Here is a 72089-nt window from a genome sequence, read left to right on the forward strand (position 1 = left end):
GGGGACACCCTGGATTGGTTTACTGATGCAGTGGATAGACAGTGGGCCAAGACTGTGTCTGTACTGGACCAGATATTGTCTGTGCTGGAACATCTGGTTGGAGTTGGGTGTCAGACTCATGGATGTAGGTCAGCAACACCATCTAATGAGAGTCTACGTGGTCATGCACAGTCACACTCCTGTAGTGGCGGTACCTCCAGCTCTACAGAGGGAAGTTTCTGCCCACACCATGGCATGACAGGCCATGGGCAAATGGTCCTTTGTGGTCCCAAGGAAGACACAGCCCCAGCAGACAACAGTCACCATCAGGCACTAGCATCGCATCTGACCTTGGACATGATGGCACCAGTGCTACTCTTGGCAGAGCCAGTTCCTGTGTTTATGGCCAGAGACAGTGAACTGTCCACTCTACCTTGTACAGTCCAAAGCTGTCCAACATACACATGCATAGGGCTAGCACTGGGCTTGACTGCATACATGCACATACTCAAACATCAGTGTCACATGCAGGTCACCTACAGACACATGCGTCACCTCTCCATGGCCCATCTAACCCGTACCACTTTCTGACTCACACACATGTTGTCAACTGTTTGGCACAACTTAGGCCTCTAGCACCTCACACCACACCATCTGCATGTGATGATACCTACCCCACATCCCTGTCATCCTTGTCATCGATGCAGGGAAATGAAGCTATGTATCTGATGGACAGGGTGACTATATTACTTGACATGTACTTGTATAATGCAGTATTGTTTTGCCATGCCACTTGTGGTCCACAACAGATACTGTATTCTGGTATGTGTCATGACTACCCACCAAACTTTGTGTATCTCATGTTGTATGATGTTGTACTGGTGGTAGTGTTACAGAATGACAGGTGTGTCTTGGACCGGTGTATGTTTCTATTCAAGAAGTCTGAAGGGATAAACTGTGAACACATGGCAGCAATACAGCAGCATAGGAATGCATGGTAACACAGCAGAAGGTGCAGAAGTATACTTGCATGGCTCCCTAGGTGCATATGTGTATAACAGTCTAAAAGGGACAATGGGAGCTGTCAGCGTAATCACGTATTCATGCTTTGTGATAAGGTTTGCTACCCTTGATACGTGTCACCAGGGTTTTCTGAACTTACAAATCTACAAGGTGTGGTGATGGAATTGACACATCTACAAATATCCTGTGTCCAGTTCAGACAGGTGGCAGACATCAGTTATCACTGTTGTGTTGTGCATCCTGTTGTGTAACTTGCACAAGATGTGTGTGACAGCATATGTGTGCTTTAAATGAATGGGGGACCTGTGTCATGCAGGGGGTACTGCCTGTGTTACACAGCAGTCTCCCCAGTATGTACTATGTCTACCACTTTGATGTTGTAGGTGTGTAGCACACGTGGGACATGTGTTACACCTGTCATGGCAACACCAGGGGTACACAGTGGGATCTGAAACTTTTCTGTATGGGGACATACACATCTCCATGATAGCAGTTAGTGGATGGACTGCATTTGTATGGTCATGACACAGATACCATAGGGCATGTTATCTACACTGTGTATTGCTGTGCCATGTCACCTGTGTGGCTGCTACAGTTGTACATTATGCCTGTGTGGTGACATGGCAAGGGTGCCATTGCACACATTGTTGATGTGCTGTCTACCACATTCAGTATAGCAGTAACACTCTGACATTTACACCCATCCAGTACCTGTCAGTATTGGTGGCATAGCAGTGAATGCATACCTACACCCCCATAAACAGTGACCATCAAAGGGTACAGCACTGTGTGTCCATACCTTTGTGTGTCATGGCTCCAGTGTGTGTGGTGTGCAGACACTACATTATTGTGCTGGGGTGGATGATATCCTACAGGATAGTAATGTGCAGTGGTTGGTATGTCATCTGTGTCAGTATCACAGACAACACCTGACTGTAGTTTAGGCCATCTTGGATAACTGTTGGGTCTGTATGGGTGTCAGTGATGGCTAGTAATATGAAACCACTGCTAGTGTACCAGTCAGAGGTCACTGACAGTGGCTGTGACTGCAGAGATGGAATACCTAGAAGGGGTACACCATTAATGGTGTTTGGTGAACCCCACTAGTGAGTGGCATCAATGAGCATAGGTCTCCTGATGGTATGTTCCCAGTGTATAACTCTCATACACTTGCGTAGACAGCAGCTGACATACTAGTCTGTACATGGCATACATAGTTGGCAGCATGCCCTCCTGCTCTAATATTCCCATAAACCTTATTGTGGCAGTCATCAGGCTGTACAACACCCAGACAGAGCCAAGCTGTCTCACTATACCGCTCATTCAGGTAACATGTACAAAGCACCCATTTAGGCATCCAAGATACTGTCAATGTAGTGGTCACTACGTAGCCCATTGATGGCAGACATATGCAACATAGAGACATCTGACTCCAATAGTTGTTATGTAAGCAGCAGTGCTCAACAGGGCAGAGTTCCAGGTCCTTTACTGCTTGGACTGCATGTCATCACAGTACGCATGGGTACTGACTGACTGTGGTTAACAATGTTGGCTGCTGCCTGCTACTTGTGAGCACTCGTACAGTCACTGTGTTATGTCAGTGTATTGCATGACAGTATTACAAATACATGCCTGGTGACATAGTAATGGACATAACAGTATTACAAATACATGCCTGGTGACATAGTAATGGCCATAAACCCCAATCAAATATATATGTGCTATCTTTTCCATAGAGAAGACCTATGTCTTTAGTTAGTAGCACAGCAGTCCGTACATGTGATGTACATACTTAGGGGTGACAGGTATCCACACAGACCAGGCCACACAGGTGTGCAACTCATGTGCCACACATCAACATGTCTGTACAGTGGTATGGCAGGAATCATATGGCATAACCACGGCCACAGTCACCGGTAGGCGATATACCCATACCCTCCATATACTCTTCCCTCAGCATGCCACTGTTTGACTACAATGGCCATGTGTTGATGTACCTTTCCAAACTGTAGTGTCATTTGCACATGACAGTATGGCCTTTCACAGTTCACATCACATCTTCAGTATGTGCTCACTGCTGTTCATCTGCAATGCATGCCAGTGCTACCTGTGCCATTCAGAGTACTCATAGGTGATCTGATCTGCTAATATAAGACAAGGTGTGACCCTGCTTGATTGCATATGCTGCCTATATCTAGGAAGCATAGCAGATGGATTAGTCACTCTAAGGACATTAAGCCACTATGTGACATTAGTACTACATGCTTGTTGGAGACATTTGTGCAGCAGACGTAACACACCCTTGACACAGATGCTCCCTACTGGTACAGTACAGAGAGCACCTCAATACAGCCCCACATGTGCCATTTGTATGATTGGCTGGGCAAATGTTATCTCAACAAAGGGGGTGTAGCTGCATCTCTCATGGACCTGGGCTATATGTGCTGTTTCTGTGATGAGGGGTAGCAATGTTTCCAATTGTGATGGCTGTATGGCCATCATGCTACTGACAAGCACATCTCCTGTTGCTCTGTGATATGTTGTACAAGGCTGTCACAGCCTGATATACACATATGGCCACATTCAGGCTAGCAGCACTTCAACTCACTGCATACAGGACACACCATGACACACACATAGTGCATGTTGGCTGCATGTATAGTGGAACACTTACGTATGTAGTGGTACAGAGTACAAAGGACAATACCAGATGCAAACACTACGCCTCATGTCTGCTAGTACTATTCATGTAAAACACATAGTGTTTGTTGATATCAGCAGGCCATGTTGTGGTCATTCACTTGGGAGGCCACATCATCTGCAACCAGTAAAATAAAGCAAAAACCTACCAATGTGTATGTTGCAAAGGTTATCATATGTATGCAGTATGGATATACACACACACTAAGTTGGCCAATGTGAGATTAGAATCTCTACCTATCTATTGTTAGACATATAGCTTGCAGTACTTATCACATGCACCACAGAGTTTATCTGATGTTTGACTGTCAGCCAGTGCTCTTAACGTGGATGACATTAGCAGGCTTTTTAGAGGAGGGCAATTTAGAGGCCAGCAGCTAGTTTACAGGACTGAAACATGTCTAACCATTGCAGGGAATAGCCCACAAGGACATGTCTGTATTTCTACAAGAGGAAAGCCCATAAAGGCATGTTCATAGTGCTGCAATGGGATATATTTAAACACATACGCACAGAGTTGGTTGATGTGAGACTAGAACTCCTACCTATCTACTGTTACACACTATAGCTTGTAGTACTTATCTCATGTGTCATGGAGTTTATCTGATGTTAGATTGTCAGCCAGCACTCTTAAGGTGGATGTCATCAGCAGGCCTTGTAGAGGAGGGAAATTGAGAAGCCAGCAGATAGTTACAGGGCCAAAAAGTGCCTAACCATTGCAGTGAAATAGCTCATAAGGTCATCTCCCTAGTGCTGCAAGCGGATATAATTACACACATACAGAGTTGGCTGACATGAAATTAGAACCCTACCTATCTACTGTTACACATTATAGCTCACAGTACTTATCACATGCACCACAGAGATTATCTGATGATAGACTGTCAGTCAGCACTCTTAAGGTAGATGATATCAGCAGGCCTTGTAGAGAATTGCAATTTAGAGGCCAGCAGCTAGTTACAGGGCCAAAAAGTCCATATCCATTGCAGGGGGATAGCCCCTAAGGGCATGTGCATAGTTCTGCAAGGGGATATATCTGCACACACACACACACACACACACACACACACACACACACACACACACACACACACACACACACACACACACACACACACACAGAGTTGGCTGATGTGATATTAGAACCCCTACCTATCTACTACTACACCGTACAGCTCATAGGATGTATTGCATGTGCTACAGAGTTAATCTGATGTTAGATTATCTGCCAGTGCTCTTAAGGTGGATGACATCAGCAGGCCTTGTAGATGAGGGCAGTTTTGAGGCCAGCAGACACACAGTTGGCTAATGTGATATTAGAACCACTACCTATCTGCTATTACACCCTCCAGCTCACAGGATTTATGGTATATGCTATGTAGTTTACCTTATGTTAGATTGTCAGCCAGCACTCTTAAGGTGGATGACATCAGAAGGCCTTGTAGAGGAGGGCAATTTAGTGGCCAGCAGCTAGTAATAGGGCCAAAAAGTACATACCCATTGCAGGGAGATAACCCATAAGACCATGCCCATAGTGCTGCAAGCAGATATATTTACAGACACACACACACCCACACACACACGTGAGCGAGTATGCACGCGTGCGTGCACACACGCACACACACACACACACACACACACACACACACACACACACACACACACACACACACAAGCACACACACACACACACACACACACACACACACACACACACACACACACACACACACACACACACACACACACACACACGCACACACACAGTTGGCTGACGTGAGAGTAGAACCTATACCTATCTACAGTTGCACACTGTAACTCACAGTACATATCGCACATACCACAGGTCACAATTGTTGTATATATGATTGCAGGCAATGCACTTGTGGTGTATGCAAAGTGGGCTTGCGTTGGACAGCATGTGTGGCTTGCAGAGTAATATTGCTTGGTACTGATATTGTATCTAGTGTCCTAGGAGTGGGATACCTGTTAATATCCCTGCTATGTGTGCACAGTTACCAGTATGACCATATGTGGCTGGCTGCAGTTAGATATGCAAACATGTGGCCAGGGACAATTTTCCCTGTCCAAGGCATACATTGAAACCATCATACATTATACCACCTGCTCACCTGTGTCTGTCTACATTGTGACATTCTGCAGGCACAGAGGTCTGCGGGTGAGTGGAATATGTACTACTGAGCCTTGATTTAGTTCCTTTGGGCAACTGTTTTGATTTGTGAGTGTAGATAACCTCAACATTCTGAGGGTATTATATATATATATATATATATATATATATATATATATATATATATATATATACATAGATGGGATTCGGCACATGCTCCACTAGCATATGTCCGAATCACAAAACATCGAACATACATACACGAAAGCACTTAACATAGACAAGCGCTTCTGTGTATGTGTGCCTGTTTCGTAGATCGGACTACAGTGTGGGTAAGGGAAAATTCCCTTTTCCCCACTGTAGTGTGTTCTTGGAGTGAGAATAATAAAGTAGGGGGTGTGGAGGGTGCAGGGGGGCAAGGTCCCCCTGCAGAAACATAGATTTTTTTGTTTGAACTACACATACACAGAAGTGCTTTTTGATGTTAAGTGCTTTCGTGTATGTGCGTTTGATGTTTTGTGATTCAGACATATGCTAATCGAGCATGTGTCCTAGACCCATATATATATATATATATAAATGTGAATAACATGGATGTCTCTATAAATGTCCCTGTGTGTGCACGTTATGTATATTATGTGTTATGTAGATATATGTGGAGAGTCTGTATTATTGTAACATATATATATATATATATATATATATATATATATATATATATATATATATATCAGTATTATATGTATTTGGGGTACATACTGATAGAGACACTAATCATGTGAGGGGGGGATAGGGACAGACAGATATGTATACATAGCTGTCTGTATGTACAGACGTATTTCCACATAGCAGGTCTTTGTAATGATATGGCAAAAGAGTTGTGCTCAAGTTAGCTAAGTGTAGGAGCATGCCTAGTGGGACTGTCAGTACTTACAAGGTGACTCCAGGTCTGACCTACTAGTACTCCAGACCAGGTTTTTGTGTGGTACAGACATTGGCAGCTGTACCTGTTTCCACAGTACAGCACTTCCCTGAAATTGCCCACGGCATTCCCCAGCTGTGTGCTGTACTTAATATGTGATTGGCATACATAATGCAACACCACACACAGGGTGACACTCTACATACCTCTCACTGTACATGTTTTTGCAGAATGTCCAACATTCCACCCCATATGTCTGGTCTGTTCCTGATACATTTGTGGTGTTCCAATATGTGATTGTATAATGCAGTCACTGAATAGTACTAACTACAGACACATTTGAGTGATGGACTTTACACCCTGCAGATGTTCTGTTCGGATGCAACCCGCTGTTATACTAGTCACCTTCCAGGTTAATCAGAGCATGTGTAATATCTGTCTGTAGTTTGGGCCTTTTGTCCCCAATACTATCTGACTTTGTCCAGCTTTCTTGCAGTAACAGATTGAGAGGTATGACAGTCTGTGGGAATACCACCATATGACTACCGCACATGCAAATGATGTGGATGCTACCACATTTAAGCAATCAACACCATCAACATAGCTACCCTAGTGAACCACATCGGCCGCCAGACAGAGATGTGTCTTTCATCACACAATCAACAGCATACACGCATACATTGTCATCTCTGCATTACGTGTGACACACAACCTGTGCTCAGGTTCTTTTTCATAGCCCTGAGATTGGCTGGTCTGCTGATATATCATTACTGACTTACTGTTACTGCAGTTGTATTGGAACATTGATGTGTGGGGGTTGGGGGACAACCAGCCCATGATCTGCTGCCATAGACAGTTGTGTGACTGTCCTGCCATCTCCCTTGAATAATGTAGTGGATTTTCCAGCCATATGGCCTAGTGAATATTATGGAGCACATACTATTGGACTGGGAACCTGTTGTCCCATGTGGCTGTTAGATCTCTCCATGTAGCCCATTAGCCCAGTATATTCCCTTGCATACATGTGGCAGATCCATACATATACTACCATATTCTAGTACTCCTTACATGAGGTATATAGGTGAGTGACTTATCTTGCAAATGCAGCAGTTGACAGACCTATATTTCAGGGATGACTCTGTCTGATGCATGCAGTACATAGCTAATACGTGGTTAGGCACAGGTTTTGTGGGCTGGTTGGCATCATTTTTACTATATGTATGCAAGTCGGAGTAAGATGTCAGTCCCTAGGGCCACAGGTTGTCAGTGCATGTGCTATGCGTTGTCTCTTGGCCAAGGCCAGGTCATACTGGGCACACCTACATTTGCCTACAGGGACATCGTCAGGGGGTTCCTCCTCCAAATCCTCCTGTGGGTGTGGTTGTGGGGACCTAGGCACTAGTGGGGTGCTGTGTATCCCTTCCCTTTACTGATCCTGCTGCAGCTGTTTCCACAGGATCATATTGTGCAGCATGGCACATACTGTGAACATCTGTGCACATGTGGCTGGAAAGTACTACAGGGCTCTGCTAGATATACTGATGCACTGGAACCGTGACTTCAGCAGCCTGAACACATGCACTATGATGTTCCTAGTCTGTGTATGTGCCTCATTATGGCATTCTCTTGTGGGTGTGTGTGCATTTCTGATGAGTGTCATTATCCATGGTTTCAGTGTGTAGCCAGCATCCCCCAGTAAATGACCATGCTGGATGACCCCCCAGCAAACATCTGGTACAGCTGTGATGTGCAATCTATGACACCCAGTACCTCAGGGTAGTGTGCTACATGGTAGAAGTGTTGCATATTGCTGATCCTTGCCTCGGGGTGAGGGGAAAACATATGTGCTCACTGGCAAGTGGTAGCATGGCATCTGGGACCAGGTGGAGTACCCTGGATGCTGATGCCTGGGAGACCCTATCATGTCCCCAGTTGATCTTTAGAAAGTACCTGTGGCTAGTATCCTAAGAGCTACACATACCTTTGTGTCCACTGGAATGGGTTCCCCTCTGTTGGCTCTGGGTCCTGTTGCGGGCAGCAGAGCACAGTGAGTTCTTGTAGTATGTCCCTGTCCATCCTGTAGCACTCTACAATCTCCAGCTCATGTAGCTCCTGGAAGGTTACCCTGGGTCTGAACACTCTTGTCCTTCTCAGCCTAGGCCTATTGTCAGCAGCAGCAGCAGCAGCATTGACTTCAGCATCTAGCACATACAGATGTAGCTGACCTGCAGCAGCCCCTAGCATTCCTTCAGTTAAAATTCCCAAGTCTGTACTCCACCGGTGCAAACTATAGGAGAGAAATTATTTATTTATTTATTTATTTGCAGTTGTTTAACCAGGATAGTCCATTGGGCCCAAGGAACCCGTTTTCAATGGAGTCCTGGGGTGAAAAGCACCACATACAGATTATACAAAGATTAAGTTCCACACATAGATTACATGAAGATTACAGAGTAACATTATACAATTTCAGGTTATAATCAGGTCAAATATATTTTAATCAAAAGTAATAAATGCAATAGTATAAGTAGAATTTTTTTTTTTTTTTGGATAGGTAGTTAGATGCAGTAGGCTAAGAGATTGCTAGGTATAAGTAAGGAATTATAGGGATAGATAGTTAGGTGCAGTAGGCTAAGAGATTGCTGGGTATAAGTAAGGAAATTATATACTACAAGCAAGCTTGAAATCACTATCTGGGATTTGTAAGAAGGGGAAAAGAAGAAGAGTGGAGAGTAGGTTATGGGGGATGGGAGCAGGAGCATTGCCATGTTGACGTTAGATGAGAATGAAGTAGTTTTTTAAAGTATGGGAGGCTAGTGGTTGTACGATTAAATTAGATTGTAGGGTGTATGTAACCTTTATAGTGCTCTGCTGTAGGTGCAGGCTGTGTTATTGGCTACGTATGATGCATTCTACATGCCAAGTACATCACTGAGAAGATTTAATTGCCCTAGTTTAAGTGAAACAGGGGTCATCAGTAATCAATATATCATTGGCTTTTAGATACACTCAGCACAGTGGTGCATCATGCAAACACGCGGAAACAAACACCACGAAGGTAAACAAAGCTCAGCAGTCACTGTACACACCCCTCTGAAAGGTCACACTCAGCACAGTGGTGCACCATGCAAACACATGCAGACATGTGCCCCGAAGGTAAAGAAAGCTTAGCAGCCAGTGTACACAGTCCACTGCTAAGCACAGTGGTACATCATGCAAACAAGTGTAGCTGAGCTCCAATGAGCTTACAAGTCCTCAGACACACCCACCTTTGATATCAGCTACCTCTTCTGTGGACACCAACATGGTTCTGTGCCTACATGGAAGGGATATGCAGACACGGATACCCATTTGTGCTATTCAGTAACCCCACCTCATTTGCATAGGGATCCGTGCACACAAGCCTGGAAACTAAACTGTTCCAGGCCCTCCCTCATTAGCAGCAGCACCATTCCACCATTGTAGAAAATCCACACAAGGTGCTATAATAGATTTTGGTCACATACTATTAAATGTGGGTTTTCCACTCTTTTTTTTTTTTTTTCATAAAAGTATGTTTGCACAATGTGGCATGCTGCACAAATATACCCAGATCATTAAAAAAAAAATTTAATTTATTTCCCTTATGTTTTTGGATATGGGGGGGATAGTTTTGCTGATATCTGTATGTGTTATTCCATTTCTGTCCATTTACCTATGTTTTTACAGCCCCTGTTGTCTGTCTAAAATCCTGTACATGGCATTTTTCCATGTACACTATGGACACCAACACGAGATCTACAGAGCTGCCAAGCTGCTTGCTGGATCACTCTACCTCCCTCATTTGTATGAAATTCACCTGTTTATGTGGTGATTTGCATGCCACAGATGCTTCTGTTTTGGCACGCACGTGTGCATCACCCTGCTGTGTTTCCTAAGCAGCATGTTACATGGTAAAAAAGACTGTGTAGGCTTCATTAAATTCCCCCCTAAATCTATCTTTTCAACTATTCTTCTAACCTCTGCATTAGGATTAATTTAAGTAAGTAGTGTATTGTAGGTGAACAAAGCCATTTTTAAATGCTATGATGTATATATATATCCCAGGAGATATGAGGCATTAATGGCATAAGCTAACAGCTCAAGATACTATGCAAAGAGCAATGCAAAATTTAGTATCCTTGCTGGGTACTACTAGGCAACTTCAGGTATTCTGATAAGTCAAATGGATATTTTTATTTGTACCGAAGTTCCATCATAAAATCTCAGTTTATATTTGGGCTGAAGTATCATCATTTATTCTCTCCAATAAATGGGTAAACTGATTTGGGAATCCCATCACATTTAGTCCTGCGAAGAGAAACTTCCACTCAACCCTATCAAATGGTTTCATGCCATGGAGGGTTATAATCAATAAAGTTTTATTATTTGCCTAGTGTCCCCAATTATCCTTAAGATTTCAATTATCATGTACATGCTATCTCCCCACAAAACCACACTGGTTGCTGTTCCCCAATTATAAAACATGACAGAACACTTGATACACTTTTTGGCTGGAGGCTCATTACATCTTATAATCATGACTGAGGACCAATACTGGCTTAAAAGAAGACACTTACAAATGGTCTTTGCCTTCCTTCGGGATCAGGATCACTGAAATATCTGCCTTCTTCCAGAATTTTGGTATTCCTCCCATCAAGTTATTATTTATCATTTACATGTATAACTCTAGCACCTCTTCTCTATTTATCTTCTGTAGATCCAAAGGGAATCCACCTCAGCCCAAGGATTTCTTCACAGCCTAGGTAATAAATATAAAGCCAGTTTATTTTTGGTCTTGGTCTTTTATCAAATGATCTACCTGAATTTCAGTCAAATTAGAAGTTTTAGGAACCTCAAAATCTCTTTTAAATACTCATCCAAACTACTTATTAGAGTATCCATATATTTTCTCATAATATCTCTTGAACATCTCTAGTATTCTTTGAGGTTGCCTTTCTAAAATATTAGTGTATACATTTCTTATTACACATAGCATTTGCTCAACGTTTTGCTGATTCTGGTTTGGTGTCAATCATCTTGTGACTTTTGGTGCAAAATCAAAGTACAACCTCTTTTTGCAGCTCTTCTGAACTGCACTTTCCTCTCATATTACAGCTCCATTTCCACCTTAGCTTTCTCAGGCCTTTCCGTTCTTTACTCTTCTGCCTGCCTTCTACTTTTTTATACTCCATAACTATTTCAGGTGCTTGCTTTAAACTAGTCGTTTCTGTTCTTATCTGGGCTGAATATTTCCAGATTACTGCTTTAATTTTGATTGCTACTTCCTCCAATTTGGCCAGATCGTGATCACTTATCATCTTAAGCTCTTGCTGTATTAATGGTTTGCAAGGATATTTAAACTGCTGCCTGTGTATCATAGATGTTGGAAACTCTCAATGCCTATTCCTTCCCATCCTCATTTCCAAATCTGTTTCCAACACTACCATTGCATGATCATACCAAGCACTTGTCTTAAGGACTGATTTTTTTCCATTTATAGGCATGCACCTTTATCTAAAGTCTAGCCACTCTAGACCAGGCAGCATATATCGGTGAAAAATAAATATAGTCCTTATGCTGCTCCCACCATTTAAAATCCTGTCAGTATCTACCAGGCTACAGAGATTGCAGTAGCTATCAAACAGCTTCTCATGCATTAATTAGTTCACTCTTCTAGATTACCTCCACTTCTGTTATATGGGAGTTCAAATTTAATTCAACCATAGAAAGACAAATAACCTTATGAAATATCATCAGCTTTGTCATAGTCTCTTCCTTTTTATCTCTCAGTTTAATGCCAGCGTTGGTAGAATGGTAAAGGTCTTCGCCTCTCATGCACAGAGTACAAGATTCAAGCCTGACCTCTAGCCAGTGCCTGTGTTGAGTTTGCATGTTTTGCATGTGTCTCTGAAGGGTCTCCCACAAAAGCATGATATGTTTTTCCACTTCAAACTCACCCAAGAATGGAACTGCAGGCATCAGCACAGACTCTTATATGATGCTTATAGAGGGAAGAGTTGTATAGACCAACCACTTTATGCATTAACAGTGGTACACAGTATACTAAACAAATGCAAAGACAAATCACAGACTACTTGCTGTGTCAGAGATAGCCACTTGATCGTGAAAAAATTGGCTCTAGCTAATTTGGTAATGTTGACTAATGTTGCCAAAAATGGGCATGGCTCGCACTTATGCCAGGGACCCATGCTAATTGTGGGAGCAATATATGTGCCCCTATTAGCCAGTGTTTGCCTGCTATAAATTCCAGCAGCCCTGGGTCAATAAGCTACTGAACAAACAGTGCCCAGTTGCCCAGCATGGATTACCTGTGATAGCTCTGTTGTGTGAAACCTGGATGTAAACCTAATCAACATGCCAAACATGAATTAAAGATTGCTACACTCAATATAGGTTCAATAACAGAATGCAGCTTGGAAGCAGATGTCATGATGTTAAGGAAATTAGATGGAAGGACAATGCAGCACAGCCACTTGACTTGGGATTCAGAATCTATTACTCAGGGGTGGAGGACAGACAATAAATGGTGTGGGAACTAAGGGAGAAGCTTCAAAAGATAGTAAGGTTTATTGTCATCAGAATTATTGACAGATTTCTGGCAATCAGATTCTAGTGTAAGGATAGGAAATATTTAAAATACAGGTTCAATGAGAGAATGCAGCATAGCAATGGATAACATAATGGCAAGGTGACTAGATGGAAGGGCAGCAAGGCCACTTGTGTTGGGATTTAGAAGGTACTTTTCACGGGGGAGAATTTACTAGTAATAGTGTAAGAATTGTGGTCAGGGAGAGGCTTCAGAAGACAATAAAGAACGTCATCAGAATTAGTGACAGACTTATGCAATCAGACTGCATTGTATGAACAGGGCAGTATTCATAATTTCAGCTTATGCCCTATAACAGGGTTGTGATAGCGAGGCAGAGTGCATTCAGATAGCATTTGCTGGACCTCCTAGAGAACAGGATATGAGGGTTTTCTGGTAAATGGCTTGATGGTAGCCAATATATGGTTCAGCAAGACAGACAGTCACAAGATCATATATAAGAGTAACCAATATGCAGCTCAAGTAGTCTGAATGAGTCAAGTAGAGTCAAAGATTGTAAAGTCTTTCCCAGTGAAACAGTCGGCCCACAATATAGATTACTAGTTGTCATAATCATCTTCAAGCAAAGGTCAATAAAGACTAGGCTGAAGACCTAGAAGTTGAGTGGAGAAAAAGCACAAGATTTCAGGGAAAAACTCAGGGTTCTAGCACCTTGGGAAGAAGAGAAAATAGGTGGAGCTGAAGAAGAATGGCAGTGCTGAAAATAGCATGTGTAAGGACTACAGAACAGATTTGTGGCTGAGCCAGGTATGAAAATACGGTACATAAGGAAAGCTGGTGGTGGAATGCCGAAGTCCAGGAAGTCATCAAAAGAAAGGAGGAGTGCAGGAAAAAGTGAGACATGGTAAAGGCAGACTATGATAAGAAGGCATACTAGTTGGTTAACAAAGAGACTAAGAGAGCAGTTGCAAAAGCAAAGAACAAGGCAAAAGGGGAACTCTACCATCTTCTGGAAAGTAACCCAACAGATGGCAAAATGAAACATTATCAGGGGGCAAGGCAAAGACAGAAAGATAAAGAAGATAGTCAGACACTCTTCATAAGAGATGCCAGCAACAACCTGCTCACCAATCCACAGCAAATCAAAGGGAGATGGAATATTTTCAGCAAATTCTGAATGAAGAAAACCCCACAGTAGCTGTACTGATTCATGCATAGCCTATGATGGAAGAAGAAGAGGAGCCCACCCTAAAAGAAGTAAGAACAGCACTAAGTGAAATAAAGCCAGGGAAATCATCAGGCTCAGATGAAGTCACTGCAGCTATGATCAAAATATTGTGTGAGTTGGGGAGAAATTGTTCTAGAGGGTACACATAGAAGTACAACAAGAAAAGCATATCCCAGATGACTGGAGAATAAGCATTCTAGGCTGACATACAAAACAATGGGGACATTCATAACTGTGGACAGTACAGAAGTATCAAACTCCTGTTACACTGCATGAAAGTGCTGGAGGGACAAAATAGTAGAAAGTAAGGGAGATGAGCAGTTTGAATTCAAGTCAGGATGCAGTGCAACATACCCAAAGTTTGTTGTGAAACCCATAGTTGAGAAGAAGCCAGAGATGAAGAAAGAGTTTAACTGACCATTCCTAGACTTGGAAAAAGCATAATACTAGATGCACAGAAATCTGATCTGGACATTCCTGCTATGATATGAAGTCCCAGAAACACTGGTATAATTAGTGCAGACTATGTACAAGGACCCAAGGGCACAAGTATGAACAGTGTTTGGACTCACAGGCATATCTCCAGTTGGAGAAAGTGTGCATCAGGGTTCAGCTCAGAGCCCACTGCTATTTGTACTGGTTCTGGACTACATAGTAAACAGGTTGGAAGGGACAGATCATCAAAGCTGCTGTATGCAGACAATGTGGCATTATAGGCAAACTGTGTGCAAGAACTCCACAAAATGATAGGGGAATTGAATGCAAAACTAATGGCACACGGGCTGAAACTGAGTGGAAACAAGTTGTAATGGCAGCAAAGTGGAGATATCAGAAGAATCTGAAAACTGAGATAGATAGGAAAACAGTGGAACTGGTTAATGACTTCAAGTGTCTGGGGACAGCGTTTAAGGAGAATGGAAGTCCAAATGAGAGGTCAAAACTAGAATCAGAGGTGCTACAGTCAACTGGCATAGATCAACAGGGGAGGTGTCTGACAGAAGAATGCCAAAGAAGTTAAAAAATAAGGTGTACAAAACAGTGACAAGACCAGTACTACCATATGGTACATAAACTGGACAGTAAAGGCAAAGAAGGTAAGGAAGCTTGAAGTAATGGAGATGAAGTGCCTAAGATGCATGGTAGGATGCACACTGATGGACAAACAAAGAAATGAGGGCATCAGAGCAGAAGCCCAAGAAGCTCCAATTTCAGGAAATGTCAAACAGGCCAAATTGATGGCAATCTGGTGGAGAAGATTTGGGACTGACAGCTAGAAGGCAAGAGGCAAAAGATGGATAGGTTGTCTGAAAGAAGACCCAAGACAGTCATGACTGTTGAAGAAGGTAGGAGAGGGGCATTGAATCAAGAAAGATGGCAACAGCTGAAGCAACACCCTGACCCCATGTAAAAAGGGGGAAAAGTGGGTTGATGATAGTGATGATTAATTCTTTCACTCTCGCTTTATAAATCTCCTCTATTCTTGTTTTTAAACATAAATCCTCATTAACCCTGTTTATTATTAGCTGTGCTAAGCTAAAAGTAGTCCCACCCTCTTCATCCCTCTGGGCCACAATCCCATGACATTCTTTATATACTCATATATTCATATACTATAGCTCAATAAAAGTCTGACTAATCAAAACAACTTCCCAACTGTATTTCTATAATAAAACAAAATTGCAACCAAAATTCTTGTTTATGACTATATACAAAAATATACCAAATTGTATACGTTATTCTAACGTGCAGGAGTATACCGTAGTATAGGTACTTATTTGACTGATTAGACATATCTTCTTTAGTGATAGCTTCAATGTAGTTCACCATATCTATCCCCCTTGGCACTTTCCTGCAGGTTTGTGGAATTTTTGAAATAACTTTCCTCACTGATCAAATCATTTTGCTTAATTTTTTTCTTCAGAAATAACAGGAAAGGTAAAAAAGAAAGAAAAAGGTGACAAGCATTTGTACTCTTAGCCCAGATTATCTCAGACATGTTGTACGTAAAGGCCTGAGATTTGTGGCAGAGCCTCTCAGCTCTCCAGCGAATTAAATGAAAGAATTTAGTTTCATATGCAGCTCAAATTAACTAGTGTTACTCCTTGATAACCTTCTACTTAATTGCCAGTGGTGGTTTTAGCACTTGTTACTTGTCACAATAACTTTGTAGTTCCTCTATAGCTCTCAGCCTCTAAAAGAATCAAAAATATGCCACATAATAATGGGAATTTAAGTTTATAATCAAGTATAAATTCTAAATATCACTATTTAATGTGTTTGAGTCAGTAAACTGAGTCTGCCTTGCCAAGCATTTTGAAAGACTTAAAGTGTGAAGCTCAAGTACTTGCCACAGTCTAGTGACAACAATCACCAAAATTTTTCTAGAAAATCACAAAGATTGTGAGTAGTAGATCACTACCAAAAAAACAAGAACAGTAAAACTTTTAAAATCAGTGCTAGCTAGGTAGCCCCATGCTTCAGGGGATAAAACCTTTACTGCCCATAAACATTGCATGTGGTGATGGGGCTATAGGAGGAGGAGGAGGATGGGAATAAACATCTGTGATTGGCTCATCCATTGTGGAGGAGGGAGCCAGCCTGGGCTCATTGCAATTAAGCAGCAGTACAAACCTGTTGAGCTCTATGCTGCTTAAGCAATGTGTCACTTAGTTGGGAGACTGCATGCGTGGAAGCATGCATGCACCTTCCAAGGGCTGCAGTGGGATGGCAAGAGTTAGGGCACACTACTGGCAGCTCACCTAGAAAAAAGCAAAATACTTGACTAGAGGCAGCATCGGTTACTTTATAGCTGTGTGCATCTTGTCACTTTAACTCCCTAATGAACACAATTTTCATATGACTTTTCTTAATTTGAATTTGGTTGCCCCAACCTGCCCTTTTATTTCCTTCAATTAGCCAGTACATAATAGAAAAAAGGAGGAACATTCAGAGCATGTTGAATGGTATAGTACACACAATTTTTTTTAAAAATCTAGTCTCTAAGTCCACAGTTTTAATCAAACCCAGTCTCTAAGTCCATTGATATTTTGAATAGATTTTTTAAAGTAGTTTTGTTTTAAAAACTGGATAATTCTCACCAGCTTTTATATCTTTTGCATAAACCTCTCCTTCAACGTGGGTACCTTGTACAACACCATTGACCTGCTCTCACAACACTTTCACTGTGATTTTTTTTGCAAACACCAATGTCCCTGTAGGGTAAAAGAAGGTATTGGCAATAATTTCACAATAATCATTATAAATGCAACCTCCATGATTTTCCATATGGCCCCAGTATCCCAGTTTCTCATCAACACCTGCTCTTTCAATGCAAATGATTCTATTCAAACAGGAATCAGCTTTGACATTTTCATACCTGCTGGTACGCTTGGGACTCCTGGCAATACACTCTGGGCTAGGTAAACTCTAACTTCGCTATCTGCCAGTGTAGACAGCCTTGACAAATACTGGTGGGCAAACTACATACAGTCCAAGGAGAAGGATCAGATGAGAAGGAAGAAATATGGAAAAAGCATGAATATAGTTACAAGTACAGAAAACTCCTGGAATCACTACAGGATATGATACAGAAATGGTTAAGGACAGGTGAATTTAAACCAAAAGATGAAAGGCTACTATTGGAGGCCCAGGACAGTAGACTATCTACATGCTGGTTTACAAAGTCCATTGAACATGTGGGAGGAACACATTGATGCAGAGTTCTGTAAAACAATGGAAAACCATCACACATCTTGTTGCTGGGTGTGATACACGAATGGCAGAGGCCTGTATATTGAAATGCATAATAATGTGGCAAGATTGTTGCATTAGGGATTGTGTAAACATTGCAATATTGAAGTAGCTGAGAAGCATTGGAAACACAAGCCACAAAGCATTACAGAGAATGATGAAGTTTATATCACATGGGATCACCCATTAGCAACAGTTCAAAAATAGATGTGAGAAAACCAGATATAGTAGTCCAGGAAAAGAAGACAAAAGTAGCATTGATCATTGGAATTACATCCAGTGATTACAGTGTATTATATACAGAGAGACACAAAGTCATAAAATACCCAGATTGGAGGCAGAAATTAGGGCAACTTTTTGAAGAAGGATACCCAGACAGTTCCAACAGTAGAAGGTGCAATGACTCTCATAAAAAATAATTTAAAGTGGTATTTAGATATGCTACCAATACATGTAACTCCTTATGAATTGCAGAATGAGTCAGTTTTGGGCACATTGTGGGTGCTGTGTTGAGCAATTTTGGCTAACATGAAAGATTGAAACAATACTAATTTCACATAATTTAATCATACTTTGACTTAAGAATGGGGTCCATTCCCATCATGGTATTAGAAACCCAAAAGACTTGGAGAAATTAAATCAAGCAGTAGATTCAAGAAAACATGCCATGGCAAACGTGTGTGCTGCACCATGTATATCTGTGCATGTAGTTGTTGTAAACAACATAGGAACATTGTCACTGGCACAGAGCTAGATAAAAATGCAGCGTGAATGAAATGTGATGTACGGCACAAATGCAAAGGTCACAGACTGTGAAATGCGCTAATCAGGTAATCTTTGTTAACGGAGTATGTGCCATCCCTTAGAATGCCATGACAGATTATCATTACAGGCTGATCCTGTGAACAATGTAAGTGATATTTAACATACAGTAACATGCTTGGGTGAACACAGTAGAAAAATATTATTCCTGTGGAATCCAACTTGTCACATATTAAAAACATGCAGAGTAAGGCACAACACACACACACACACACACACACACACACACACACACACACACACACACACACACACGCACACGCACACACACAAACACATACACACTCACTGGGATACATATCATGGTAACACTAACATAGATGAGGTTGCCTGTGTGGACAGCTCATGCCACAGATTTGTCTTCCTTTGTCACATGAGGAGACCTTAGTCCTATTGTGTTGTACTGTAGATCTTGTGTTAGTGCCTTGTTTTAGGTAGGGCACATTAGGGTTCTGTAAATTGGCATGTGCTGTACTTCATCAGCTGTCAGTTTGCAGCTGAGCATAGTAACCTACAACACTGCTTGCATGTTGTAGTGCAGGTAGTATGGATGACTGAGGGCCATGGGGAGGGAGTGAAAGAGGAGGTTTCCCTTACCCAGTGGTGGAATACTGTTGAATTGGGTCAGGGCATGTATGACCCAGGTAGCATTGAAGAGCTGTGCTAACAAAGCAGATGCCATCTGCTCTACAGAACATGCAATCAACGTGACACTTGCTGACTTGCTGTGTGTTGAACAAGTGCTACCATTACTCCAAATGCCTACATTCCTGACTCTCATGCAACACCCAGATGTGGATTGCAACGTAATCAGTTGTACAGGCAAGTGCATGCAGCTCCGTGCCATGATGGCGCTGTGACCTATCATGTGCCTGTAACAGCAGGTGTACACTTTCTGAGATACATCCATTTATCTGTGCCACCTTACTACATGTTGTTTAATGGATGTCTGCTGTCCACTGTGGAACTGAGTCACTGGCACTGCTAAACTGAAGGTCAGCATCATCATGAGTAGCCAGTTGGGGGACATACCTTGAGCCAAAGGACTGTCACCAGAGGGGCTGGACAAGGGACCCTCAAGTATTGTGTCCTGGGAGTTATAATCCATGCTGCCTCTCTGTTTCATCTCACATCCTGTATCAGAATCAGTAAAAGAGTCCTAAAAGGAAACAGGAAGTAGGTGTGCTGCAAGGCCAGAGACAGAAATAAAAGCACACATTACACATGTCTATATAAGAAGACATATATTAGAATACTTTGAAATCAAGGTACACTGCTCTGTTCAATAACAATGTAATCCTTAATGTACCTGGTCATTGTTTCCATGGCCTGACAGCATGAGAAGGTCGTGTAAAGCAGGACATGTGAACATCAAGGTAGCTGAGTGTTTTGTATCACTTCTGAGGACTGGCATTCAGCAGGTTGTTATGAAGCACCTGTGATCCACAGATGTTGCAGTGTGTAGTCCCCATAGGTACACACACCTTTTTATCATGGAGTACTACTGACTGGACATGATAATACTGTGGTCAAATATATTTTGATTTGCAGTATCCTTAAAGATATGTAGAACTCCATCATCCATACCCATTTACATTGTAAATGTGCTCATGAGTTTTGGATGTACACATCAAAAAGTATACAACATACATTGGTGCCTCTAACATATCCACCTGCTTTACACCTGTGCATAGTTTGAAGCAGATTTTTGTTTGACTGTGCTGTCATACACATAAACTCTACTAACATATATCATTCATCTCTAGTATTCTGTCCATATACATGCAAAGAAAACCTCGGGCATTGTATACATCCAGGGATTTGTGCCCATCATTCACACATTCATGTATATATAACATTGTATGCTGACTGCTTAAGGAATAAATAGTTCATAGCTTTTTCCAGAACACTATGTATGGTAGAGTAGGCAACATTTGTAAGTTTAATGTAGAACATTCTGTCAGGGTCCAAATCCAAGTGTCACCACTTGGACTACAGGAATATGTGCAATAAGTACTTGTTTAAAGGTGCATGATTATGTGTTAAAAATAAACATCTCACTGATGAATGTCATGTTACTGAGAATGCATGTTCTAAGACATACATTGTGCAAGTGTTTAACTAACAGGAATGTTTACCTGTAAATGGTACAATAGCTGTACCAAAAATAACTGAATGCTACTCAGACTGCATGCTGTGAAATGTGCAATGTGTATGAGTTGTAATAATATGAATATTTACTTGAAGGGGATTTGCTGTATGCCTCATGTAATGCTGATGGCAAGTGTCTAGAAAGGCTTGAACACATAACAAATGTGTGAATAATTCTGTAATTTTTTTCAGCAGCTTACATATGTTATTGATGACATCTTGTTTTTTCATACGCACTAATGGATATTTTTTTTCTTGTCTTCTAATAGCTGAGGAAGACGTGGCCAGAATCAGGACAATGATGATAGACCAGATGTGGCTACCAGGGGAGCAGAGACAGATGCAAGGCAGAAAGAATTTCACCTGTTAAAATGATTACATACTTTGAAAGAAGAAGAAAATTAGATTCTTGACAGTTACACATTCGTTTACTAATGTTATCTCACAGTCGATGCAAGTGAATATGTATGTCATCTCATCATGTAACACTACTGTTTAAACTGAATACTTCCTATACTTCCTGTGCACTAAAGCAACCATATTGATATGTATATATTTCATTTGTATGACATGTCATACGTTACTGACCTTGTATTGCTGCACGTATGTATATGCATGCCTGGTGTGCACAACCTAAATGATGATCACATGGCATTCAGTCATACAAAGTACAAGGCTTGTGTGTGCTGCATTTTTGCTGTTATGTTTTGTTTGTGTTGTTTTTGCTTGAAACTTGTTAAGCTCAGGTCTTACTGTATCAACTCTTTGTTAGCTTGTTTTCCTCCATCAACAGTGTAAGTATATACAATTGTTACACAAGCAGTGTACTAGACAGGGGTGCACTCTGTATGCCTGTTATTATATAGTAAATGCTGCCATTGTCAATTTTCTCTTTTCTCGATGAGGTACACTTTATACTGGTGTGACACACCTAATTATACATATTTGCCATGAACAGTACTATTTCCCATTTTGCCCTACAAGTTTTCTGATACAGTCTGAGATGGATGTGTATAATGCACTCAGATCAATAACTTCCCTTGTGAATTGTAGATATGTTGTTACAGTTTACATGCAATATGTGTATATCTGTGTAGGATACAGTTATTTGTGTTTTTGCATTTACTTAACCTTAGGACATACTGGCAGAAGTTGTGTATGCATTGTAATGTCTCAATTCCACTGATCATACCAACAGCAGACATATTCATGCCCACTGTGACTTGAACATAGCACTGTTGGTACACTTTGTTACAGTCCCACTGATGTAAGGCCATTGAATTAAGTGCTGTCAAGCATGTCACAGTGTTCTACATGCGTGTGCCTGTGCTTCACATCTGTTGTTATGTAATGAAGGACACCAGGTAAGCAATAGACAAAGTACTGTAAAAGTTACAGGGCATATCAGTGTACATCTGACTGTGCAGCTTATACATGTTCTTGTTCAGTATTTATCTGTTCTGTATATATATATATATATATATATATATATATATATATATATATATATGTGTGTGTGTGTGTGTGTGTGTATTTGTTCTAAGAAATTACAGTAATTAAATACAGCAGAAGTGTAGCTAGGGTGGGGTGAGAGGGCCAATGGCCCCAGCTGCAACGTTTTGGGTGGGGACGATTAGTTAACTATCACCCCAAGTATTCTTTAGTTCAATACTGACCTTTAAAAAAGTTGGTAATGCATTTGCAGTCAAACCTGAACAATGCAGTACTCCATGTGGGGTCTAAACTGTAGCAACTGTTTAATGCAATAATTTTTTTCTTCTTTTAACTAAAACATGAATGCCACAGTGCTCCATGTAGGCAAGGTATAAGCTGTAGCAACTGTTTGCTACATTTGTAGCAAGCAGCTTTCTACAGTTTAAATGAAGCCTTTTTTAACTAAGAAATGAGCCACCTGGTGGTGTGAACCTTGGCTTGAGATGATTGTCACTGCTGAAGTGACACCCTGACTCCATGTTCAAAAATGGGAAAAAGAGGTTGAAGATGGATGAGAACTATAGCACTTCATGCAGACAGGGTATAAAGTCTTAGAAAGCATATTTTATACCTTCTGATCTTTCATATACATTTTATCCATATTATGAGACATATTTTCACATTTATTCCATGCAATGCTTCATTTCCCTTTAATACTCTTGAATTACACAATACTTGTGTTGTCACTCACATCATTGCATATAACCTGCCCTTGTTGTGACACTTTATCTAACCTTTCCTACTTCATAGGATCATAGCACCATAGGTGGTTACTAAGCTATTGGCCCTGAGGCCCTTATAAGCCTAGCCAAGAGTCTATTCCATGTTTAGACAAGTCAGCACCCAAAACCCGTGTCCAGCAGGGACACAGGTGGAATCCCAGGGGTGTATTTTCTGTTTCCCATCCAGTTATCCAAGTTGAGCTTAAAAAGGGATAATGAGTTACTCTGCTTGACATGGAGAGGGAGTCTATTCCACAGGTGGGGGAGTCTCTGGGACACAAATCTGTCCCACCAACATCCTATTGATATCACAGATCAGTTTGAGGTCGCATGTATGGGTTACTCAAATGGAGCTTGACTTGCGCAGCAGTCCCATCAAGGCAGGGTCTGAGATTAACAAAGCTAAAACACAGCCACAAACTAAATCCGTATTAATCAAAGAAGAAGCTGCACGGTGTATCCAGCTACCCAAATAAATAAATCCTGTAAGCACAAGAAAATGATGTACCATTTATTGCAAAAAACAAGAAATCACATAAAGTGCTTTTCGACAGGCTACATAGCCCAACTGATTCCTGGTTGGTTCAGGAATCAGCTGATTTTTCACTTCCTATATAGTCTATGGTTTATGTTGTATAAATATCTGAAGAAGTTGGGCTATGTAGCCTGACGAAAAGCGCTTTATGTGTTTTCTTGTTTTTTGCAATAAATAGTATGTCATTTTCTTGTGCTTGCAGGATTTATTTATTTGGGCAGCTGGATACACCGTGCAGCTTCTTCTTTTGGTTAAATAGTGTTAGAAAAATATGTATTTAAATATATGTGAAATGCTAGTTTAAAAGCAAGGTAGTTTATAATGCATTTTATTCTATTAATCATATAACAGAAGGGATAAATTCATGTGTAAATGCAAGTAGCTTCTAAAACTGCAGTGTGCTTTGACCCCTGACCCTGGCAGCTGCCAGCTCAGCAAGCTTGATGTTTATGCTTTTCATAAGTGATTATCTGCTGGGTCAGGAAATTAAATGTGTAAATCTTCCGCTCCTTCCTGATAAGATAACTTGTCCTTGTAAATAATGAAATCTTCCTTTCCTGATGTAGTAACTTGCCCTTGTAAGATAAAAACACAGCTGGTGGGAAAGTGAAACAGTGAACAAAGAGGTGACTTTAAAGACTGAATCTGCTATTGTATTTGAACTGATATGAGACCTTTAAGAAGTAACTTTACAGAAAGACATTATGACTGACCAGCTGGATAGCAAGGCCGTATTGTATCTAAAGGAAAACTTTTTTTTAGATGTACTGCATCAGCATTATTAGATGAATAGAATACTGTTAGTAAAAGTGATGTAGATGCCTTGTGACTAACCACGTCAGTAAGGTGGGCATAACTTGAATGCAAACACTATAAAATATTCTGTACTTCCTGCATCATGTCAGACAAAATTCTGTACTTGTATGGTTTTTTGCCTCCTGGTGTACACTAGTAAACTTTTGAATCTGAACCTTCTGTGTATTGAATTCTGATTTTTTATTTAACAGTTTGGTCCTTTTGAGACAGAATTCCCTTGGTAAGTTGCAGATCAGAGTGTATCGGTGGTCGAATACTGCGCAGGAGAAGTTACCAAAATGGTTCTTCTTGAGTGAAAAGACCTCCGACTGAATTGTCGTGTGTAAAGAGGCTAGCCACTTTCTGATCTGTGGCCGAAGAGCAGAATTTGAACATTTTCAAAACCAGGAGGCTCAGGTAGGAAGAATTTGCCTTTTTTCTGTTTTAGATCAGGGACTACGTTACAGTATATTGTTGTCAAGATTTGTTTTTGCAGATCAGGGACAAAAGGAAGTACTGTATAGTTGGTCATAGATCAGGGTAACAGAATAAGGTAGACAGTTATTCTAGATAAACTGTAAACAGGAACTAAGAATTTGACATCACGTGATAAAAAAGGGTTACATAACATTTTTTTTGACATGGGTAATCAGTGCACTAAAACCTTGCGAGATCCGCCCCTAACCGAAGACGCAAAATACATGCAATTACAGCGTGCTGATAATGTTAGGTATTATACGAAATGGGTTAACAAATATGAATTTGATGGTAAACTAGATAAACTTACACTAGTTGAACTCCTTAAACAGCTTAAATCTGATGCAGGAGGTCAGGCAAAAAAGCAACGCCAACTAGGCATACCTCAAGCACACAGGTGGATTGAGGAAGCAAATCGTAGAGAACAGAAACTTAAAAATTCAAAAACATTATTTTTAGACAAAGAGGATAATAACTTGGTAATAGCTACAGCTCCTCCTCCTCCTCCCCTACCCCCTCCCTTACCCTTTTCAGGATATGAAGCGAGTGGACAGGCTGGTCCGCCTCCGCGTTATCCTGAAGTTTCAGTAAGACCACAACTATTTGTTAGAGATCCTATTGAGACTAGGTCCTGAACACGTAAAACACATAGGGACACAGAATCATACCAAATAGAGAGAAATCTACAGGATGAGAGTGAGGAAGAAATATGCCCACTTATAGAAGTTCCAAATCCTCAGGCAGGACAGGAAGAGCAGGATCCAACACTCTTAGTATATAGACCATGGACACCGGAAGACATCCAGAAGGCTACTGAGGGAATCCCCCATCCGAAAGTTAATTTTACGAAATTTTTAGAAGATTTACAAGGCATGAGGTTAAGTTACCACTTGAATGGGGAAGAAGTAGAAAAAGTAGTAAGACAAATTATAGGTCCAGATTGGCACATAATTTGTGGCACCTGGAATCCTCGTGGTGCAGGACTTAGGCCACTCCCACATAGTGACGCAGAGTTAGACAACAGAGTGAAAGGTCTGACAGACCGAATCTCTGAGAAATGGAAACCTAGAGCAGACTGGACTTGCATTAATCAATGCATACAACAGGAAAATGAGACAATAGATGGATATTATGCTAGATTATTGAAATGTTTTAATAATCATAGCGGTATGTCGGTTCCTGAGAACCAAACAAATGATTCCCCATATGAACAACAATTAAAAAATGCATTTTTGAAAGGTTGCATTGCACCTATTAGTAGCTTCATTACAAAGCATATGATAGATCATCGAACAGGGAGGCTACAAGCCTTACTCAAATACGCTAGACATGCTGAGAGACATTTTAATAGCAAAAAGAAAAAGAAGGTGCAAGTCTTCACTGCTGAAGATGGAGCTGAAGTATTTGTATTACAGTCAGGTAAAAAGGGCAAGAAGAATGCCCAGGGAAACAAACAGTCTGACAAATGATCAGAAGATTTTGAAGAGAGGAAAAAGAAAGGTGAATGCTTCAAGTGCGGAAAGAAAGGGCATCTAGCTAGGGACTGTAAACAAAATAAGAAAGCAACGACGGAAGATAAAGGGGATGAGGACTGACTATATGATAGTGAGGATACATCATATGAAAGTCAGGAATCACCATTAACAGCTAGAATAGAAAAGACAAATGCCAATGTAGTAGAAGGAGTAGAGGAAGTACAAACTGACTTAGACGAAAATGGAAATGAAATTTCAGATTTAGCATTGTTGAGCCTGGAGCTCTACCTAGCAGATACAAAACCGGAAGTGACACTTCTGGTGGAGGGAAGGGAAGTCAAATTCCTGTGTGACTCAGGAGTGTCACGGACTTTGATACACCCCTCCAAGTTACCAGAACATTCCAAATCACTTGATTATATATTAGTAAAAGCAGCAAACGGACAGCTATACAGGGAGCCACTCTCCCATGATATAGCAATAACTGACCCTGTTTCAGGTATGACCCAGAGAAGTAAAATAGTTGTTTCTGCAAAGTGTCCAGTAAACCTATTGGGCAGAGACCTTATGCAGATATTTGGCATAGCAGTAGTTCCAACTGTACAAGGTATGGAGGCACAGAGACAAATGGATACCTTTGTAGTGCGATCAGAGGGTGAAACTTTTTACTGGTACAGCCAGGACCTAGTCATGACTGGTCCAGGGGCAGTAACCGAGGAACTGATGAACATAGCCATCAGTAAAGCCTCCTCCCTTGACACTGATCGACAGCATTTGTTACACTGTACTCTATACTACTGTACTACACCAGGACCTGATAGAGAGTATGAGCAAGAACTGTTTAGAAATCATGCAACTAGATTGGTTTTGCGTACTCTGTACTGAGATGCTGAGTGGAACAGTGTAGTTAGCTGTTCATTACCTCAAGAATTCCTTGCATTGTATAGATCAAATCGGTTGCCACATGTCAGCTTGACAAAGAATAAAAGTGTCAAATGGGAAGATTTAGGAGAAAAAGTAACAAGATGGGAGAAACAGACTGATTTAGAACAGTCAGAACAAGGGATACAAAAACAAAAACTGAATTGGTTGACACAGACACATCCAGCTGTACACTTGCAATCTAGCGAGGACAGCTGATTAGCATTTTTATTAGAAGAAGAAGAAGAAAAGGCCTTATGTGAAATTCTAGCAACTCTTTGGTCAACAGGCAATTCAGATGTAGGACTTATTCGAACAGCAGGACCAGTTACAATTACCCCAAAGTCAGCTTTTAGACCACAGAAAAGACAATACCCTTTGAGAAAGGATGCAGAAATAGGAATTAAGCCTATAATAGCAGCATTACTCAAAGAAGGAATACTGGTAGAATCTCCTGATTCACCATGTAATACACCCCTATTTCCTGTTAAAAAAGCAAACGGGGAATGGCGGATGGTACAAGATTTACAAGCTGTAAATAATGCAGTAATACCTAGAGCACCTACGGTGCCAGACCCACATACTTTGTTAAATGATTTAGAACCGCAACAGAAGTATTTCTCTGTGGTAGATATTAGCAATGCTTTCTTTTCAATACCTATACATCCTGATAGTCAATATTGGTTTGCATTTACATTTCAGGGTAAAAGGTATACATATACTTGACTACCACAGGGATATTGTGAGAGCCCAACAATTTTTGCACAAGAAATGGCTAGCAACCTGGCAGGATTTTCCCCACCAGGAGGTAGTCAAATTCTACTTTATGTAGATGACATCTTGCTAGCAGCCCCCACCCAGCAACAGTGCAGGGAGGATACAGTAGCATTATTGAAATTTTTAGCAACACAAGGACACAAAGTAAACAAAAATAAGTTACAACTCTGGAGAAAACAAGTTAGATACTTGGGATATGTAATATCCAATGAAGGTAGAATACTAGATGAGGAAAGAAAAACAGCGATTTTGCAAGCACCCAAACCAACAACCAAGAAAGAAATGATGTCTTTCTTAGGTACAACTAATTTTTGTCGGAGCTGGATACCAAATTATGCTTTGGAATCTGCTCCACTGACTGATTTGATATATAAGACACCAATGGCAGCACGAGATATTTTACAATGGACAACAGAAGCAGAAACGGCTTTCTGCAGGTTGAAGCAGTTGATAGCTTCTTCATTAGTTTTAGGACTTCCAAATTATCACAAACGATTCTTTCAGACCATAGATTGTAAGCAAGGGTACATGATGTCAGTATTGATGCAACAACATGGGGACAAGCAACGCCCCATAGCCTACTATTCATCACAGTTAGACCCAGTGGCGCGATCTTTGCCTCACTGTGTACAAGCAGTAGTTGCAGCCGCAATGGCAGTACAGGCTTTGGCCTCAGTGGTGTTATTCCACCCTCTCACATTGAGAATGCCTCATGCAGTTGCAATAATTTTACTGCAAGAGAAAATGGCATACCTTTCTCCTGCTAGACATCTTTCATATATGACTATACTGCTGAGCCAACCTCATATGACAATTGAACGATGTACGACATTGAATCCATCAACATTACTTCCAACTCCTGTGGAGGGCACACCACACAGCTGCCTGCAGGAAATTGAACAGTTAGCTTTACCTAGACAAGATCTTACAGATATGCCCTTGGATAATGCCGAGGTGACATATTACGTGGATTGCTCATGCAGAAGGGGTCCTACAGGGAAGAATCTGGTAGGGCATGCAGTAGTTACAGACACTGAAATTTTAGAAGCTCAATCCTTACCACACAACTTATCTGCAAAAGCAGCTGAACTGATAGCTTTGACGAGAGCATGTATTTTAGCAAAAAACAAGTGTGTAAACATATATACTGACAGTTAGTATGCTTTTTCTACAGTACATGTATTTGTACAACAATGGAAAAATAGAGGAATGATAACATCCAGTGGAAAACCTATTAATCATGCGCAATTTATTTTGGAGTTATTAGAATCTATTCAGTTACCTACCAAAGTAGCTATTTGTAAATGTATAGCTCATACAAAACAGCAGGATAGGATTTCAAAAGGCAATGCACGAGCTGATGCTGCTGCAAAGCAAGCAGCCTCAGACTCAGAAACTTTATTTTTGAACAAGGAATTACAACCCTCTGAGATTTTAGATTTAGACATGTTAAAAACAATGCAGACACTTACTACAAAAGTAGAAAAACAAAAATGGGTAAAACGAGGTGCAATTCTTGAGAATGGACTGTACATTTCCAAAGAGAAAAAAAAACTATATTACCGTCTAATTTATTTAGATATGCAGCTTTGTTGAGCCATGGGCAGAGCCATGTCTCAACAGGGGGGATGGTACAGTTAGTAAATCGAATATTCCAAACATATGGATACATAAACTACACAAACAAATTTTGTGCAGCTTGTCATACTTGTAACAAGCACCATGCACAAGGAGCATTTAAAACCAAGCAAGGAAGTTTTCCTATACCACCATACCCGTTCCATACTATTTGTATGGATTTCATAGAATTGAATAAATGTGATGGGAAGAAGTTTTGTTTAGTTGTTGTAGACATGTTTTCTAAATGGGTAGAAGCTTTTCCAACCAAAAACCCGGATGCAGCAACAGTGGCGAAAGCCCTGATAAAAGAAGTAATCCCTAGATTTGGAATTTCGGAGAGGATTTATAGTGACAACGGCACACATTTTGTGAACCAGACAATCCACCAGCTTGGGAGATTTTTTTGGTATCTCCTTAAAGAACCATTGTGCCTACCACCCACAGTCAGCAGGACTGGTGGAAAGGTACAATGGTACCCTAAAAAGTAAACTTAGGAAGCTAGTAGAGGAGACCCAAAAGAATTGGATATACTGTCTGCCTTTAGCACTGCTGAGTATGAGAACGGTTCCAAATGTAAAGGGTTTGACTCCCTTTGAAATGGTTTTTGGGAGAGCATATTATGTGCCTCAGTGGAAAGCTCTCATGCCTGCAGAGCAGGAGGCTGACAGTTCATTAGCAGAATATATGAAGAAATTGTTAAGGAATAAATCTGTTTTGCAGTTTAACTCTTTTTCAGATAAGGAACAGACCAGACCGGTGGAAACAGTCGTGGGCCCTGGAAGTTGGGTTTGGCTGAAAGTGACGAAAAGGAAAAACTGGGCGAGTCCGAAGTGGGAAGGTCCGTACCAGGTTCTGTTGGCAACACCTACTGCAGTTAGAGTAGCTGAGAGGACGTCCTGGGTTCATTTGACGCATTGTAAACCGGTAAAGAACTTTCAACTTGATAAAAACTTTGAGACTGATATGCAACCAGACCGAGATGGCCAAAAACAAAGCAAATAGAAGTTTAGATCAACCCCAGAGATGTTGCATAATCATTTTGTTGTGTGTACATTTATTAACTGTAATTGTGACAATTTTCCTCTTGCTGTGGTTCATCCTACACACAACCACACAAGTGAAAGTGGGAAGGCGTGATGAAACGTCTATAGACTGGCATCCAAATTTTAACACATACCTGGCCATGAAACATGTGTATGCAGAGACTATGAACATTTCAAATTGCTGGGTTTGTACAGCTATACCAACAGCATTGGGAAGACAGGATTGAGTTTAGAGAATTATGGTGGCAGATAACCCTGCAAGCAGACCACCCTCCTGGTTTAAATGATTTTATTACTATTAAACCTTTACTAAAACGAAGGTCTGCTAAATTATGAATAGCAATAGATACCATTAAGAATGGCCACTAGATGGTAGTAGCAGTATTTTAGACACGGTGCTGGGTTTAGGGTGAAATTTTATACACAGTATTAATTAAATTAAATTATCTAATAAATACATTAGTTTTTAAACAGTAGATATACTTATAAATTAATAAACCAAGAACATGGCATTTTTAAAGTATATAATGTGTTTTATATAACTTTTAAAAATTTTTTTTATAGCTTTATATATTTTTTTACTATTAAAGTGAAATCCCTTTTCTATGCATGATTTCCTTAGAGAGAGAGAGAGGTTTTAAACACTTTAACTTATTTAATGGTTAGTCCTATTACACGCTTATTGTTTGATTATGTAATTAAAAACAGTATATAAAGGGTTCATTAACAGAACTGTTATTCATCTGATGAAGTCTATAGTATAAGACGAAAACGCTTTGTGGACTATAATAGGCATTTATGATTTATTGTGTGTTTTTGGCATGCTTCTGGACTTTTATTTAATAAACCGGCTTTGATCAACTCCGGATTCACTCCTTCTGCACTTTGTGGATTTATTAGTTGTTTTTGTGCAGAGCTCACAGTATATACTATGTTCTTTAGTTTATTTTTGCTGTGGGAGAGATGGATGCGATCATATCCGCCGAGACAAGAGGGCCGGACGAAACTGGCCAAAATCGCAAGCTTATTGGGCAACTCACCGAACTGATAGATTTGTTAACCCCCCTCAGCCAATCACTGGTGGGGATTTATGGAAATTTGGCTCATTGTCATTCCTCAGGAAGTGGGAGAAATGCTTTGCAAAACAAGGACCAGAGGGAGCTTATCGGCATTCCGGAGAACATCGGTGACCCCAGAGAGATGAGCAGTACAACTTTTAATCCGGCTAACACTCCTATAGTATTTCAAGCCGGTGCGAAAGGATTTAATAGCTGCAGAGAAACAAACCCTGAAAAGGGCGCGAACAAACGGGATGTTAGAGCCAAAACAAAAGGTACTGTTAACAATTTCCCCTCCAAGGGGATTATGGACATTAAAGACTGGCTTAATGTGAAATATTATTTTAAAATAAATTCCGACCAAGACAAAACTACCGCCGGTGGGGATTCCTATAAGACTAAACTGGACAATCTTTACAAAATGATGGTTAAATATAGAACATATACTATTGAAAATGATTATTTATATGAATGTATACAAAGGGAAATAGTACCGAAAGGGCTTCGGGTGTACAAATTTCCCAATAATGTATCTTGTGATTCTGAATTATATAATGAATTGATTGAACTATTTAACAAATGTGGTCTTGATATGCTTAGACTAATGATAAGGGACAATACTAGATGTCAAGAAGCACTTCATAAGGAAATCAATGAATTAGATCAGTTGATTAAGGAAGATTTGATATTTACTATTGAGGAAGAAAAAATTAATTATTTTAAGATGAGAGATGAAATTGATAAAAAATGTAGTGACCTGATTAATAGGAAAATGAATAAATTAGAAAGGGATATTAAGGACTATAAAAATAAAACAAGTTACCCTAAACCCCAATATAGTAATTTTAATAAATTTAATGATGAAATACCTAGGGTTGAAAATGAGAAAAATGATCTTTTACCTCATGATGAATTAGATAACTATGATAGGGATTACCCTCCCCTTCGTAGATCAGAGAGGTTGATGAATAGGAACAACATACATGAAGTAAATTTTCCAAGGAAAGGGGGGAGAATGGGGAGAGGGTGGGGGAGATTCTAAAGAATCACCACCCGGACCACCCCCCCGGTGACAACTGAGACACAATAATAGTAGAAGGAAATAAGTATATTTTTAACAATTTTACTATATATAATTTTAGTAACGTAGTAATCAAAGAAGAACATTTTCTACTGTTTTCCAAAAGTTTCAAATTTATTCCTTTTAAAAAAGGAGATGTTACTAGGAGTTTATTAGATATAAAATTGTTTCTGAGGAAAGTTAATTTAAATATTTTATTTTCCAATAACCAAGACAAAGGAGGGTTAGATCTAAAAAGGAAAAGTATTTTTAACCCTCCAATACACCCCCAATTGAGAAATTTAGAAAAGGTCCTGGAAATGAAAATAAGAAAAGAACATAATAAGATGGGTTTTAGAGATAATTTGAGTAACAAAGAAAAACAAATACTGTATGAGATAAAAGAAGATCAAAACCTTAGGGTTATGAAACCAGATAAAGGGGGTGGAGTTGTGTTTATGGATAACATACTATATGAAAGTAAAATGCATACCCTTTTATGGGATGACAACAGATATACTAATATTTCCCTCAATGAGATTAATATTGCATATAATAAGATAGATATTAGTATTAATGAAATGTTATATGATGGATTAATTGACCATGGAACATACACATATTTAAAAGTAGAAAAAACAAAAATACCAACAATATTTGGTATACCTAAAATTCACAAATGTGAAAGAGACCCCCCATTTAGACCTATTGTGTCAGCGGAAGGGTCCAAGACATACCCCTTGGCGAAACACGTAGATAATAAACTTAAGAAAATTTGGACATCTAGAAAAACAGTATTAAGGGATTCCTGGGACCTATTAAGAGAGGTCTCGGATGAATTAAGTCATGAAAACCTTTTGTTTGTTACTATAGATATTATCGACCTATTTTCATCAATACCACATAAAGAAGGGATGAAAATGTTAGAGGAGATTATATATGAAGATAATTCCCTAACCCAAAATGATAAATTAGTATGTAATTGGTTAATGGATTTGATTTTGAAGAATAATTTTTTATATTTTAATGGGGAATTTTATCAACAAACACAGGGGGTAGCCATGGGAGCCGCCTGTGCCCCCACTTATGCAAATTTGGTTCTTATCAAATGGGAAGAGAAATACATATTTAATTCAGTTTATAAAAATTGCTGGACACTATACCGTAGGTTCCTTGATGATATAGTAATATTTTGGACAGCTGGAATAGACAAGTTGAATGATTTTATGGTTTATATTAATAATTCAACTGATTTTTTTAAATTTACACATAAAATTTCAGAACATAATTTAATTTATTTAGATATAGGAATATATAAAAAAGGAATTTACTTCAAAAGTAGAATACTCAGGAAACCTACATTCTGCAACTCCTTCCTACACTATAAAAGTGCCCATCCAGGACACTGTAAAAAAAACATAAAGGACAATTTGTGAGGGGTAGCAGAATGACTAGTTCCAATGATTATTTTATTATAGAATGTGATTTATTATTAAAGATGTTTTTAGAAAGAGGGTATCCATTTGATTATGTAGCTCAAATAAGAAAAGAAGTGGAGGAAGGGAGATTAAGTACATTTCAACCCATTATAAATAAAAAGGCGAAGTCCTATGATGTTAACAAAGAAAGAGATGGTGAAAACTATGGGCAAACCTTAATTTTAGAATACAATGGTATTGACAATTATGTTAAAAATATTTTCCTGAAAGAGTGGCAAGCCTTTGTGGCTATTTCTGATTTAGATAACCTAAGGACTATTCTACAAAAAATTACCTACAAGAATTCAATCAGCATGAAAGGTATTTTAGAAAATAAATGGGGAAGAACAACCAATAAAGGAAGAAAAGGCACTTTTAAATGTGGTCGTTGTAAACAATGTTCATATATTCTTAACACAGAAAAGCATTATTTGGAAAGTAGAGGAAGATGGATTTATAGTAACGAACATTACGATTGTAACACCAGGGGAATAATATATTTAGCTGTGTGTAAAAAATGTGGTTCATTCTACGTTGGAAAGACCGAAAGAATGCTTAAAAGAAGGATATATGAACACATGTACGATATTTCTACAAAAAAAGAAACTAATGCACTTTTTAAGCATTCTAAAAACTGTATAGGAGCTAGTTATGGTTTTATGATTTTAGAACAGATCAAAACCAATATTAGGGGTGGTCCTTGGGAAGACAGGATTGAGTTTAGAGAATTATGGTGGCAGGTAACCCTGCAAGCAGACCACCCTCCTGGCTTAAATGATTTTATTACTATTAAACCTTTACTAAAACTAAGGTCTGCTAAATTATGAACAGCAATAGATACCATTCAGAATGGCCACTAGATGGTAGTAACATTATTTTAGACACAGTGTTGGGTTTAGGGTGAAATTTTATACATAGTATTAATTAAATTAAATTATCTAATGGATACATTAGTTTTTAAACAGTAGATATACTTATAAATTAATAAACCAAGAACATGGCATTTTTAAAGTATATAATGTGTTTTATATAACTTTTTAAAATTTTTTTTATAGCTTTATATATTTTTTTACTATTAAAGTGAAGTCCCTTTTCTATGCATGATTTCCTTAGAGAGAGAGAGAGGTTTTAAACACTTTAATTTATTTAATGGTTAGTCCTATTACACGCTAATTGTTTGATTATGTAATTAAAAACAGTATATAAAGGGTTCATTAACAGAACTGTTATTCATCTGATGAAGTCTATAGTATAAGATGAAAACGCTTTGTGGACTATAATAGGCGTTTATGATTTATTGTGTGTTTTTGGCGTGCTTCTGGACTTTTATTTAATAAACTGGCTTTGATCAACTCCGGATTCACTCCTTCTGCACTTTGTGGATTTATTCCTTTTGACAAAGCCAAACTGTGTGGGGTCGAGTGTTTGGATGTTGTCAATGTCCTTGTTAATGAGGTCCATTATATTCCATTCTATGGTCTTGTAGATCAGGCTAGTTAGGCTGTTGGGTCTATAATTTCCCGGATCAGTGGATGCTCCACCTTTGTGTAAAGGGATGACAGTGGCTGTCCTCCATTTAGCGGGGACAAAGCCGATACTCAGGCTTTTGTTGAATAGGGTTCCTAATGGTGCTGCAAGTTCATGCCCGACTTCATGTAGGATGCAGTCTGGGATGTTATTGGGTCCCATGGAGGTTGTATTTTTTGACTTTGAGAAGGCAGTGATGACCTGTTCCCTAGAGATAAGGGGTGGGGGGGGGTAGGGAAAGGGGATGTCCTGATTTACTGATGAGGGGGAGAGAGGGGAGAAATTTTCATTGAATCTGTCAGCCAGTAGATTGGCTGTTTCTACATCATTTGTGTATGTGGTGTCCTTGACCACCAGTTTTGAACAGATCTGGGTGCTTCCTTTGAGATTGTGGACATATGTGAAGAAGGCATTATGACTGTCTGTAGTAGATGTGGCCAATTTGGACTTGAAGTTGGCTTTAGAGGATTTCACTAGTGCTCTTATTTGCTTGTTCAGGGTAAGGAGAGATTGTTTCCAGTTGGGCACTTGTTCCTTCTTGGTCTTGGACAGCAATTTTTTTCATTTTGTTATAGAGTTTATTTATTGAAGATGTCCACCAGACAGGTTTACTCTTCTTTGCAGATGATGATTTAGTCCTGTTGGGTATTCCTGATTCTATGCATCTATATAAATGCGTGTATAGTGTTTTGGTGTAGTTTTGGATATTGGTGCCAGATCCTACAAAGGTGGAGGGGGCTGTGAAACTCTTTATACCATCCTTTGGGAGACTTTAATCAGCTTTGGAGAAGTTTTGTTGTTTGACCCTAGCTGGGAGAGGGGGGGGGTCAGGGGACACGGTGACTTTAAAATTGACCACTTTATGATCATATCTTACCAGGGAGGATGATACTATAGGGATGGTGCAGTGGTTACTCATGTTGGTTAATACCAAGTCCAAGATATTATCACCTCTTGTGGGGGTATTGACTAGCTGTTCCAGGGCATTTGCATTGACAAAATCGAGGAATCTCTGGGCATTTGTGTTCTGGCATGAGTAGTTTTTCCAAACTATGGTTGGGTAATTAAAGTCACCCAGGATCAAGGTATAGGGTTAAATCTTGATAGATTTGAAGAGGTCCAGATAGGTGGAGTGGATATCTTGAGTCAAATTTGGGGGCCTGTAGCTAGCTATGATTTGAAGAGGGGTTTTATCAATGGTTAACTGCACCTGGAGTGTCTCCTGTGCATCATACTGTTTGACCAGCCTGGAGGTGTGTGTGTCTTTAATATATATTGAAACTCCACCTCCTTTGGCTTTGCTGCCCACAGTTTGGGGTCTGAATGTATGATAGGATGAATAACCAGGTAAGGCTGTGGTGCTCTCAGCAGCTTTGAACCAGATTTTTGTGACAGCACAAATGTCAGCATCTTCCAGGGTTATGAATGCTTGCAATGAGTGCAGTTTCATGTTTAGGCTCCTAGTGTTTAGCAGCATGACCTTTAATTTGCTTTTTGTTGAAATTCTTATGTTGGTAGTATTGACCTCATGACTTTTCTTAAAAAAAGGCACTAAGGGGGAGGCAAGGGCCTTTGCCAGAAGCCTGAAGCCCAAGTGAGACAGATGCAGGCCATCTTTGGCAAAGCATAGTGGTCTGTCGATCATATCTTCCCAGCCTGTCAGGTACTGGATCCCCCTGGAATGTCACTAGAAACTAAGCCAATTGTTAAAGTCAATCATTTTCTGTTTGTATTGAGGCATCATTCTGGGTAACAGTAGAATGCTGCTTAAGGCTTGGGACATACCTGCCTGGGACACATATTCAGCGAGCTCGATCACATCTCTCTTCATGTAGACCAGGGAGGTACATCTCATGTCATTCACGCCAACATGGACTATGACAGAGTCATAACAGTATCTGTTGTTGAGAGACTTGAGTGTGTGTGTGATATGGCGGATTCTGGCACCTGACAAACAACTAACCGTGACTTTCTCGTTATTCAGTCTGGTGAGAGCCACATCTGTGTATCTCACAATGGAGTCTCCTATGACTAATATGCTGGGTTTATGGTTAGGCTTTAGTGGTTGTGAGACACTGGTGCATGGAAAATGCATGGTATGTGGTGTGGAGGGTTATGGAGTATGCATGTGTTTTTGCCTCTGATGTCTCCTTTGCTTGGGCTTGTTTTTGTTGAGAATCTCCACATATTGGAGTGTGTGTTGAGTAGTTGTGGGTGGTGTTTGAGGTGGAGTGATTGTGTTGACAACCTTTTCAGTGCCAGAAATACTGGCTTGTGAGGGAGAGAGCATAGACTCTAGCTTCTTTATGTAATTGCATCTCTCACAAATTGTGTTCCTAGGTGGTACTAGTAGATGGTTGTCTGTGTACATGAGGGAGTTGCTACACTGTCTCAGGATGCTCATATCAATCAGGCTGGCAGGAGAAACTATAAGAAATTGTCCATCCATATTTGTCAGAATCTGAGGGAGAGAGGCCAGGGAGAGCTGAGGGGTAGGCCTAAACCCCAATTGCTTAAACCAAAACTAAGAGGCTTAGAATAACACTTTCAATTTAAACAGGCTAAAAACAAGCAGTAATAAATGCAGCAGAGAAGTTGCAATTGAACACTTTAGAGAACAAGTAGCAGAAAACCAAGATGAAGTAAGGATAGGAGGAGAAGGAAGCCCAATACTGTAAAAGCAGCTGAATACATTTTTTTTTTTTTTTTTTTTTTAAGTGGAAAGGGAGAAAGGAGGAACAGATGATAATTCAAGGTTAAGAAACTAAGGGGGTTAGCCTTCCCAAATGTTCTCTCTATATTAGGTAGAATGAGCTAATGACACTGGACAGGAAGGAGTGTCCCATATCAAATTTACAGCAGGGGCGGGCAACTGCAAAGCCACCAAGTTTAAGAACAAGACAACAACAGGGAAGGAAGGTGAGGGACTATGCTTTTCTCATCCTGTCCATTCTACTATCTGTATCATCACTGCTGCAGATCTTTGTTGCAGTTGCAAAGTGAGTTACTTTTCTCTTCTGCCTTTTTACTGATGGAGAATATACCTTGGCCCCGAACTGAACCCTGCACCAAATCACTAGTAATGCTCCTAACTTCATTGCACGTTCCATATTCTCTTAGACTTTGTGCCCTGTTGTCAACCCAGTTAACATATCCTTATTTATGGATTTTCTTTTATAACTAAATTAATTTATCCTTATTTATGGATTTTCTTTTTTTAACTTAAGATGCAAACAGGCATTACGGATGACTGAAACTACATACATCATTTGTGAAGTCCTTTTAATATGGAAAAACTCATTATTTTAGAATGCTAGTTAGTAAGCTGTTTAGTACTTCCTAATGGAAGTATGCTTTTGTATTATCTATCTATCTATCTATCTATCTATCTATCTATCTATCTATCTATCTATCTATCTATCTAGCTATCTGTCTATCCATCTGTCTTTCTTTGTAATTCTTTGTATGTCTCATTTCATCTGCCTTTCTGTCACAGTACTGCCTAATGGGTGCATCCTCAACCCAAGCAGACTATATCAGGCTGACATTGTGTTACAGTTTTTCATTCACTGTTTAATTTTCATCTGCTCAATTAATTTTGTAATATTGTAACAAACCAAGCTATTCAAATACAGAAATCCAGTAAAATATTTCTCACTTCATAAGCTATCTGAAATATGCATATATATATACACACACACACACACACACACACACACACACGCACGCACGCACGCACACACGCACGCATGCACACACACACACAAGCAGAAGAAGAAAATGAAAGGAGAAAGAATGAAAAAGAAACAAAGAGGTAATTAGACTTACAAGCAGTTTGATATATAGGCATATATGTGGTTCAGGATAATCACACTTTAAATTACTGAAAGATGCAATTTCTGATTTAGAAATCATGTTGAGATGTAAAATACAGGAAAACCAAAATGTCAGTAGTGATTCAATGAAATGTTACTTTTTTATTCAGTTCAGCTCTCTTTTTACTACCACTGCAAAGCATAAATGTTTCCATTTGATTCTGTTATGGTGAAACACCTAAAATACTGTGAAGTGATATCAGAATTACAAGGCAAAACTGGCGTGACACAGCCTTATTTGGCCATGTCAGAAACTAATGATAGTCTGCTTAATTAACTTACAAATGCAATTTAAAATAAAGGAAATTTTTTTAGCTAATGTCTGCAAACACATTATAAAATGAACCATACAACATCATTAACAAGATGGACAGCACAACTGAAATCTAATTTGTATAACAGAGTGATCTGGCTGTACTACAGTGTTTACTGTGTCTCATTTGCCAATTTGTTTGACAGGTCAGTTCATCTTGTTTAGATTTAATAAACACTGTCTATATTTGTTTCTCAACCAAAGCCTGGATGCTTGCCAAAATGCATACAAGACAGCTGTTCCAATAACTGAAATGTGAAAGCAGGTACGGAATGTTTATTATAAAGGTACCAGGTTGTTAATAGTACTGGTGCATAAAGACATTCATTATCCCCCAGAGTAAATGTAATTGTCTAAAGTGGCGTAAGCACAAAGCTTTACAGCGTTTACATGGTTGTGATAGAACTTTGTTAGGCCAGGATCCCTAGTGGACATAAAGTAAGCCAAACATTTTGTTAAGAATGATGAAGTGTTTCATTTGCTACAAAAGACAGGTCCACTGCATGTAAATGAAGACATCTGATTGCATGTCCGTATATACTGAAAATATTTGTCTAAAACTTAGTAAAATGAAAAAAAATAACATACAACTGGATAGCAAATCTCCTTGATTCTCCTGCATCCCTTGACTTTATATAATATCAGCCAGGCTGCAGAACTTCAGAACAATATTCAAAGCTAATGGAGAGTAAGTATTAATTAACATACAGTCTTACTTTTTCTTGTTTTAACTGCAACTGATATTCAGTAAGCCACAATTTCAGTGTGTTTAGACAACAGAAATGATCCCGTTAATGTGTCTGCATCCAAATCACTGATAGCACTGTAGTTTCAGCCATTACCTGGCATTGTGCAGTGTTAAAGAATGGGTGGACAGCCTGAGCTGAACACTGCAGTCACCACATTTTTGTAAAGTTTATGTTAACATTAATCACTATGTTATATATGGTGCCATGTTGATCGGAATAATAGAAAAATAAGCCATTGTCGTAGTTTTGTCCAGGAACATGGATGGAAATCAGACTTATATAACTTTATATCCATCCTGCCTGTTATAGATTCATGCATTTACATTACATTTCTGCATTTTTTTGTTTGTGACATGTTTTGTAGTTCACGTGAGCTGAGCCTGAAATTAGTTAATATTGAGCAGTGCACTCTCCCAGTAAACAAATATAAATAAATAAATAAAATAGTTCTCCCATTCCAACAGTAGAATGGCTGTGCTGCAAACCAAACATTGTCAAGACTGGTGGCAGCTTTGATTATGGAAAAAAAGAATAAGAATCTGAAGGAAAATGCAACCATTTTTTATAATCTAACAGTGTGCTATAAAAATGACAAGTTTTTCTTCTTTTCCTCATTCAATTAAAATTCTGTAAGCACAAAGCAAACTGACCGTTATTTTCTTTATTGAAGATTTGTTTGTTTTATTTACAGCAGTTAGACTATTCCATCTGGCCATTTATGACTAAAATTTACTGCATTAATACATGTAGGGCATGCGAATGTACTGATATTAAACACAAGGGTAGAAAATGTAATAACCATCTATAGTGATGTGCAGATCTACATGAACAGATTGTGGAAACAAATATTATTTGTCCTGCAGAAGAGGTTAACAAACGTAAAAAAAAAAATGTGTCATGTCAAGCCTAGGTTTAGGCTAGAGGACAATGTTTTTCCTTTTGCAAACATGCCTCCTAGAAGTGACCTTAAAATACTGAAGGAAGCAGGGGCGCCCGCAGGCAGGTGCAAGGGGGTGCACTTGCACCCCCCTGGAATCGGCTGACTAGTTAATCTTCTTTTAGTTTAAAATTAAAAAAAAAAAAAATTTATTTTCAGGGCGTTCTTCTTTAAGAACGCCCTTCAAGTCCAGGCACAGATGCGTGCTGACATCATCGCGCAGGGCACACATTTTCAGTTTTACGAGCGGGAACTGAAACAGACAGTTTCAGGTTTGTGAGCAGGAACTGAAACAGATGGTTTCAGGTTTGCGATGGGTTTACCTTAGCTGCGAGGAGGAGGACTGAAGATGGAGTCAGATCAGCGAGCAGTGAAACGGAGCTATGATGGGTTTACTTTAGCTGAGGACTTCACGGGAGATAACAGGGACGCTTGTCAGAGTGAGTAAGATGTGTGTGTGTGTGTGTGTGTGTGTGTGTGTGTGTGTGTGTGTGTGTGTGTGTGTGTGTGTGTGTGTGCATTCCTTCAGTTACAAATATCTTTCAGTTTTGTGCTTATAGACCTTTTTTCTTCACTTGTATACAGAACTCTGTCACACTCTTGCTTGCAGTAATGCAGTTGTGAAATCTATTTCTTCATTTACCATGATCTATCAGTACATTAATTAAATACAGCAATAAAGTTAGAAATACTGCAGTTATGCATTCACATCTGTCTCTTTACTGAAAGTATTATATTGCTTCAGATAATTCTCCATAACTTTCTATTAATTATTTCCTCTCTCTCTCTCTCTCTCTCTCTCTATATATATATATATATATATATATATCTTGTTGAAATCAGTTAAACACAGTATTAGTATACCAGAAGTCTAGGTCAACCTCTATAATTGCCACTCCTGCTGTCTCCTTTTATAGAATACTGTGGCCTCAGTTGCAATGAGAAGAAATGAAACAATTCTTGTTTATCTGTAATTCTCACTTTTGCCATTTATATCTAAGTATGCCATTTTAATTTTTAAGTAAGTGTATTCATTGCCTTATTTGTTTAACCATGCATTTATTCAAACAATACTATCTGCATTCTCATAACTTGTTAATCTCCCATTTACTGTCAGTATTAAACAAAAGTAGATAACTTTGGTGGAATGTTTTCTTAAAATATTTATGCTTTACATTTAAGTCTATAAATTTACTTCAGCATGAATGTGCAGTCACAGAACAATGTTGCAAGTTATGGAAGTTTTCATTCCCTAAGCTGTTCAAAAGTGTACTTAATAGTTTTCAATTCTAAATATATAAGGTGCTGATTTAAAAATGTATGCATAACTAATAATATTGTTTATATTTCTGTGAAGCATGTGCTGGATGTGTACTTCACAATGCTGCACCCCTACCATTCCCCCACCTCTATTCTGTCGAGGATATGGTATCTGACTAACTTCAGCCATGTTGTATGTGCAGTTACATATTTGAAAAGAAAGGACTTTGTCATTCAACTAATGCATTTGTAAATAATTCATGGCATACATAAAAAAAGGCTGCTTCTAATATTAGTAGTACCTTACTTAACATTATAATAAATTAAAGTATGGAAATTCAAACATTTTCTTTTATTTTTTCTTCCTGCCTACAGAGATGGAAAACTAGTTGTTAAGAGTACTTATGCAAATGTATACCTGTGCTTTTCTGACATGTATATGCATAATATTATTTTACAAATATGCATCTTACATTTTTCTTTGTACAGTCAGTGTAATCTTATAAGCATTACATATGTCTATGCTGATGTACTTCTGTATATGTTATGTTTTTGTAGCATTATAATACCAGTGTAGATAAATTAATGCAGGTGCACTTTTTTCTTCAATCAAATACTCTGATAAAGTCATGTCCTTAAATGTTTTACCCATGTTAAATATGCCCCCCCCCCAAATATTTATACTCACTATAGGACTCTGGTCTTCCTGACTACCTGGTTTACCCTCTCAGCCAGATGTTCTTCATACATTTCTTCTGGTCATTGTACCTGTCACAATTCTACTGACCAGAGCCGGTAATTCTTGTGAGGGTCTCCAGGTACTCATCCAAGTCCTGCCAGCTATCTATTTTCTTCTAAACAAATGCCTTTAGTGATCAACTTGATCATTTCCAGATATGACTCCTTCAGAAGATAGAGCATGATTTTAGTTTCTTTACCAGATCAGCTTGGAGTGCTGCTTTGTGCCTGAACAGGTACTGCCATGGCTAGAAGGGCCAGTACCAGAGTAAAGACAGTATGAATAGAGCTATGGTTCAAGGTTTTAGAACCACTCTGCCTAGGGTGTGGCAATACCATAACCAAACTTAGATAACCAGCAAGGGCATTACAGTAGCTATTCTTGTTATTGGCAAGTTTGGTGTAACCAAAATACTTTGTCATAGACATGTTATTTTAAAGGAATACATTCTAATTTAAATTATATTGTGCATACAAAAAATGCTAAACTAATTTCCATTACATAATAATTATAATTGCCAGTGCTTGCCTTAACTATCTTTTTTGTAAGCATAAAACCGAAGAATTATAGTTTCCTTCATTGTTGCATCACTGATATATATTTTTCTTTTTTTGTGAGGTATTGTTACATAAATACATCTATGTGGTTGACAAGCAGTGGCTATAAAGTTTTTAGTGAGCAGAAATGGCAAGGTATGTCACAGGAGAACAGATGGGCAGAGATTACACTGTATTACTGTGATAACTATAATGCATAAGACTCCATTTAATTTTATCTGAATATTTTCCTTATCAGCTTAACTGAGCATATCTGTAGCATGCTAAGAAAGGAGTGAAAGTACTGCAGATGGCTGCAGACTCCTCAGCCATTCACAGTGCATTCACTGTAGTCAAAATCCATGTTCATGAGCTTTAGACCATTTCACGTCAAAAAGTATCCATACACATTCATGTATTACTGCAAAATAGTCTAACAACACAGATGAAATTACTTCTGCATACAGTTGCTCATTCATTATTTTCTAATGACAGATCATCCCTTAACAATATAGTCTTTCTTTATTTTTTATCAAAACACTTTTCTTCCCCTTTACCTCCCATGAATTATTAATATATAATGTTGAGCTAGTATACAGAATGATGCATTTGCCTGAGATTCATTGTGTTTATATTAGTAGCCCTTAATATCAGTTTATCAGTTGGCTCAAAGAAAAAAAAAGAAAATATTTCTTGAAAAACAAATTGCACAGACAACTGTTTGTAGGCATGGTACTCTGCTTAGCTCCACATTTTATTGTACCTGCTTCAAATAAAGTATAAAAGTAGCTGTATATTACATACCTCATTCCATTGCAAGAGAAATTCTGTGGCATCTTTCAATAGGGCTCATTGCAAAACAACATGGATTATGTGAGAGAATGAACTCTCAAAGCAGTATGTACTGCAATGAATAAAACCTTATTACCAGATACATCATGTGCTAGTACAGGTCTGTTAATTAATAACTATTTTCAGCAAATTCTGTTTTTCAAGAAAATGTAGAAAAGCTACATCAGAGATAAGCCATTTTGTCTAGAATGTGCAGTTCCTTTTTTAGAATAGAAATCTGTATTTTAAGGGCCTATGGCAAAAAAATGACTAAAATAGACTGAATAGAATTTCAGTAACTATGAGGATGGTGATAAACTGCATCCATACAAGCAATTTGGCCTTTGGGCTTACTGTGTGTGGTAGGTTCGATAAACTGAAGAATAAATTAAATTTTAGACTTTGCCTATAATAAAGTAAACACTTAAGATAATAAAAAATCAGTTGAAAAAACATAAAATAAGCTGCAGCAGATGCTGCTAGGAGTTAGAATGAGAAACGTTTTTTTTTTTTTCCTTTATAGCTTAATTGAGGGGTTGACCAGCATTCAGGAGATGGTACACAATGTCTTCATGTTCATCCACAGATATCTGAAAAAGAATATGTAAGTTGGCAGTCTTTTAATTGCCTTTGACATTAAATGGTGACATTTTAATGTTTAATTCTTGCTAATGGATTACCATATGAAAAGACTGTTGACCTTGGTTGCTTCTGTTCTTCATAAAATCTGTGGTTTCTGTATTTTTGCGCCCTTGCAAAGCCAGTAGTGGATTGATGCAGTGGTAGCATTGTTGCCTGACAGCTACATGTTCTCTGGTTTGATTATTGGCTGGGGTGCTTTACCTACTAAAAGTTAGCTTTTGTTCCAAGTCAGACTTTCCTGGTTAACAAATGTTAAAAATGACACGCATTTGAATATCAGACTTCATATTCTTCAGAAAGTGCATGGTAACACAAAAGCTTTTATTCTAGCAATTTTCTAAGTGTATAAGATGGTTATTTGAAATTTGTCCCTATTTTTGGGACTGTATTCCCCCATTATTGACTTCATCCAGGTTTTGTGCTAAGGTTGAGAGCTATGGTAAGAACTGAATATGTTTGGGGGCTATATTCCCCCATTACTAGCTTTGTCCGGTTGTTTTTTGCTAAGAGGTTGATGAGAGCTATGTTGAGAACTGAATTCACTGAATGTTTGGGGGCTGTATTCACCCATTATTGGCTTTGTTCAGGTGTTTTGTGCTAAGAGGTTGACAGCTGTGCTATGGTGAGAACTGGATTCACTAGATGGTAGCCATTTAAGTTTCCATCTTCCTCTTTCACAAAACAGCTTATTTGGCATAGTGGTATGTTGCTCTGTTTTGCACAGGGTCCCCTGGGTTCAAGATGTGGCAGTGAAATGTATGGTGGTAACGCAGCATTTTATTCTAGCAACTTTCCAACATTATACAAGCAATGTTTAAAATGTGTCCCTGGTTTTGGCCTTTGCCCCCAATAAATTTTGGCTTTTTCCAGATTTCTTGTGCTGCAAAGTTCAGAGATACAGCTGAGTGTCGAGTAGATTTTACAAGGAGCTGAGAGCTGCAGGGGAACAAAAATTTAGTGCTGCTTATGCTTAGTCTGCTTGCATTGTTAATAGCACAACAGGTTGCTTTTGATGCTCAAGGTTGTGGGTTCTACTCCCACAATAGATAGATGCATTGCTGATACTGTACTGTGTTATAAAAGGGGTGGATGCTGCAGTCCTTTTTGGCAAAGATACCTAGTAACTATGAACCTGTTATCAGTTTGCTATCCATTCCCTATTGTGGTATTACTAGCTTATCATTTTTTTAATACATGCAACATAGGCAATTTATTCTTCAAGGGCAACAGGCACTTTATTGTAGATGAAACAATGACATATAAAGTTGTTTGTTAGCAGCAACCTCTTTATTAGTTACAAATTTCTTTAATGTGGATTTTACTACTTCAGAGATTGTGCATATTTACTGATACTGGTGGACTATAGAAGGCTGAGTAGACTTTTTATGATGGAAATGTTCTGAATTGGGCAGTTTTGTCATTTGGTGTATGCATTTTGTTTCATTGTTTACTGGAAAAATGCTCAAAACAATACATTTAAAATGCCCTCTAACAAGTGTACTATATTGTACAAGGAATATAATGTAATGCAGTCAGGAAGGTGTATCAAAGAGCATGTGTATGTTTCATGTTCAAGGGGCCTATGATTTTGAAAATAGCCCAAAGTTAATCTTTATCTGCCACTGGCAAAATGTATTTTCTTTGAATGTAGGTTTCAATGCTGTTTCAATGCATGAGAGTTTCAAGGGCAGAGAAGTTTTAATGCTAAGTCTATTTTCATTGTGAGACTGCATTGCTTTGCTTAACAGATATCTATTAGGGTTTGTGCTGTAAAATGCAAAATAAAACTTTCAAATGAAATCTAAATCATCACAGAAGTAAAGCAGTATGCACATTACAGTGTTTATGGTAAATGGGGCAAAATAACCAAGGAATGGGACATTGGAATGGCTGCAGGGGGGAGGCTCCATTCGACCATAATTTTGTGAGGGGGGAGGGTAGCAAACTCAGACAGCCCCGGTTGAACTATACCTCTCAGTTGTCCATATTTTTGCAGAATGAATAGATATTTGCTTCTTATTTTTTGGTTTGTTCCTCATACAATTTGTGATTTTCTAGCAAATAATTTAGGAATGAAGTCACTAAATGACAGACATTGAGTTTCAGATGTCATAACCTTCAGAATAATGTATGATAATGCAAGACCTGTTATTCTATCACTTGTCTTAAGTTTATACAAGAGCAATTTTTAGTAGTGTTTGTGTGTTCCCCCAATATTTGTCATTGTCCAGATTTCCTGCATTAAGAGGTTGAGAGGTATGTGCAAATCGCTTTGTAGAATTAGGAATATCCAAACCTCTCCATTGTCCCCAATTTTGGCTCAAAATGTTGTTCTCCCCTAATAATCCCTCCTCAAAATGGCAATTTTGGAAGAAAACTTGATTGAAGTCTCCTAGAATAATGGTGTTGGCTTAATGCATAGGGACACCATATTAGTTAGGTAGGAGATATGGACTGATGGGGTACATAGAGGGGACCTATAGTTAGGTATGACACAGTAAGGAGTTTTGTTAATGCTAAGTTGGATGTAGAGGAATTCCATGTCATTATCTCACCTAGCAAGTCTGGAGATGAATTGTTCTTTAAGAATATGTAGATACCATCACCCTTTCATCTAAGGTGGTAGGCCTGAACTTGTGGCAGGTATTGAAATCCTGCATTAAAGGAGTGCTGTCATCGATCTTGAACTAGGTCTCTGTGATGATGCATATATAGATGTTTTCCAGGGGAAGCAGTGCTTGTAAAGAGTGGACTTTTTAGCTTAGCCTCTGAAAAGGAAACTGGCTATTTTCTAATTCATGTAGCTATAAAATTCAGTATAAAAACTGTAAAAGTTTCTGAATGCAAACACTATTTATTAAAGCAGCATCACGGTGGGGAGTAGTTCAGTACAGAGAGATTCAACTATATACATAGCCATGAGTTCCTTTATACCTTTCTGTCAAAAACCAACACCATGGTCACACAGAGTTTACAGTTGTAACTTTGAAAAAAATCTGTTTATGTATTTCTTGCACTAAGAAGTTGGTGTGTGTGTGTGTGTGTGTGTGTGTGTGTGTGTGTGTGTGTGTGTATGTATGAGGGAGGTAGCATACCCCGCAGCTGTCCAGGTTTTTGCAGAATGTCCAGATTTTTGCCCCATATTCCTCCGAAAAAGGATTGAAGTTGCTAAATAATGAGACATTTCAGTTTTAGACGTCATATCATTTAGAAAAATGCATACTAACACAGATCCTGTTACTCTTGTAATTTTCTAAGTTTATGAGAGCCATATTTATAATCTGTCCCTATTTATTTTAGGCTTTGTCCAGATTTCTTGCACTAAGGTTGAGGCCTTGAGGGGTGTTGTGGTATGTTTGTGAGAGAGAGAGAAAGTGAAATGCCCAAGTTAGAGTTAGCAGGTGGAATTTATTTTCAAGTGCATTTTCAAGGAACTGTGAGTTTTAAGGGAAGTGAAGTTTACTGCTGCTCATGCCAAGTCTATTTACAATGTGCAACTGTTTTGTTTAGCAAATGGTATCTCTATTGTGGTATAAAAATTTTTAAAGCTATGTTAGTAGCACCACAAGTGGAATACTTGCATCTTAATGTAGAGGCTTGAGGTTCTATTCCTACAGCGTGTACATTTGTATGCTGCAGTCCTGAGGATGTCCTCCTTTGCATGAGATGCCTAATAACTATGAACCTGTTTTTCAGCTTGCCATCCATTTTCTATTGCAATATACCAGCTTACCATTTTTTTAATTTAACATAGGCAATTTATTCTTTGATGGCAGCAGGCTCTGAATTTGTAGACGAAACACTGAAATATACAGTTGTTTTCTAGCAACAACATCTTCATTAGTTTCAGATATCTTTAATGTGGAATTATTCAGATTACTTTTACTTCGGCAGAGACACTCAAACAAGTGTTGCTGTATAATACAAGGGATATAATTCAATTATATATTATAATTAAGACAATCAGGTAAATCAAATAACTTTTGCATGGCCCTAACAGTGTGCAAGGAGCCTATTGCTTGAAAACAGTTCAAAGGTAAATAACCTGCCACTGGCCAGATGCATTTTCTTTGAATGTGGGTTTCAATGCTGTTTCATTGAATGTGAGTTTCAAAAGTAGAGAAGCTTTAATGCCAAGTCTGTTTTCAAAAGTAGAGAAGCTTTAATGCCAAGTCTGTTTTCATTGTAAGACTATTGCTTTGTTTAGGTTTAGTAAATGTCTGTGTTTGGGCTATAATGTTTGAAATAAAAGTTGTAAATTAAATCCAACTGCCCGTAATCATTGTAGAACTAAAGCTTAAAACAGTATGCACACAGATTTGAACAGTGTCTACAGCAAATGGGGAGAAATAGCCAAGTAATGGGACACTGGAATTGCTGTGTGGGCGGGGCTTGGGGTGGGTGGACTTGGGCGGGGCTGTGTTGGCAGGGGGCGGGGAGAGCTATGTGGGTGGGGCTCTGGGTTTGCACCCCCCTGCAAAAAATCCTGCGGGCTCCCGTGGAAGGAAGGTACACTTTTTAATGTAATTGGAAAAGTATTCTACATTTTTGGAACAAGGTTGGAAAAGGAGTCTATATCATGTCAAACTCTTAAAAGTTTGAAAGTGATATGGTCGACACCATATGATTGAACTTTTAAAAGTTCGAACGTTTCAACGGAGATTTCCATACAGTGCGAAATGGGAAGCTTTCCCTTTTCTGCACTGTAGTGCGATCTCGGAGTTGGTATACTTAAATAGTGGGGTGTGTGGGGGGTGCAGGGGGGCTTGCCCCCCTGCTTAAACTGTTCAGGTAAGTTTTTTCTTTGTTTTTTTTTTAATACATTTTCGAACTTTTAAAAGTTTGATCATATGGTGTCGACCATCTGACATTTGAACTTTTAAAAGTTTGATTATGTAATGTAGATGCTTGGAAAATACCTTGGTGTAGTATTCTATGGAACACTGTGACTGCTCCAGGGTGAACAGACTATTGGTGGATTTACATAATGAGCATAAGGAACCCAATAAAGGATAGTTCAGGAGCCTGAAAATTGGGAAGACAAGAATTGACACTAGCTCTCTGAATGACAGGGAACAGGATAACTTTGTTCAGGGTAAAGCACTTACATTAATTAAGAATAACGTTCATCATAACTCTACAAATTTGGATCATATCAACTTGTGTTCTGTGGCAAATGTGGAGAGAACCTGATATTATAACTGGCAGACCAAATTCCAATATAGGCAGTGGTGTAACTCTACACAATTAAGACGAGGGCCATTAATCTCTCAAGACATTTACCACCTGGATAAGGTCTGTATTGGAGCTATGGCAAGTAGTGAAGTCAGACTGATATGGATTAAAGAGGTGGTCTTGTGTTGTAAAATAAGAATGTACTTGTGTAGACCATTCCATCTCAGCAAGTTGCCTATGAAAAGGAAAGGTCTTGTGATTCCAAGTAGGAATACGTTTCTGCATACCATTCCACCTAAGTAAATTACATGTAAAAGGAAATTTAGAGAAAGTGAGATAATTTTCCAGCCATTCTATATCTGACAATCATTTCTTGAGAAAGGACATTATCGATTCTCTATGAAGACAGAAAACAATGAATTCTCAGAGAGGAAAAGACCGTAAGTAATATGACTGGTCCTTATCATTTAATGCAAGATTTAAGGAGCTTCATATCACCAAGATCCAGCCCTCAGTACACAGTAAGGCAGGTACAAAGATGAACCCACAATTTTGATCTTATCAAAGTCAGCATAACCAAACTCTGCCCTGCAGAAAACCAGGACACACTGTATCAATTTATGGATGCATTATGTGCGACAAACTGTCTGATCCTGGCTACCTTATCTGAAAAGAAACATACAGCTCCTTCACACTGAGGAAAGAAAAACTTTAGGAACAAAGAGGCTGATTGGGATACATATCCTGCCCATCACTGAAAATAGCACAGACATATGGACCAATGGAGAAGAAATCTCTGTACACAAAAAAATTAATGAGATTTCTGCTTGGTATACTGTGTAATATGCATCCAAACTAAGTCTGTTCACAATAGGCAAGTTCATTATTTCAACTCCAAATATTACCCCAATCTCTGGCAAACCCAGAGCTTATAGTCAAACCACATCCTTTATAGCAAATCGATTCATAGGTTGGTACTAGGCTATTGGCCCTAGGGCCTATACAAGCCTTGCTATAACAATTCCCTGGCTATTTCTTCCCACACTATTTACTTCCCTGGACCCCTGTCATGATCCCTGGGGTGAATTTCATATCTCCCATCCAATCATCAAGGTTCCTTTTGAAGAGGGCCAAAGAGGCACACTGCTTGACATGTATGGGCAGTCTGTTCCAGAGTCTGGGGAGTTTCTGGGTCAGGAACCTATCCCTCCAGCATGTTTTGTTTATTGTGATGACAAGGTTTAGATCCCAAGAGCGTGTGTCTTTCAGGGACTGGGATTTCTTTAAGTACAGCATGTCCAACAGCTCTGGGTTTGACATGGCCTTGTATGTTAAGCAGAGATCGCCTCTGAGTAGATGATATGTGACAGAGTATAGCTGGAGTTTTTTAGACAATCAGCATAAAGCATCTGCTTTAGGCCTGTGATTCTTTTAGTGAGGTATTTCTGTGGCCGTTCCAGTTGTTGCAGATGTCTTGAGAGGTACATACCAAGCGGGGCGTTGTATTTCATAATGGGTCTAATGAGGGATGAGTACAGTGGGGCAATGACCTCCTTTTTTCTGGATGAAAAGCCCTTAGTGATGAGGTGTGCCACATAGATGGATTTCCTGACTGTTGTGGCGATGTGGTTATCGATGACTACTGTCCACCTGTGTCCATAAGTCTCTTATCACACTTTTGGTGTTTAGTGTACCGCCACCTATGTGGAAATTCACGGGTACATGTTTTTTCCCAAAAGGGATAACTATACATTTCTTAGCATTGAGCTTGAGCCCATGGCTCTGGTACCAAGCATCTGTTTCTGTAAGGCTCTTTTGTAGAATATCTACATCATCTGGGAATTCAATAATGGCTCCCAGTTTGCAGTCATCTACAAACTTTGTTAGCCAGAGTCCCTTAGTGTTGGCCTGTACTTCAGAGAAGTAGATGCCAAACAAGAGCGGTCCCAGGACTGAACCCTGAGGTACTCCACTTGTCACTTGTCTGGAGCTGGATTTGGAGTCAGCTACTTTTACATTGTGGGTTCTGCCAGTAAGCCAGTTGGGAACCCATCAAGTGACGTAGGGATTAATGCCCAGCTTAGTAAGTTTATCTATGATTCCAGAGTGGGGGATGGTGTTGAAGGCCTTGTCGAGGTCCAGATAGGCTGTGTGGACCACCTTACCCTTGTCCACGGCTCTGGAGACTGATTCAACGACGTCAATCAGGATCAGGAGGAGACAAGATCTGCCCTTCATGAACCCAAACTGCATGGGGTCCAGTGTTTGAAGGTTGCCAATGTCTTTGTTTATAAGTTCCATGATAATACGTTCCATGGCCTTGCAGATCAGGCTCATCAGACTGATGGGGCTGTAGTTCCTGGGATTCAAGGTGGATCCCCCTTGTGGAGTGGGATAACTGTAGCTGTGTGCCACTCAGTGGGCATGAAGCCTGAGTTGAGGCTATGATTAAACATGACACTTAGGTGAGGTGCCAGTTCATTTTGTAGTTCATGTAGTACACAGCTTGAGATGTCGTCTGGTCCCATGGATGCTGTATTCTTAGCTTTGGAGAGTGCGTTTTTTACCTGTGAGGCCGTTATTACCAAGATTTGCAGTCTTTTGGTATTGAGATTTGCCCTTTAGGGGGTGAGAGGGGGATGAAGTTTGCACTGAATCGATCTGCCAGGATATTGGCAATATCCTTTGGATCAGTATATTTAATGCCATTCTGTTGTAGCTCAGAGCAGATCTGAGCATTGCCATTTAGATTCTTGACATAGCTATAGAATGCCTTGTGGTTGTCTTTGGAATCTTTGGCAATTTTACTTTCATAACTAGCTTTGGAGGATTTTAAGAGGGATCTCAGCTTCTTACTGAGGCTGATAAGGGAGTTTTTTGCATCCTGGGATTTTCCTCTTTTCTGCAACAGTTTCTTCCTTTTGCTGTAAAATTTGTTTATGGCAAGGGACCACCAGATTGGCTTCCTTTTTTTGGAGGAGAGCATCTTGGTTCTATTTGGGATGGGATGATTCATGCGTGAGTGGATGTGCTCATACAATGCCTTAGTGTAGGATTCAGCAGTCGAACTTTCAGTTCCCATCTGCTTGGGTGTCATGAAGTTAGTCACGTCTGACTTGAGTAGCATGAAGTTGGCTTTGGAGAAGTTTTTTACAGAGGTTTCCTTAAGGGGGGTGCGTGGGATGTGGATTTTAAGGGTGATTAGCTTATGGTCAGGCCTGAGCAATGATGGGGTGACCATAGATGTGGAGCATCGATTTCTCATGTTGGTAATGACCAGGTCTAGGATATTGGAGCGCCTGGTGGGACTAAGGCAGGGCATTGGAATTTATGAATTCCAAGAACCGTTGGGCAAAGGTGTTGGTACATGAGTCGTTTTCCCAGTTAATGGCAGGGTAGTTGAAATCACCCAGTATTAGGGTGTTTGGTTGTATCTTAATATTTTCCAGTATGTTTAGAAAGGTGTAGTGAGAATCTTGGGACATGGTAGGGGATCTGCAGCAAGCTACAATTTGGATTGCAGTCTTACCTAGTGTTAGTTGCACCTGAAGAATTTCAGATGCATTGTGTTGGGCAACTAGCCTGGTATTGTGAATATCCTTGGTGAATATGGACACTCCTCCACCTTTAGTATTTTGGTCCTGGTTTGGTGGCTGAAAAGTGTGGTAAGAGTTGTAGCCTGGTATTGCAGGGGTGCTCTCTGGAGCCTTGAACCAGGTCTCAGTTACTGCACAGATATCGATGTTCTCCATTTTTAGGTGTGCCTTGAGAGAGTGCATTTTGAGGTTTAGACTTCTAGCATTGAGTAGCATTACCTTCAGAGTTTGCATGCTTGCATCTGTTACGGTGGTGGTTTTGTCCTTTGACCTTTGCCTAAAAAATGCACTATAGGGATGGCAAGAGCCTTAACCAGTAACCTGAATCCCAGGGGCGACAGGTGCAGACCATCTCTGGCAAAGCATCATGGTCTGTTGATCATGTCATCCCAGGCAGACAGATACTGGATCCCCTGTGAATGACACCAGAAGCTTAGCCAATTGTTGAAGTCACTCATTTTGTCCTTATACTGTGGTATCATTCTGGATGAAGGCAGGATACTACTCATGGCTAGGGTCATACCTGCCTGGGCCACATGATCTGAGATCTCTTCCATGTCTCTTTTCATGTAGTCCAGGTTCATAGGTTCATAGGTTCATAGGTTTATACTAGGCTATCTGCCCTAAGGCATTTATAAGCCTAGCCCAAAGTTTTGTGGCTTACGCCACCCCTTATGTTAAAAAATACTGTGCCCATTAGTTTGTTTTGCCTCTGTCCAGCAGTGACACAGAGATGATTCCCGGGGTAAACCTACGATCTCCCAACCAATGGTCAAGATTTCTCTTGAACAGAGCCAGCGAGGTGCTCTGCCTCACATGGACTGGGATTTTATTCCACAGCATAGGGAGTCTCTGGGTGACAAATCTATCCCTCCAGCATGTCATATTTATATCCGTGCTAAGGTTTAAGTCACTTGCTCTAGTGGATCTGGTAGATTTGGATTTTTTGAGGTGGAACATGTCCATTAATTCCGGGTTGGACATGGCCTTGTATGTCAGGCACAGGTCACCTCTGAGCAGACGGTATGCGACTGAATAGAGCTGGAGTTTCTTCAGTCTGGCAGCATATGACAGATTTTGGAGTCCCTTTATCCTTTTGGTGAGGAACTTTTGGGGTCTCTCCAATTGCTGCAGGTGTCGGGTGAGATACATCCCGAATGGGGCATTGTACTCAATCATTGGTCTGATAAGTGAAGAGTACAGGGGAACAATGACCTCACATGATCTGGATGTGAATCCCTTCATGATCAGGTGGGCAATGTAGAAGGTCTTTCTAACCACTTTAGCAATGTGAGTGTCAAAAGAAAGGCCACTGTCAACCTGGGTCCCCAGGTCCATGATAACCTCTTCTGGGCTTAGTAGATTGCCACCTATATGGTAGCTTGGGGTTACCTTGGTTTTCCTGAAGGGTATGACTATACATTTTTTGGCATTTAACTTCAGGCCATGGCTCTGGCACCAGCTATCAGTTTCCGTGAGACCCCTCTGAAGGATATCTGTGTCCGATGTACTTTCCACTATGGCGCCCAGTTTGCAGTCATCTGCAAACTTTGTCAGCCATAGTCCTCCTATGTTTGCCTGTACTTCTGAGAAGTAGATGCCGAACAACAGGGGGCCAAGGACTGAGCCCTGTGGGACACCACTTGTGACCGGCTTGGAGTCTGACATGGCGCCAGCAACTCTAACCCTGTGGGTTCTGTCCTTTAGCCAGTTTGCAACCCATCTTGTGACATATGGGTTTACATTTAAGCTAGTAAGTTTCTCTATAATACCTGAGTGGGGTATTGTGTCGAAAGCTTTTGCAAGGTCAAGGTAGGCTGTATGGACTGCCTTTCCCTCATCAATGGCCTTGGTGACTATTTCGAAGAAGTCAACCAAGTTCAAAAGGCATGATCTGCCCTTGACAAAGCCAAACTGGGTCGGGTCCAATGTCTGCAAGTCCTCTATGTCTTTGTTTATGAGTTCCATTATGATCCTCTCCATAGCTTTGCAGACCAGGCTTGTTAAGCTTATGGGGCGGTAATTACCAGGGTCCATAGAGGCACCGCCTTTGTGGAGTGGGACCACAGTTGCCGTACGCCACTCATTGGGCACGTATCCTGTGGTAAGGCTAAGATTAAACAGCTGCCTTATGTGCGGGTTTAGTTCCTCATTGAGTTCGTGTAGCACACAGCCGGGGACACCATCCTGTCCCATTGATGCTGTGTTTTTAGCTTTAGAGAGAGCATCTTTCACCTGCACATTTGAGATGTCTGGGAGGCTACACTCCGCTAGGATAGTTATCTCTCCTTTTGGGGGGGAGGGGGGGTGAAGTTTGCACTGAACCTGTCTGCCAGTATCTTGGCAATGTCTGTGGGTTCAGTGATTTTTGTATCATTTTGGACTAATTCTGAGCATATCTGGGAGTTTCCACCCAGGTTTCTAATATAGCTGAAGAAGGCCTTATGATTGTCTTTTGAATCTATGGCAATTTTTCTCTCAAAGTTGGCCTTGGATGATTTTATGAGTGCTCATATTTTTTTACTAATAATGATCAAGGGTGTCTTCTCTTTTATGGATTTTGCTCTATCATGTAACAGCTTTCTCCTCTTATTGTAAAGTTTGTTTATGGCTGGGGTCCACCAGACTGGACGTTTGCCCTTGGTGGAAAGAGTCTTGGTTTTATTAGGGATTGCCTGATCCATGCAGTCATGGAGGTGTTCATAGAAGGCATTTGTAAGGGCTTCCGCAGCTTGGGTTGTGGTTTCCACTGGCTCGGGGGCCTTGAAGGATTCCACACCAGTCTTGAGTAGTGTGAAGTTTGCTTTAGAGAAGTTCTTCACTGTGGTCTTTTTGTTTGGGGTGGGGCGGGATGTGGATTTCCAGTGAGATTAGTTTATGATCTGATCTCACCAATGAGGGATATACTTCGTGTGGAGCATTTTGTCCCCATGTTTGTGATGATGAGATCTAGTATATTTTCTCCTCTTGTGGGAACGGTGACTAGTTGTTCCATGGCATTTGAATTTATGAACTCCAGGAACCTTTGGGCTAGAAAGTTGGGGCTTGAGTAATGTTCCCAGTCTATATTCGGGTAGTTGAAGTCACCCAATATAATGGTGTTTGGAGATACATTTATACCCTCCAGTGTCTTCAGGAAGGCTGTGTGGGGTTCCTGAGTTTGAGAGGGTGGCCTGTAGCATGCTACAAATTGTAGAGCAGTTTTGCCTATGGTTAATTGCACCTGGATGGTTTCCGATGCTTCGTGCGTTGCCACCAACCTGGAGGTGTGGGTATCCTTGATGAATATGGATACACCCCTCCTTATGTGGTGTGGTCCGGGTTTTGGGGCGGAACGCATGATATGAGGTAAAACCTGATAGTGCCAGGGTGCTCTCAGGAGCCTTGAACCAGGTTTCAGTCACAGCACAGACACCAATGTTCTCCATACTGAGAAGGGTCTCGAGTGTGCATTTTGAGATTTAGACTTCTGGCATTGAGCAGCATTACCCTTAGTTTCTTCCCATTTTTGTTTTCTAGGGTGGTATGTTTAGAATTTGAGCCTTGCCTAAAAAAGGCACTATGGGGTGGCAAGAGCCTTAGCCAATATCCGGAATCCCAGGGTGACAGGTGCAAGCCATCCCTTGAAGCAGCGTGGCTTGTCAAGCATGTCATCCCAGGCAGACAGACACTGGATCCCCTTTGAATGACACCAGAAATTAAGCCAATTGTTAAAGCTGATCATCTTGTCTCTATGTTGTGGCATCATTCTTGGTGAAGGAAGGATACTGCTCAGGGTCAGGGTCATACCTGCCTGGGCTACATAATCAGAGAGCTCCTCTATGTCTCTTTTCATGTAGTCCAGGGAGGTACATCTCAGGTCGTTTACACCAGCATGGACAATGACTGTGTCATATTTGTACTTGCTGTGGAGTGACCCGAGTGCTTGTGTTATGTGGCGGATTCCAGCACCCGATAGGCAGCTTACTGTGACCCTCTCCTTGTTCAGTCTGGTGAGTGGGACGTCAGTGTGTCTGACTATGGTGTCACCTATGACAAGTATGTTTGGTGTTGTATTTGGCCTTAAGGGCTGTGACTGCTTTGCACACTGATTTTATGGTTTATGTGTTGCCTGTGGTGTGTCATGAGGTGGCAGTTGCTTGGGTGTCTGCTTTGGAGGCCCCTGCTGTTTAGGTAAATTTTTGCTCAGAGCCACCGAGTATGTCTTTGTGTGTTTATGTGTTTGATTCATTGTTGTGATAGCTTTATGTGAGACTGGTTTTGTGGTGTGTGTAGTTGCCTTCTCCTCCTGTCTGGTCTTGCCAGTTCTGAGTTGAGAGCTCAGCCTCCAGTTTGGCTAAATAGCTGCATCTCTCGCAAGCATTTGTGTTATGTGGGAGGAGGAGAGGGTTGTCTGTGTACATGAGGCAATTGTAACATTGCCTCAATATTCCCAGATTCACCAACTGGACAGGAGAGGACGCCAGCATCTGGCCCTTCGACATGCTAGAGAAATTAAGAAGTTAGGGGTGTAACTGAATAAGAGAGGACTTAGTAAGGAAGTGGGTACTCCTGGGGGGGGTTCGCTAGTGAGGGACTTTGTATAATACAGAAGTGCTAAACCTGAAAAGAAGATGCTTTTAAGACAAGTGCTGAGCTTTTAGGAACAAGTGCTGCACTTTTTAGTTAAGGGATATACTGTTTAGATTACTAGTAGAGCAGTTTTAAGGGAAAAAATGAAGAACAGACTTTATGGAGCCAGAAAAAGTTTAACCTTGTTAAACCGGCGCTGCCCGATGCTGCTCTAGTGGCAACTCCGCGCTAAATCACGCTAAAGCGTGCTTGATAGCAGGGGCTGGAAAGAGCCAGGAATTGACCCAAAACGGACAATAAAACTACAGTTTCAAGTCAGTAACCACTCCCACGGGGGGCAGGGGAGCTGCTCAATGTTTTTCACTGCCACTGCTCAACAGAGAGACTTTCCTTTAGCCCAAGCAAAAATGGCCTCACAGAAACTAACAAACAGTTCAGGAACAGCAAGCCTGTAACTGAACTTTTTTAAATCTCAGAAAAGTGGGAAAAAAGCAAGATTTTGTTTTGTTTTTGTTTTTTCAGAGATAGCAGAGGTTCACAAGTAATATCAAGTTATAACAGTGCAGTAAATGACCCCACACAAGAGTGCTAGGTCAAAGACAGAAAATATGCAAGTTTTGAGAAAAAACGATTTAAAATTAAGTGCAAACAGGAAATTCAGTAAACAGCTTTTGGTTGTGCTCTAAATACAGCTACTAATGCAGAAATCAAGTTTAACAAGCCAGAAAATGCTCAAACTAGGCAGCTATGCAGAAAAACTTAGCAAATAAACAGAGGAAAAATACTTAAAATCTCAAAAGTGGCTCCCTTTTTCTCTCAGCATTTTCTCCTCTTGGTGGGTGCTTCACCAACAGCCAGCAAGCCTGAAAAGACGCCAAAACCACGAGGCAACTAGGTTTTAAGAGAGGAAGATGAAGGAGTTTTGGAAATGACCCCTATTGGTCAATAAAACTACAGTTTCAAGTCAGTAACCACTCCTACGGGGGGCAGGGAAGCTGCTCAATGTTTTTCATTGCCACTGATCAACAGAGAGACTTTCCTTTAGCCCAAGCAAAAATGGGCGGTATGTCTCAAGTCATTCACTCCAATATGGACAATGACAGAGTCATATTTCTAGTTGTTGTGGAGTGACTTGAGTGCATGCGTTATGTAGCGGATCCTGGCACCTGACAGGCAGCTAACTGCAATTTTCTCCTTGTTCAGCCTGGTGAGTGGGACATCAGTGTGCTTGACTATAGAGTCACCTATGACTAAAGTTTTGGGTACATTGTCCTGCCTTAGAGGCTGTTGTTGGGAGGCACACTAGTGTTGTGAGCTATGGGACACTTTGATTGTGATTGGTATTTGTTTGTGTTTCAGCTTAAGAGGTCCTTGTTGCTTGGGCAAGTTACTGTTAAAAGACTCCACATATGTGGGTTTAGTGTTGCTATGTGTGGGTGTTGGGGATGTGGGTTTAGAAGGGCTGTGTGTTGCTTGAGGTGTAGTGCAGATGTTAACCTTCTCCTTTTGACTGTCTAGCATAATCTTGGGTGGAGAGAGCTTTGCTTTCAGTTTGGCTATGTAAGTGCATCTCTCACAGGTTGTAGTGTTGGCTGGTAGGAGGAGGGGGTTGTCTGTGTACATGAGGCAATTGCTGCATTGCCCTAGTATGCCCAAATTCACCTGGTGGACAATGGAAATCACTGGAAACTGACCGTTGGACATGCCTGGTTTGGTGCTTTTTTTTGTAAAGTACAAGAGCTGTTTTCCTTTACCTTAGCAAGGTTCTTTGCAATTATAGGCTTAGTGCCTATGATAAATTTCTCCTTATTAATAAGGAGAGTTGAGTGCTTGTATCAGTTTAAGACTTCCTAGTGCTTTCCAGCAGGTTTTAAAGCAAGTGCTAGTCACAGGGATGCTTAAAGGTAAGATGAAAAAAAAAACTGGTTTATCCTAAATACTGCAGTGTGCACTAGAGGAGTTAGATGTGAAAGTAGGTAACTTAAGTTTTACCTGTCTAAAAAGTTAAGTTTTAGTGGAGAGTCACTATTTTTAAAACAGCAAGATAGATTGAAAGGGGGTGGTATTCTGGTAGTATGGAATACAGTAGGATGGCCAATACATTTAAATAGTTGAAGAGGAGTGATTTCACAAAATGATAATATTGTGCTTACTCACACAAGCCAGTAAAAACAGAGAGGAAATGAGATATATGGCCAAATTAACATAAGGGGAAGGCAACTAGAAAGACAGTGGTGTTTGAGAACACTACAATAACCGGGTGGGAGGGTGTTAAAAAATTTCTGTCTGACTCACAAGAGACAGAGCTGTGGTCTCTTTTCAAGTTTTAATATGCAGTTAAAAGAAGAATACAAGTAAAACACAAGGTAAATAAAACAAAGCACAGTATTCAAAATAGAAAAAGGCAATAAAGTAATCCAACAAATAAAAAGCAAACCAATCTTTCCCTCACAGCAAAGTGCAGCAGAGTCTGGGTGAGCCTTTCTAGTAAAGCTCAGAAATGTTTTATTTTACCCCTTAAACAGAAGGTTTAGTTCCTAGCTCCACCCCCTCAGTTCACAGATGATTAACCTTAATTGACCTGTTCTATTGACCTGTACTGATTTCTGCCTGATTCACAAGAGACAGAGCTGTGATCTTTTTCAAGTTTTAATATGCAGTTAAAAGCAGACGCCAAGTAAAACACAAGGTAAATAAAATAAATCACAGTATTCAAAATAGAAAAAGGTAATAAAATAATACAACAAATAAAAAGCAAACTAACCTTTCCCTCACAGCAAAGTGTAGCAGAGTCTGGGTGAGCCTTTCTAGTAAAGCTCTGTAATGTTTTATTTTACCCCTTAAATAGAAGGTGTAGTTCCTAGCTCCAACTCCTCAGTTTACAGATGAATAACCTTAACTGACCTGTTCTAGTAACCGGTAATAATTTCTGCCTGACTCACAAGAGACAGAGCTGTGGTCTCTTTTCAAGTTTTAATATGCAGTTAAAAGCAGAATACAAGTAAAACACAAGGTAAATAAAACAAATCATAGTATTCGAAATAGAAAAAGGCAATAAAGTAATACAACAAATAAAAAGCAAACAAACCTTTCCCTCACAGCAAAGTGTAGCAGAGTCTGGGTGAGCCCTTCTAGTAAATGGTGAGTCTAAGTTATACGTGATCAGGGAGACAGTGCCCAAATGACCTGGGGAGGCAGACTGCACATGACTTAGGGTGACAGCAGTTTTAGCATGTATCATATCCCTATTATGAACTCTGACTAGGTGTCTTGTTTATTACTACTCCTGCACTCTAGGAGTTGGGCCTTGTGGTTACCACAATACTGATAATTGTGTGTTTTTAAGTCTGTATACTGGGTCATTTCAGTATCAAGTACTACTCTTAGTGAAAATCTAGATTTGAAGTCAACCAACTGATTGTTGGACCATGAGACTGATTCCACCACCAAGTCATTCATTTTCAGACCCAGCTGAAATACCAAGTCCAAAGAGAGTCTGCATTTGTGGGTAGCAGTAGTAGTAATTATTTGAGTGAAGAAAAGCATTGCACGTTAATATCCTTAGTCTTATAATCAACAATGGCATTAAAGTTATCCAGAATTAACCATTCATGAGATGTATGCACTAGGGAATCCAGAAAGCCCAAGAAATCTTGTAGAAATGCCCTTTAGTATTTAGCTAGATGGTACTAATGAAAGGTATGCATTTAAGCCTTTCTTCAAATTACATATCTGAAGGTGCTGGGACTTCTATCTTTCATCTAAGACTTCTGAGGCTTAGACCAAAAACAGATGATTATACACCACTGATGTTAACCTGCCTAAGCTGCAAATAATTCAGAGGCATGGGGATTAAATGTAGCTGGAAAAGATCTTGAATTGTCATCCAATTAGGTCTCCTTAATAGACATCAAGGAAGCCAAATAGAAAAAGTTGAACAGTACCCAACTTACTCTGTATCTATAGGATGTTCATTAAGTCAGCTTTAGGTAAGACCTCCAGAGGAACTGGTCCTGTCAATATGGCCGAGATGGCTGTAGGACTCACAAGGTACTGTTATAAGACAAGGTGATCTTTCACCATTGGGAGACAAAGTGTAACCCTAAGTCAGGCACTGCTTCCATGGCCTTGAAAACAAAGACCTCCTTCCCATGCCCAATGAATTTTAACTATTCAGTCTTCTGTGGGAATAAAACTGAAAGATGAGACCCTCAAGTCTAAAGGTGTTCAGCATGTGACTGGGGAATAGCAGTGTACAAGTATGAGTAATGTTAGCGTTTATGACACAATGGATTAAAGCTGGAAAGAAGTTCATCTGCTGAGGTGCTAATGGATGAAAGGAAAATCCAATTCTGCAGAAGAACTATACACTTGGAACTTGGAATATAAGAATTATAAACCAAGGTAAACTTGAAATGGTTAAGAATTAGATGAAAATAATAGAGATCTACATCTTGGGGATTACTGAGCTTAAACTGACTGGAATGGATCATTTTACAGCAGATAATTATAATTTCTTCTACCATGATTACAAGTCTTGTAGAAGAAATGCAGTAGTTAAAAACAGGTGTTAGAAGTCAGTGCTTGGTTACAACCCAAAAATGATAGCATGATCTTAATTAGACTCAGTGTAAACCATTCAACATTATAGTGATACTCGTTTATGCACCAACTCACACCTCTGAACTATTTGCACAAGAATACTGGACAATGGCAAAAATGACGCAGATACAAAGGCCTAAAATTAAGGACAATTTTGAAATATTCCTATAATTAACTTACAATTTTAATATAAAAACAAGTTTTATATTAACACACATTTTCTAAACATTAGAAATATAGAACTTTAATGTCTGAAATTATGACTGACTATAATTCTCACTGATTTACCAGAAATTCAAAAACTTTATTTAAATCTTAACAAAAATATGAGGCACAATCAAAGACATTCTGCAAAATTCTGGACAGTTGTGATGTACACTTAAACTACTGATGCTGAAGAGGAGGAAGTTGACAAATCTTATGAGGATCTGCAGCAACATTTGGAAATAACATAAAAAGATGTTATATTCATCATAGATAATTTGAATGCTAAAGCTGGCAATCAAAGTACAGTTGGAAAAGCAGAAAATTTAGACCACAGAGTATGACATGAAGCAAGACACATAGTAGTAGAATTCTTCCAAGATAATGACTCAGTGATTCAGTGATGTTATATCCAAAGTCATGAAGGCTGTTTAAAAGTTTGCCTAATTGTTGTCCCAGGGGTATAGATAGCAAGGAATACAATAGCTTCTTCTGTCTCTTCATGTTGTTCATACATTTTATGCATTCAGGCAGGGAATTCCATAAACTTCCTGCTTTGTGATGTAAAAAATATAGTTCTTTAATACAGAATTAAAAGTAGATATTAACACTTATTGTGTCTGGTAGAACTGTGTTCAATTAATTCAGTGCCAAAACTGACAGCCATAATTTTGTCATGCAAACATTTATGACTTATTATTAGATCCCCTTTAATAATCTATACCCTATGGAATAGAATGAAAGATGTTCAAGTTTTCTACTGTATGGTATCTGGGTAAGTCTTACTGTCTGTCCAGTAAAAGTTTTTTTAGATAACTCAAGTACCATTCAATATGAAATTCTAAGCACACAAGAAGAGCTACATTATTCAGTTATTTGGGAAATGTTAGTTGTATATAATATAATCAGGGATTATTTGTCCCTGCTTGCAAAACAATGCAAGATATTCCTAATTAGTCCATGTTATTTCCTGGTTGTTAGTTTTAAGTGTGCATGTAACTTTAGAGATGAATGCAGTAGTATGTCTAAGTATTTAACCATGTTAGCAGATTGAAAGATATGGTTATATAGGGCATGTGGGTAACACCAGCTACTATTTCCAAAGTACATAACTTTTCATTAGTTATAATTGTAGCCTTAGATAATTCCCAGTTTATCTGTTCAAGCAACTCTGAGGAAAATGATGATCTTCAGTATTAGTAACCATACTGTCAATTTTAATATCATCTGCAAATCTGCTAAACCAAACCTTTTCCAGGGATGGTAGTCAGCCATAAAAAGGCTAACAAGTAAATGACCCAATACAGAGCCCAGGGGATACCCTTACCAACACACTTGTAGTGTGAACAGCAGTTTCTGGACAGCAACTGAATTTTCAGTTATCTAGATACATTTAGATTCATGGTAGGCTTAACCATAATGTACCAGAACAAAATGTGTGGGCACCACAAAAAAAAAAAAAAAAAAAAAAAAAAAAACAGGAATCCAAACCACTCTAAATAGATCCAAACAAAGGAATTTTATTGTGAATCACAAAGCTAAGCAGTTTAATTCCAATATGACACAGACTTCATCAGAACTGAAAACCAGTTACTAATGAACTAAGTAAATACAATTTTGAGTTATTCACCTATACAGGTTCATGAACTAGGAAGTAAAAATTGTAAAATGAAAAATGCTGGTTAAAACTTAAGACGTTAGATATTACTGAGCCGAAAGAATATTGTAGATGCATGAAAATTGTGTTAATATAAAAATGTAAATATATAAAACAAAACAACATATAAAATAGTGATATTATAAACACAACCATATTAATAAACCAAGAAAATAATGCTATATGCATGCCTTGAAGACATCTTATAATTTGGCTGCATGTAGTTTTAACAAGTTATTAAGTGAAATGTTATCATTTAAACAAGGTGGTTCACTAGAATTTAATATACTCTTTTGGACCATTTCATGTATTCTATCTTGGTTTTGTTCCCCAAAGGCCTCCCTTATAGTCTATGGGAACTTTTTCAAGGACTGAAAATATTTTTTCTTCATTCTTTACATGTGAGTGTGTGCTTGCAAAAATATTAGTATCACTGTGCTTAGATCCATCCTAGTTATTCTCATATCTTCTTCTCCTTACAGATATTTTTGTGTTTCCTATGTAGTATGAATGACAAAATTCACAAAATGGTAGGCAGAGAAGACCATTAGATTCACAGTTAAAGAAATGCTTACATGTGAAAAAAATATTTACATGTAAATGTAACAAATTGAGAAAAAGTCAAGCTTTCTTTTCCTAAACATTTTTACACTGAGTGAAGGCACAGTGCTTATAAGTGCCTCTCTTGTGTCTCAGGGTATCCAACTCCTGAGTTGTACCAACCTCAAGTTTTTGTTTTATGTTTACATGTCATTTGTATGTGAAAATGATCCATCACCTAAAATGTTTTTAACCTCTGTAGAACGGTGAAAAATTTTCTAATTTTGCTTAAAAATTGTTGTACCATATTGTTGTGGGTTTACTTCAGTAGACCGAAATTACACTTAATCGAAACTTACTTTATTGAGACAACATCAACGAACTTTGAATAAACCATAGCTTCACATTACCCCATTTTTTACAGGGAACGGAGGCACTTGGCCAACATTCAATGGAAAAACACACCACAGTATGTCAAACCCACCCAGGTGGGGGGGGGCTGCACCCCATGCCCCATAACAAAATATGCCAACTCCAGGATCACACTACAGTGGGGAAAAGGACAAATGTCACCATGTTGGCCAAGTGCCTCCATTCCCTGTAAAAACAAATGTGATGATGTGAAGCTTTGGTTTATTCAAACTTTGGTGATGTCATCTCCGTAAAGTAAGTTTTGATTAAGTGTAATTTTGATCTACTGAAGTAGACCCTTTGGTGTTTATGCCAAATTTCAGAATCATAATTCTTTGAAAATCACATTTATCTATTTGACTAAAGCAGTAGTGTGGTCCAGTCTTTTAACCAAAAGTGGGGTGAATTTAGTATTTCTACCATCTAAAAGTTAGATTTAAACTCATACAGCAAATGATCTGGATAGCCTCTTTCCTTGACAATGTGAAACAAGGAGTTTAATTTAGCTAAAACCATAATGTCAATTAAGACCTCAGTGGGGCATAAACAAATGCTTTGTCAAAAATCTAGGTAGAGGGCATCCACAGCCAAACCATGGTTGAAAGAAGTCATGATATTTTAATTTTATAAAAATGTATTTAATATGAAAACAAGACCACCTCAGTAGGAATTTGTGCTAATATACATATATGTCAGAACTCAAATCAAATGTGTTTGAAAGAGAAATGCAATGCCTGTTCCAAAGATTTTCCTAAAATACAGGTAAAATCAGTCTATAGCTGTCAATAGACAAATTATTTTGATACTTTTGAATGAGCACATAACCCTCTTCTAAAGATCTTTGAATTATATCAATAAGACATGGAGCTAAATGTTCAATTATTCTCTTAAAAAGATAACCATTTAAGCCATCTGGAGCAGCTGCAGGGTTTGACTTAATATCCAAAACTTCCCTTTATATATTAGCCTGTATTATTGTGCAAATTCCTTGAATATCTATAAAAGGGAATTGGTACTTACGTATTATCGCAACCAGATTTTTACGGTTGCGAAAAGTACATACCTGCAAACAAACAAGTGCCTGAAACACTTCAAACTGCTGATCATAGTCCTTACTACTGGCCAAAAAGTTTGCATTACTTTCAGGAACAGGAACTATTTAAGAAATCCTCTACCTCTTTTGCATGCCTTACAGACACACGCTTGAGTTATCATGGCTGGTCTCATAGTGTCTGCTGGAATAGAAGGAATCGTTCACTGAAGCAAAACACAAAGACAGAAAGTTTGCTTTGGGTACACTTTTTATTTGTAACCAAGGTTTTAATCAATGTATTAAGAACCATTGCATTCTTAATGATTTTACATTATGAGGGTGGATGATGTTGACAGCTGATTTGTGCTTGTTTTTAATAGAGAAAGTTGGGAGTAGTGATGTTTTTGGCATTATTGTACTTAAGTATGACATACTTTTGCTAGGTAAGTGAATTTCATTTATAATGCTGCTATTTCATATGTAATTTAAGGTAATGGTTGTATTCTGTAATAGCTGGAAGACTGGGGATTAGCCGGTGGTCTACACCAGAAGAAAACAAATATTGACAACAGTCCGAAGATGAGAAGAGGCCAGGGTTCCGTATTACTATTGTAAATGTAGTTAATAATTATAGCAAATACTTACTGTAATGTATTTTATTGGGAGTGCTGTTTCAGCATGCATGTCATATAGCAAGAGTTACATGGTATGTCCCTGACTAACTTGCCTTTGCTGAGGTTGTGCTCAGGAATGCAGGAATTGTGATGCAGTAGTATAGCACTGTGAAGGTCATGGAACAAGTGAGACATGCCCCACCCAGGAGCCAAAGATGTGACAGTTGTTCCTCTTCGTGTCTCATACCCAAAGTCACCCACTAATAATTATTTGCTTACACACCCCTTTCAAGGTTAGGAAACATGTTTTCACAGAAAAGCTTCCATTTCTGCCACTTCAGAAATCTGGTTGCGATAATATGTAAGTACCAGGAAATCTCATAGTATGCAGACTATAAAAAATGGTGAAAATATTGACCAGTTCCCTTGGCTCAATGATGAATTTTCTCACAAAATGTCTCAATGATGAAATTTTTCACAAACTCTTAAGGAGACCTCCGATGATTCATCTGTCTCAAAGAAAGCATAAATATATTAATAAAGCCTTGTGGTTTTCTTTTATATTAGAAGCCAGCTTACTTGCATAGTCAAACCTTACTTTTTGAATATGTTTTACATTTTTTAAAGCTGTTATAACTTAATTTAATGGCCAAACTTGGATGTGGCCTATAGTTTTTTAATCAACAGTAAATCAGCAAATTATCCTAAATGTGTATCAAGATAGTAAACAAAATGGCTACAGTACAGGTGGGCAGATATAAAACATTCTCATTGGTTAAGCTGGCATAGTAATAGTAGATCTTTAAAACAAAATTAAAATGGCATAATAATGGCAAAGTATTAATAAAGAAAAATATATGCAAGCAATTTAACCTTTCAAGAAACTTCTCAGAGAATGAAATAACAAATGTTCAGGATTAATAAGCCCATCTTGTTTAAAAGAGCCATTATTCAGAGCAAAGACCTTCAACCACAGATGCAATTCAGACCTCCAAGGATCATCAGTCAGGAGTAATGATTGAAAGAAAAAAAAAAACTTGTAGATGAAATTATTGTTTTATCAGAGCAATTTAGCCTTGTGACACTCAGATTCCCTGCAAAGCCTTCACGACTGTAGTAGCAGCAGAGCAACAGACAACAGACAATGTCCCATTTTGTGTGAACACCAAACAAATAGATTCTTAGCAAAATGGCCAAGACTGGATCACCTCTTAACCAATAGGAGAGAAAACAGAGGTAAACATTAAAACAGCTGTTGATTTAAATGAGCTTCTAAAGAGCAACAGGTGTTTCCAAACAGCAGCATGGTGAACAAACGTATCCATTAAAATGCGCATCCATTAAGATGTGCGTCGGCACAGGTTTGTTTACAGCTAATAGTACAGAGAAGAAAAGTAACCATTAAAATGGACACTGAATTAAAATGAATTTGTACAAACAGCTGTTGGTTTAAAAATAATTCTTGTAGGTCCACATACGTGTTCCCATCACATTCACAGACTACATAAATTTGAAAGGTAAATAAGTATAGTAACAGTACTAGTTAATATACTTTTCTTTGGAAACCATTGCAAGTATTGAAATGCTAGTGCCAAGGAGCCTCAACCCTCATGCACCAAAATAAAGCAATTTAGATGAGAATCAGGCAAAAATCATTCCTCCTAGACAGGCTGTGTTTGATTACTAAAGCCAAAATAATTGTAATAATAAGAGGGGCATTGCAGAGCATGATATCAACTCAAAACGCATGACTGCCTTTCCAGTTAGTGTACGTTCTACAACTTAACCCTTACTTAAAAATGTAACTGCAGAGGACAGGGAGCAAGAAGATTCCGGAGTCACTCTAAAAACAGAAACATATGACATCAGTCATCTTGGAATGAAAATAATGAAAAAAAAAAAAAACAAATAAAAAATGCTTTAGTTATCAGATCAGGCATTCACAGAGCAAATGGTGCTGCAGCAGGAAATGGAATTCTAACTTTAATTAGTCAAATATTACAGCTCACAACACCAGCTCACACAAGAAATGCAGCCAGGCACAAACATTTGGCAATAGATGGGACAAAATAACCACAGAATGTAGTCATTTCTTATACTGTTATAGCAGCAACAAATGAAGGAAGGAAGAATCTGCCATTTATTAAAGCTTCTGCAGGCATCCATGCAGCAAAAGTGTCAGCAACTGCCCATTGCTACCACCAAAAAAATAAATAAATAAATAAAAAAGCTGTTATAAGTGATGCTAAATGTTTCATGATATTGTAGTTCACAATATTCAGAATAATTGCACAAGAAAATATTGCTGGAGAGATGAAAACAGTGGCATATTGCACAGGATATTATTAGTTAGGGATAAAAGTGTTAGACTGTCTGGTGAAGTCATGCTATAGTTGCTTCCACAGGAGTTTATAGCTCAAGGTAGAAGACCAGCTGATTTGTCAGTGTTCTCTCAAAGATTTTGAAAAAAAAAAGGGAGAGCGCTGAAATGTAGCTACAATGCTTCATGTGTTGAAATGTTCTCTACTTGGTAAAAGGGCTAAGTTTCTGATTGAAGGGAAATGTTAATAATGTGTAGAAGGGAGTTGAGGATAAAGGTGTCGTACAGTCTTAGGAACTTTGAAGAAAGTCCATCAGAACCATAAAAATATATCTTGATAGTTGTCCTCACCTACCTATTCTCTTCAGTCAGTCTACATTTCTGTAGTTCAGATAACAGAATGATGTAATGGCAGTATCTATGCTTATGTCCTGGGGAGACATGCATGTTAGTGATAGTTACAGCAGAACTACGGTGAAAAATTAACAAATATATATCAATATTTGATGTGGATTGTTATAGGTTAGTGATATCTTGGTTTGTATTCGTCTTACCAGTTAGGCTGTTAACTTTTTGTCAAAAACTCCTTGCTGAACATCCCCTGATAAGCACTCATTAATGACAAAAGCAAACTGGGCTGGATCCATTGTTTGAAAGTTTTCTATGTCCTTATTACGTATACTATATGTCTGACCACATAGCTAGCACATCCATATCCACAGCTAGTCAATTCCTTAAAAACTTAAAGAAACAGGACCATTTCAATTCACATTATTACATTGCTAAAAAGTACCCCATATGAAATATACATCTAAGTTCATTATAACTTAATATTCATCGCAAAGTCCAAATGAAAGTTAAAAACTCTAAAAACATTATTTTGCATTTGTACAAGCACCTAAGATATTTACTATCTCAATGGTTTATTATCTAATAATCTAGTGGTTCAATTTTAGGCAACAAGTAAGGGATGTAGACTCATTGAGACCATAAGGTCCTGTGGCATTGGTCTTAAGTTGCCACTCAAGTTCCTTACATTTCAGTCTTACCTTCCAGGGGCCACCCCTGGGGTCCTGGTGCATGACATCCATGATGAAGAAACCAAATTCACTTCCTTCATGATTTTGGATATGTTTCCAGAGAGCATTACCAGGGGCATGTTTATTTTACATCCCTCAAGTGATAGTAAACCCTTTCTTTCAATGC

This window comes from Protopterus annectens, chromosome 1.part0 (assembly GCF_019279795.1).
Source record: "Protopterus annectens isolate FY-2018-M chromosome 1.part0, PAN1.0, whole genome shotgun sequence".
NCBI classification, from domain to species: Eukaryota; Metazoa; Chordata; order Ceratodontiformes; family Protopteridae; genus Protopterus; species Protopterus annectens.